The 72,089-nt window shown below is 36.2% G+C and overlaps 3 protein-coding genes across 6 annotated transcripts; 1 reads left to right on the top strand and 2 right to left on the bottom strand.

The window, feature by feature from the left end:
* Nucleotides 1-3,175: 3,175 nt before the first annotated feature.
* LOC104900822 (PLASMODESMATA CALLOSE-BINDING PROTEIN 5) lies at nucleotides 3,176-5,977 on the top strand. The gene is made up of 3 exons (XM_010688348.4): nucleotides 3,176-3,399; nucleotides 4,144-4,407; nucleotides 5,184-5,977. Exons 1-3 carry the CDS (start codon nucleotides 3,306-3,308, stop codon nucleotides 5,216-5,218), a joined length of 393 nt encoding a protein of 130 aa, XP_010686650.1. The 5' UTR covers nucleotides 3,176-3,305; the 3' UTR covers nucleotides 5,219-5,977.
* Nucleotides 5,978-15,247: 9,270 nt separating this feature from the next.
* LOC104900821 (accelerated cell death 11) lies at nucleotides 15,248-24,231 on the bottom strand. Of its 2 annotated transcripts, none has more exons than XM_048634925.2 (5): nucleotides 24,003-24,231; nucleotides 18,778-19,002; nucleotides 18,462-18,634; nucleotides 16,235-16,385; nucleotides 15,248-15,442 (listed from the first exon to the last, which is right to left on the bottom strand). In XM_048634925.2, exons 2-5 carry the CDS (start codon nucleotides 18,964-18,966, stop codon nucleotides 15,389-15,391), a joined length of 567 nt encoding a protein of 188 aa, XP_048490882.1. In that variant the 5' UTR covers nucleotides 18,967-19,002; nucleotides 24,003-24,231; the 3' UTR covers nucleotides 15,248-15,388. The 2 variants fall into 2 exon arrangements, with proteins under 2 accessions (XP_048490882.1, XP_010686648.1); XM_010688346.4 differs by having other exon boundaries at nucleotides 16,240-16,385; nucleotides 24,003-24,229.
* Nucleotides 24,232-26,542: 2,311 nt separating this feature from the next.
* On the bottom strand, nucleotides 26,543-54,090 carry LOC104900820 (cation-chloride cotransporter 1). 3 transcript variants are annotated; one of them, XM_010688345.4, is made up of 14 exons: nucleotides 53,796-54,090; nucleotides 53,610-53,684; nucleotides 53,333-53,482; nucleotides 50,735-50,813; nucleotides 48,851-48,942; nucleotides 41,952-42,066; nucleotides 38,853-38,953; nucleotides 38,632-38,693; nucleotides 37,907-38,131; nucleotides 37,149-37,263; nucleotides 33,899-34,093; nucleotides 32,116-32,516; nucleotides 30,606-30,767; nucleotides 26,543-27,781 (listed from the first exon to the last, which is right to left on the bottom strand). In XM_010688345.4, the coding sequence occupies exons 3-14, from the start codon at nucleotides 53,476-53,478 to the stop codon at nucleotides 26,691-26,693; spliced, it is 2,784 nt and encodes a 927-aa protein (XP_010686647.1). In that variant the 5' UTR covers nucleotides 53,479-53,482; nucleotides 53,610-53,684; nucleotides 53,796-54,090; the 3' UTR covers nucleotides 26,543-26,690. The 3 variants fall into 3 exon arrangements, with proteins under 3 accessions (XP_010686647.1, XP_048490562.1, XP_048490561.1); XM_048634605.2 differs by lacking the exons at nucleotides 53,333-53,482; nucleotides 53,610-53,684; nucleotides 53,796-54,090 and adding an exon at nucleotides 44,982-48,232 and having other exon boundaries at nucleotides 50,735-50,752; XM_048634604.2 differs by lacking the exons at nucleotides 48,851-48,942; nucleotides 50,735-50,813; nucleotides 53,333-53,482; nucleotides 53,610-53,684; nucleotides 53,796-54,090 and adding an exon at nucleotides 44,320-44,351.
* Nucleotides 54,091-72,089: the final 17,999 nt, after the last annotated feature.

Raw genomic sequence — 72,089 nt, 5'->3', positions numbered from 1 at the left:
CCACCACTAGGAACTCAATTAGTGGGCTTCTTCCCTTGCCTTTTTCTCCCATACGAGTGGGTAGCTTTATCGATCCAACTGGATGTACAGAGTTTCCCCGAAGCCTATGAGTGGCTTATTGAGGGGGGTGACATCCCTTTCGCTGCATTTCAACTTCTTGTGGCCCTCCAGTGTCATTATGTCAACTGATAATCCACTATCTACTAACATCCTTTCAACTCTTATGTTAGCCACTTTCAGTTCAATGATTAGGGGATTGTCATGAGGTGTGTGTAGGGCCCGACTGGATTCTCCAAAAGTCGTTACGGGACAGTCGGGTCGGGGTGGTGGACATCAAGCACTTGATGCTTGAAATTCTGTAAGTCGACTTTGCGGGATCGGCCGGTTAGGCCTCCTGATTCAAAACCACCTGCTATGACCCCAATGAATCCTTCGGTTTCTCTATTGTTCGACTGACCCACATTCTGCTTGTCTTTCTCCTAGCTTGTGTGCTTGAGGTGGTGGTTAATCTTGCCTTTGGTCTGTCAGATTATCAAGGGACTTCTTGAGTTCTTTGCAGTCCTTGGTGATTTGTCCACATTCTTTGTGGTACTCACACCACAGACTCTTATTTTTCCGAGTGGAGGACGTTCTGATGGGAGGTGGGCGGGGAAGCATGGACTTGTCTTTTATGTCCAAGTAGATCGCTCTTTTGTTTTTGTTGAACCAAAAGTCATGACCATGGTCGTTGAACCTGTCTGACCGACCTGCTATTTTTTTGTTATTTTGGCTGATCTTTGTGGTTTCCTTCTTCCTTCCTTTTTTTGCTTCCATCGTCCAAGTGGTGAGATATGTCTGAGCCCGTTCATTGCCTCGGAGAAAGTTTTTACTTCATTTTCAGTCAAGGACCATCTCAACCGTCCGGATGTAGTCCGAGCATTAGGGCGGCAAATGCTACTGCATTCTGAAGATCTGAAACTTTTATTGATTCCTCATTGAACCTTTTGATGTAGTCGGCTAGACATTCATTCTTCTCTTGTCTGACCGCCATCAAATGGGGGCTCATTTTCTTTTTCCTCTTCCCTGCTACGAACTGATGAATGAACAAGTCCTCAAGTACTGAGAAGTCGGTTATGATTCCTGCGGGAAGTTCTTGGAACTAATTTAGGGCGAGGCCCTTGAGTGTAGTAGGGAAGAAGCGGCACCAAGTAACTTCACAGCTGGTTTGAACGCTCATATGAGCTTTGTATGTGGCCATGTGATCGTCTGGGTCAGTTAGGCCCGCGAATGGTTTAATGGTGGGTGTTTTGATCTTCCATGGACTAGTTGCTTCTAGGATTTCTTGGTTGAATGGGACCATGAACTTAAGTGCTCCACTGTTGATCCGAGGAGGCTAAAATGAGCTGAATCGTCTTGTCCCTCTCGCTAAGCGACTTTCTTGTTTAGAATAAATCTGACGTCATACCCTGGTTGAGGCGCTTCTAGTTGAGGAAGTGTCGGGCATCCCTAGGTTTGTGTCTGATGTTGCCTCTAGAATACTTGGAGACGTGAGTCTTTTCTCCACGCCGAGCGGATTTCCCCTTGGTTAGATGCTGCTCGTCTTCTCCTTGTCTAGATCTCTGCCTGTCATGCTGGCTGGGTTCCAATGCTTCAGATCGTTGCCGGGTAGACTGGCCATGGGCCGAGTTGGGGTTGTAATTATCCTTTTAGGAGAGTACCAAAGCTTGTTCCCTAGGGTTGGGAAGAGCGTGTCCCTGCTGTAAGGTGGTCAGCATTCCATTATGCTGCGTTGCAAGGTTTATTGGAGCTGAGTAGCTATTAGGGTGATATCTACCGCAAACAAGGGTTAAGGGTCGGCTTGTTGCAACTATTGTGAGGGAGTAGGCCGATCACCATTGGATTGCTCTTCGTTAAGATCGATGGTCTGAACCGTGGGAGTCCGATGGGGTGGAGGTGAAGTTACCCGTTCAGGTCTCCGATGGTGGGAGGGCGAGGGTGTCCGTTCGGATCTTTGGGCCTCTGCTGAAGGCTGTCTGTTGCGAGTGCTCTTGGTTGGGGCCATTGTTGAGTGACAATAAGGTAAATCTTGTTGAGTGGACGTGAAGTAACTTTGTTTGTAACTTCCCCACAGGCGGCACCAAACTGTGTGTGCCTAGAAATTAAGGATGATTGTTGAAGTGTGTTAAGTACGAATGAGCCCCAAGAGCGTTTGTCTGAGTAAATCGTCCATATGTCGAAAACCTGAAAAACAAGGTTAGACTACCCCGGGGGTTGTTTTAGGATCGCCCCTCCGATGCTCAAGTCAGTTGAGGTTGAGAGAGAAAGTCTAGAGAGAGATGCTCTAGTTTGTTAGATGAAAATTTAATATCTGTTCATTGATGAGACGGTTGGTATTTATAGCATTGTCAATTCCTAGAAAGGTAACATTGATGGGATGGGCTTTCTAGGAATCAATGGTTGTGTTGCATTTTCCGGCAATTGGCCCTTCCAGCCCCATCTGTGATCCATAGATGACCTGGAGCTAGGTCAACTCCCAGGTGGGACCCACTGTGCCACCTGTGTGGTAATTCCTGATGACATGAAATAGATATTGGACGGATCATTTATTGAGCCCAGACACATATCAATCTCCTTATTATTGTTTTATTTAACCACTACTTGTTCATCGCTCTAACTCCAACAATTTTTACTATACACACTGGTGTAACCATGCGCAGCATGGTACATTGCGCATGGTACACTTTAATTAGATTGTATATTGTTTATTTGCAAATTTGGAGCCCTCCAAATGAGTAAGAGAATAGCTGCCTTATGTGTATATGTGCATTTTACATAATCCTGTGTATTAGATAATAAGATAATTGTACTCTAGATCTGTTAATACTGATGATTTAAATCTGTACGAAACAAGTGCGTTTTATATATAATCCCCATTAAAGCCCATCATGCTGAAGAATATGGAATTTAACATTGTCTACTATAAAGGGTACGTTTTCAAGTAAGCACATGAACAAGATTTAGTGGGGGTGAGTTAGAGATCCATTATTAAAAAAAGTGAAGACTTAATTCTAAGTTCTAGCATACAATTAATTAATATCCTAGATTTTCAATATTCTTAGTGAAAGGCAAGCCTAATTAAGCTACTAGTGCTAGATCCAAGAAATCGAAGAATATATCGTAGAAATAGTTTATTATACATAGGGTATGTGCATTTGGCTTTCATGTTCCCTGGTTATACTATATTTAAGGAGATTCTTTCAATTATATCCATCAAAATTGTGGTTAACATTATATAACATGTACTAATACTTCAGCAGCAGATTTAGATGGTTCTGCTTCTTCAGCCAGTTCCAAAAACCATGTTGCTTACAAGAAGTCTGCTCGTTCTACTCGTATTGATATCGATCTCACTCAAATCAGGTATATAATATTGGCATTATGAAATTATATATGATTAATAACTTAGCACTTACTATATAGAATTATCAGATAATAATTTAAGGTTCTAGTACTACTAGTTATCAATCATGCACATGCACAACCAAATCCAAATTAAAAAAGATCATAGAATTACTTGCTCTAGCCTCTACATGACTGCATATACACCACAATTTTTAGTATGTACCTCTCTGCAGGCCCGCACCCTAGATCAGTATTCAGTGGTAGAGGCGTAGAACTGCGAACCAGACGGGCCCACATGTCGGGCCTACTGGACGGCGACGGGCTTGATACTCACTAGAAAATTTCTTGTGTTGTGTCATGTCGGACTATGTGCCGATTTTGCAAAAGGGACTCCATGCATGGGCGACCCACATGTTGGGCCGGGTCGTGCCATGCCGGGCTTGTGCTGAATTTCGAAAATGAATGACCCACCATGCTGCCATGCATGCATGTATGATCAATGATGTATCACAATTCACAGCCATACCTAGCTCTAATTAAGTCCATAAGATTTTTTTTTTATCCATATGAGCTACGAAGGCGGTACAAAGTACAAAGAAGGGGAAGGGGGATTCAAACCAGTGACCTATCGTTCATAGTACCTCAATCTTAACCACTAGGTCAAGACATCCTTGGTAATTAAGTACATAAGATTAATAATAGTAGGATCAGTTTTTGGAGTGACTAATTAATTGTGTGTTAATTAATGAGGTATTATTGCAGTGTTAGTGATAGAAGCGCAGCTGGAAGAGTGGTGCATTGCAGACGAGCAGACGCCAGATGATGAACTTCAGAGTGCACTTGATTGGGCATGTGGGAAAGGAGGAGCAGACTGCAGTAAAATTCAGAAAAATAAGGCTTGTTTTTTGCCAAATACAGTAAGAGACCATGCTTCATACGCCTTCAATAGCTACTTTCAGAAGTTCAAGCACAAGGGTGGCTCTTGCTACTTCAAATCAGCAGCTATGATCACCGGCGTTGATCCCAGTAAGCATCATATATAACTTGATATCTAAACTGTACATAACGGCCTCTTTGGTAGTCGATAATAAATGATGGAGATCGATGACGGGAAATATATTTTGCCAACATCCATATGGTAAATATAGATCAATCTAGAAGCTAGTCCATATGAAATAATTATTGAATATATGGTGGTAATGATAATTAATTCATAGGTAATAATTGTGCAAACTGGAAAGTATGTCTCATGCCAAAAGCCCCAGATTTCATCTCTAAATATATAAACACCTTTATTAAATTATTACAAAATTTAAATCGGTATTTAGCGATGGTAATGGATGGTAATGAATATTTGATAATGAAGTGCATTATTGAGGATATTTTCATATGAATCTTTTTCACTAAAATACTTAAAATTTCATTATTATTGATGCCATTTATTACTATTTATTTGGCGACTGTCAATACTTCAACTAAATTGGTTATAAATGGTAATGAAAATTTATAAAGAGAAAAATATCTCGAATTATTTAGGCAAGCATTATAATGGACATTAATGTGAGATTTGTATTAGAAAATTAACTATATATCCATTATTAGTTTCACCATTTATCATCATGTATCAAATGGATCGTGTAACATGTATTCCATTTTTAACAAGCAGATAATATTAGTTATAGTATGAGGAGGAACATATATGTATAGGTTCATTTCTGATTTTATTCTAATTTTGTTTTTTGAGGAAAAGTTCATTTCTGAATTAATGCATGATTCTTGCGTGTTTAACTTTGACTTGGCAGGTTATGGAAAATGCAAGTACGATTACATCCGATGATGTAAAGAACAGAAAAAACAGTCGTGCAATGTCTTCTCGAAGAAATCTTATCACTTACCTATACTATACTAGAATTATATATCGGAGTTACAAATTTACAATCTTCATCCACGAAAATGTCTTGTGGATTAATGACAACATTCTTGTAGTATTAGTTTATAGCACTCGTTATTTTGTACTAGCTTAGTAATTTAACTTTGGAATAATGTGAAATTCGAGGTTTGCTCTAAATCTCTACTGGTGCTTCCCATAATTAAGTTGTACAATCAGGATAGATCACTTTGAGTTAGGCCTGTTCAGAGTGCGTCTGAACGCACCAAACCACAACTCAAACCATTTTTTCGCGATTCGGGTTGGTTTGCAGTTTTAAAGTTGCAGTTTGGGTTATGATTTCAAGCAAATTGCGGTTTGGGTTGAGTTTTATGTTTTGTAAACCGAAACCGCATCATAAACCGCAATTTTATCTGATTTTTTTTTTTAATTTTTTTTAAAATTCACTTGACAAGGTGGCATACAAGTATATAAATGAAAAAAGAAGTTTGAGGTAAAGAACCTGGACACTTTTGATAAATTATTTTATATGTTTAATTATGGAGTCAATTTCATATTTATTTGGACTCTTTATATTTATTAACAATTTCTTTTTACTCTTAGATTACTAAATTAATGTCGCGCAGGAAAAAATGGTTAAACCGCACCAAACCGTTTTACGCGGTTTGGTTTGGGTTAGTTTGGGCAAAAGTGCAGTGCGGTTTGAGTTGGAAAAATGTCAAACTATATATTTATGCTTTGGGTTCGATTACATCCCAAACCGCACCAACCCAAACCGCGAACACCCCTACTTTGAGTGCAAGTGGCTCATGACTCTAGTCTTGAATTAATTATATATCTCAAGACTCAAATACTCCGAATATTATAAAATGAATTAAATTGTTATTTGGATCTAAAACTAACCAAATATTTGCAAGGGGTTCAATGAAGCGTAAGAAAATTAATCTGAATTTACTAACACATGCTTAGATCAACTAGTAAGAGAGTTGTTCTAACTTAACCAGAGGTCTTGGGTTCGAGCCCTGAGAATGCAGCAGAGTGTGTTGGGAGAGCTTTCCCCTAATTAGGACCTGACCTAGCTCAAATCCGTATTAGTCGGGATCCAAAAATGGATTTCGAAAATCGAGTATGGTTCACCCAAAAAAAAGTTTATTTTTGTAATGTATAATTATTGCAATTATAAAAAAATAATTCAAGTCATATTGGGTTGGTTTCGAGTCAACCTGAAACCTAATATGTCAGTTATTGTTTTGTGGTCTGAAATTAAAACCAGGTCGGATTTGGACTAGAGGTAATTGATCCGTAATAGAAGTCAGGTCAGCCTGAATCCTACCTCATTACCACCCCTACTTTTAGTTATTCTATGACCAATTATTATGTTATTCAGATACGCGTAAAGTGTATAATAGATACGACACTATCACCTGTCTGTAGCTATTCGCAATTAGGCATGCACCCAACAGAAAAACTATAAATTCTATATTGTATTTTGCCAGAAAAAAATTGTTCGATATTAATAAATTATTATATCACATAAAAGAATAAAAATTGCTAAAAATATATTCAACTTGTAGATTTTTTATTTTGAAAGGAAGTTGTAGATTTTTTTTTTTTTTTTTAAAGGAACCTATAGTCTGTAGGCATGCATTAGACAAATCATGCATCCTATTATACTGACTTAAAAATGTGTACTCTCACAAATGTAAATAATTCAAATATTTGTTGATCAACAAAGAGTAAATTATTACGGGTTCCCTCTAGGGTTTCTCTTTGAGAGGATTTTTTCTCTCTAGGGTTTCTTTTTCGGAGGGTTTTTTCCTAGCCTCCGTCGCTAGGTTTTTCTTCTTTTTTGAAGGTTTTTCCTTCATTCTTTCTTCTTTCTCTTTGTTTTTTCATCACTTTTCTTCTTGGTCTCAATTGTGAATCTTTGTAGGGGCTTCCACTGGTGTTCGTACCGGTGGTAAGCCCCAAAAATCTTTTTAATTGCTTCCAATAAGTATATCCCATCATTAAGATGGTATTTATTTTAGAATGTTCCATTTCTTTTTTTGTTCATCTAATGAAGAAGGAAAATCTAACAATCACTCTTCTCTGTAAGAATCTAGAAGACCACGGAAGTATTTTCACCCAAACGACTATGCATCAGCAGAAGTTAAGCCGAATTAGGGCGAACTCACAGATTGTATTGCTTCAGATGAAGTTTTTTATTAAGGTTATTTTTTATCAAATCTGCGATGTATCTAGTTCTAAGGTGTTATATACCTATGTTGGAATTTTCGATTTTTCAGGAATTGATTGTAAGTGCCGTTTGGCCATCCCTTATCAATGAAATTATTTTTCTTTCGGTCAAAAAAACAAAGAGTAAATTATTGGAAGTGTGGAGTACCAACTAATTTTGGTAACTGATCAAAATATATTCTGAGAACCAAATTATACTCAAAAAAATTTGGTACTATTATCTGGAGTAATTGGAAACTAATGATAAAATCACCTTTGGAAAGAAAGATATCATCAGATGATCCTGATCCCATAATTTCTTGAATATTTCCCATTTTCTCATGGAAAGAATAAGAAACGTTTCCTAGTTCCTACCCTTGTAAACCGAAGTATAAATGCAAGACAAATAGTAGTGTTAACAAGTAGCAGTCTACTAGGACCTGATTATAATTATTTCGCACAGCTCAAACTTGTACAAGCCAAATATCATATCAAAGATGGCGAGTTTTGGCTGGAGCTCTTTCCTTGCTTGCATATTGTTGGTTATTTTTGCACAAATATCTGGTGAGACATATATATTTGAACTTTGTTTTCATTATTATATTAAGTACTATTAGAAATTGATTTCTATAGTTACATATTTATAATATAATTCTAGCTAAAAGATATAAGTTGATAACGATATGAAATTATTGTATTTACTAGGAATTTTAATTTCATATGATAATTTACAACCGTTATCGAAAGAGTTATGGTCATAATTGATGAAATAATTTTGTTTTTTCGGATGGAGGTACGATAATACTACGAATGGTGTAAAGATACAACAAAAAAATGGGAGTATTCAACATATGATTATAATAACATTCTAGTATTGATGTCATTAGGGTCATCTAAGACTCACATATTATCAGAAAGTCACGATCTTGAATTTATCAAGTAATGCTTAGGGATTGATAAAGAAATTAATTTTTCATTCTTTTATACATAATTTCATTATCACTATTAATTTCATAAACTATACTCCATGTACATGGAACTCCGTTATTAAACTAAAACTTATTTCAAGCACGAAAACCTCATGTTTCATCGATTATTGTGGATATTATTTAGCTTATTTGGTAAATTCTTGTGCAAAGTGTTCTCAAGACTTGGGATCAAATCTCGTCTACATCATTGTGTTTAGTCACTCATTTACACACCAAAAAAAAAAAAATCAAAACCGATAAAAATTGAAGTTTGAGTACTTCCTAGATCATTTAATTTATCATAGATAATGTAAATAATCTTGAACAATATGATAATTTCTCATGGTTTGCAATGTGGTAACTTAATTAGGGGGATATAGTAGTTGCACAGAGTGGTGTGTTGCTAGGAATGACGCTTCAGACCAAGTGATACAAAAATCGCTAGATTGGGTATGCGTATATGGAAGTGCATGCAGTAGAATACAGCCAGGACAAGCTTGTTATCGACCAAATGATTTAAGAGGGGTTGCTTCCTGTGCTTTCAATGACTATTGGCAGCAAGTCAAGCACTCGCCTGGTGCACTTTGTGATGTGTTTGGTGCTGCTACTTTGGTCTATAATGACCCAAGTAAGTGCAACTTAAACCTGGCCCCGTCTTAATTTATTACCCACTATATATTTTCGTTGAATTAAGGGGTTTTTTCGATGTCGCTATTAGATTGAAATTATTTATGGTTTTAAGATTGCAAAATCGTATAAAATAAGTCATTCAAAATAAAATTATTCATACTTACTACTTACTATGCTAATTAAATTTATTTTAAAGTATTAAATAAAAACAAGAAAATTTGAGTTCTTTCGACATCGTTGTCAACTTTCAGCTTTTGATTTCAAGATTTTAATAATTACTCCCTCCGTTTTTCCTAAAGATCTTCCCTTTTTCCGTTTAAGGGTGTTTCCAAAAGATCTTTCCTCTTTTGCTTTATTCCTTGTTTGGCAAAACAAATTTCCCTATTTACCCTCTCATGTCACTATCATATGGTCCACCATTACATTATATATTAATTCAATTTTACTCCCTTTCTCTCTCCTACTTTAACCCCTTTTTATTTGTTTATTTATTTTAACCCCTTTCTCTCTCATACTTTACTCACATCATGCCCCCACACAACTTGATTTTCCTTGGTTTCTGTAGGAACAGTAAGTGAAAAGATCTTTAGGAAACGGAGAGAGTATATGTTATAAATTTTGTTATGACTTTAAAATTAGCCGTACTTACACTATTTCTAGTGATTTTGAAAACTAAAAACTAGAAAATTGAAAATACTTTTTCTGATTTTAATTTTCGTATTGTTGTTTCTAGTTTTGACAGCAAATGAAAATCGAAAATTAACATACCCTATTATTTAGGTACCGTTCGTTATCGTTTTTTGTTTTCAGTTTCCAGTTTTTTTGAAAACTAAAAGCCAAAAACTGGAAACCTAAAAAAATTGTTTTCACTTTTCAGTTGTCAGTTTTCAAAATCATCATGTTCCCAATAAATATGACTAATTTTTTATTCATTAGAGAACATATATCATATGACTTTGAAAATCAAAAAACCAAAAAACAGAAAACCACAGTCATACCAAACGGGCCCTTACTTTCCTCTTTCAATTGTTGGATTTTAAGTTTTGGAAATGGTTTATTAACTTAATGTTTTGTTTCTTTCAACAGGTCATGACAATTGTCAATACTCCTGCTTACCTTAAACTAACTGTATAATGTATGATGGTAGTATGTTCAAATCCAACAGTGTTCGGGGAACAAACCAGTCACAACCAATTGGATTGCATATAATTCCTCCGTTTCTTTTTATCTTTTTCAATTACAATTTTCACACTATTTATATTTAGAGAGAATCTTCTCCATTTTTTTCAATTTATAATAAAAAATATATTCATGTGGAATCTTGTTTGATTCGTCTCAATTATTACATTATTAATATTCAATTGTTATAACTTTTATTAATATATTTTTTTTTTGAAAGAGAAATTTTATTAATTGAAGGCCAAACGGCATCTACAATAAGTATTAAAGAAAAATAAAATATAATCAGACAAGATCAAATCAAATTCGTCTTCGAAGAAACTACAATGAACCAGATTGGGCAATACAGCGAAGCCCCCTTGTATTTGCTGAATCATGCAGCTATTGATGGGAAGTATATCATTCTGACATAATTTGGAGAAGAAAATTCTTGATTTAACTAGGTTGAGCACATCCAAATTTTCAATACTTCGATGTTGATGGTCTTGAACTTCAAATAATAAGAACAATTTCTCATACCAATTTTTAAACTTCCACGTGGGAAGAGAATAAAACTAAACTCTAAACTCCTATGAAAGGAGAGAAAGAACCCAAAATTGGGTAGAAAACTCTCAGAAAGAGAGAGAATGGAAGATTATTAATAACAAACCAATGAAAACTAGAAGAAAAAAGAAGAATTGGGGGTTTACCACAATCGAAATATATTTATGTTCAAAGAGGTGTATTGGGAAACATATACAGAAAAGTGTGAATGATAAAAAAAAAAAAAAAAAAAAAAAACCAAGGATGTCTTGGCCTAGTGGTTAAGATTGAGGTGCTGTGAGCGATAGGTCACAGGTTCGAATCCCCCCTCCCCTTCTTTGTACAAAGAGGGAGTATTTTGCATTATGATAGGCTAAATAAATGTTCTATCCAAGAGCCGAACTTTTATTCGTCACTCCAAAATTACTTAAAATCGCCCCAAAAAAGTTGAAATTGCATTTCTAACCTTTTTTTTTCTTTTTCCCTAAACCATCACCAGATTCACCACCTCTACCCCCACCCTCACCACCAGCTACCTCACTCCACCACCATCCACCTCCTGCCACCACCACCTTTTTTACCTCTTCCTTTTTTTCTCTCTCTTTTTACACTCACATAACATAGTCAATCATGGCTTCATGAGTCTCCAGCATCCGATCTTTCCATTAGCCGCAATAATCTTAGGTTGAATCCTTCAATGAGAGTGTTTTCACAGTTTCCAAAACACACTACACCGTCCAGGCCTTTAGCTTCTTCCTCTTCTCTTCTTTGGTTGCGCAAAGCGATCGAAAATTTTTTGGACCATGGGCGAACGTCCAGATTGGACGTTCCACCCATGGCCCAAAAACATTTTGATTTCGTACCAGGTGGGTGATGAGGAGGTGGCGGGTGGTAGTTGGGAGGTAGGTGGTGGGGTGGTGGGTGGTAGCGGGGAGGTAGGTGGTGGCAGGTGGTCAGGTGGTGGGTGGTGTGGAATAGAGGAAGCGTAAAATGGTCTATAAAAATAAATTTAGGGGTGATTTTAAGTAATTTTGGGGCGACGTTTAACAATCTCCAAGAAGAAGGTTGGGTGTCCTAACCTGATGTTTCTTGTTGATAATGTGTAAGTTTTGGACTCTAGAAGTGCGCATGGAATGATTTACTTCGTATAATTATTATGAAGGTTATATGATTGAAGCTTATATGTTTGTTTCATAATTTTATCGAATTAAGTTCTTGTAATAATTTGGATTATTAACTAAATTCATATACCAGCCATAAGTCCAGCGCCGGCTATGGGCCTGTGCAAGCAGACCCATAGCATAGGGCCTCGAACTTTTTGGGGCCCCGCATCCTACAACTTATTCATTAGTTCCCTTGTTTTTCTCTCTTTCTTAATAACAGTTGTCTCGTACTTTCCTTATTTTCCTGTTAGATTTTCTACGTTGTATAGGTAGAAACTTTTGATCTTCCACTCTGTTGGTTACTCTTTCTATCTTAGAATTCCACAAAATTAATGGAACTTTCCAGATTCATTCTTGTTTTTCTTATTTATTAATTAACTTTCTCTCATAACCAAAGTTTCCCATTCACCATCTCACCTTCCTTTCTAAATTTATAGCCATTTTAAATATATTTTCCTCACTCCTTGAGAAACTATCGATATCAAAATTAACTTTAATTTTTCCTCAATTAAATCGGCCATTACCGACTAATAATTTTCCCCTTATAAATTTGGAAAAATTGACAATAGAGGTCTGAACTTTGGGTTATAATTTTTAAAAGGTCTGAACTATTGATTAACCTGTGTAGGTCCCAACTTTAGGGGGTCTTAACTTTTAGCAGGCTTTAGTGACTTAAAACTGGCTTAGTAGGTCATCACCTATAAAACTTGGGTCACATCAGAAGGGTTAATTGAGGGAGGGATGTAGGAACTAGGTGAGATTTTTAAAAAAATCTTCAGTTTTAAGTCGTCGAGGCCCGCTAAAAGTTAAGACCCCCTAAAGTTGGGACCTACACAGGTTAATCAATAGTTCAGACCTTTTAAAAATTATCACCCAAAGTTCAGACCTCTATTGTCAATTTTTCCTATAAATTTCTACTCGATCTTTAATTCTTTACCTATCCATCAAGAATCTAAGATTACAGTTATTGATTATTTTGTTTTTGGGACAAAAAACCAAATTCATTTTGGGAAAAGGAGTTGTGAGTGCTGTTGTGAAGATTTGAAGAATTTTTTCGCGAGCGGCTGCTAAGCAAATAACAAGTGCAATCTATAAGTTCATAAAACTGTCTTATTTTTGCTAATCTTATTTTTTAGATTACTAAAGTTATCTTTGTAGTTGTCAGACATATAGGATATGTTTAGATATATTGAATTTTGGTTAGTCGTGATGTTTTGCTCTTATTTGTGGGTATTGAATTAGAAGGGTAAAATTTCATTTATAAGCTAGTTACATATCTTAACAGTTTGATGTAGGTTAGACTTAGTCAATACTATAACCAATTGTTTGTTTTATATTATCATTCCTTTTCTTCACTTATATTTATATTCCGAGTTATCGATTAATTATTTTATAGTGATCAGATAGTGAGATAACTAATTGTAATTGCAATGTTTTTTTTTTATTTTTCTTTTCAAAAAAGCATATGTTAATAGCTAATCTAACTATTAGTATTGATGGGAATGAATTATGGTTAGGGTCAAAATTACTAAGAGAAATATTAGCTAAATAAAAAATGTCACGTATTGATACTAAAGGTCTAATTTTTCATATGAGAACAGGACCTCTAAAGTATTTAAGACTGTCCTAACCATAACCAGGAGTAATAGCTTGCATATGGTGGAAAATTAAGGTTTATCTAGTTGTTCTAGAGTTAAATAAACAAAAGTCAAAATATACTTGTAAATCACATTTTCAAGTCAATAAGGAGGAGACCCAATTGTCCAAGAGACATCTCAAGCACGCAAAGCTCATTGGAAAAGTCGTCATAAATAATATTGTCTGAGTTTCGAGAACACCCAAATATTTTGAAAGCTTTAATACACATTTTATGAGATCCAACTCAGAGTCGGACTTTTTAAACGGAATCGACTCGAATTTTTTTCTTGGAATTGGAGCGGAATAGGATCAGATCCGGATTGGATTGTCATCCCTACTAAAGGGCACTACCACACTAGAGGCCTTATTGCATGATCTACTTATGCATTCAAAAAGGTGATAGCTCCTAAAAGGCTTTCCAAACCCTCCCAAAAACCATCGAAAACACAAGGCAGAGCTACAAGCCCAACCAAAGATGCAGGCTTTGGGGATCGTCCTTACGTCCATGAACGATATTGGGTATGAAACAAACCATGGCAAGCTGAATTTGAAGGTTATTCACGCCTCGTGTATAAGTTTAAAAAGAAGAGTTTCTCAGTCGACAAAGATCCCTACGATTAGGGTTGGCAATCAGATCGAGTTGGGTCAATTTCAAGTTGACCTGGTTTTATATTTCAGGTCACTTACCTCTAACCCAAACCCAACCTGATTTTAATTTCAGGTCAAAAATCATAACCCAAACCCGGCCTTTTCGATTCCGAGTCGATCCGAAACCAACCTGAAGTGAAATTTAACTATACACGCAAAGTTATGAAAGTCTAGGTTAATGATGAAATGAAATTTAGATGATCCAAACAACGGGGTTGGTCTAATACAAATAAAAACAATGAAGATAGGCTGTATAAATTATGAAACTCGAAGTTAATTTCAGGTTGATCTAAAGTGAAAATAACCCGACTTCTAAATCAGGTTATTCAGGTTATCTATACAAATATATTAAAAAGCATGGATGACAAGGTATACACGCCACGTGGCACCTCTGTTACTACACTAGCATTGTCCAATGTGTACACAAGTCATGTCAATTAACAAAAGTAAAATTACCTTGCAACAAGATTTGAACCCATGACCTCTTGCTATTATACATGACACAATTATTATCTCAACCAACTTTTAATCATGTTTTAAGTGTCCACATTATTATATTTGTACTTTTTAAATGTTGAGTTTTCCTTAATATATATTCTAATGGGAATAGAAAAAAATGCTTCGAAAAACAATACCAACTCGAGACAACGTCTTGGCCCAAATACTAGTTTTCATATTCAAAAGGTGAACCTAAACCTAACTCGTTATATTTTCAAGTTGGGTTGTGTCGATCCATTTTTTATTTCAGGTCGAAAGTCTCACTCCAAACTCTAAATTTTCATGTCAGTTTTGAGTCGGTTATCAGGTTGGATCATATATGTCACTAGAATTTCCACTTACGGTACAGGAAAGGACTTGAGATAACCTCATGGACCCTAGTTTGAAGGTATAATCCACGCCTCAAGGACACACCTTAGACTCAACGTTAAATGAATAGGGTAAGTGAAGTAGCTTTCCTACGTCACCAGAGGCCCTCTCACATAACATATGGCACTAGAGCGAGCAATGGATGATTAGCGAAAGGTCTTCTAGATTTTTATTACATAGCAAGAGTGTAGTACAGTACATTATTCACTAAATCATACATTAAATTCCCCACAATCACCAATCTAAGCCTAGTTCTTTTGAGAGGAACAGCTTCTCAACGTATCCAATCACAGCAGTCGAAGAAGTAATGTAGCTTTGCATTGGGACGCAGGCAGAATTCTCTGCAAAGAAACCAATCAAAATGCAAAATCAGCATATATATCACCAAACTAGTCGATACAAGATCCATATTACTTGCGGAAAATCATAACATGAAAGCAAGGACGCATAAAAATCACACTAACAGCTGATCACTATATAAATATCTAACTCGACCAGCACAACCGACTCGAACCAACTATGATATACCTGGTAACGACCCGAGAAAGTAGTGACCTGAACCACCCATACCCAACAAGATATTAAGTGTTAACAGACAATTGCGATGTGAAACTAATTATCCAACTACTATTAGATGCTAGGCAATTGATACTTGGGAGAGCATTTAACGATTAAAAGCATGGTTGGGGAAGACCATAATCTTGCTTGAAAACTTTGAACAAATGGTGAGCATATGACTACATACAAAGTAACTAAGACATGTTTGATTAAAAGGAGAATTTATATGTGGTTTGCTCTAAATACATATTCCTCACAAACACTCCTGCCTTTAAGAAACTACTGACTAATGCTTGTCCAAGACTCTTCAACACCATTTCTAAAATCACTTCTAATTCTAAGTTTGTAACCCGTAAATATACAAGTACTCTAAGCATTTACAGCCATGTTTTCTCCAGATTAAGAAGCTTAATATTTTAAACAAACTAAACAATACACATCATTAATTTGAAAAAGGAAAACCCTTAAAAGAAAAGATCGAATATAATTTTTAAAAGCATTTTATAATCCATTGAACATGCACATGAATCACCAAAATATAATTTAGGCAAGAAAAACTAGTTTAGAAAGTGCACCCCACCATCCTCATTCAACTTCTTCATCAACTGCGGTCTAGTAGGAAGGGCATACATCCCTGCACCAACCGCTTTCCTAATAGCCCATCCATGATGTGGGGCAAATACTTGAGTGTATGCGTCAGAAGCCGCATTCTTCAAAGAATCCCCCCTGAAGATGAAGACAAAGATTAAAGCAGATAGCAGCAGTTGTATATCATGCAATATGGTTCTGCACAAGAAGAACAAAAATATGCAACAAGAATGATTTACAGGCCTATGATGCAAAGAAGTAAAGATCCATGAACAGCATGGACCCCTAAAATGCCAATACTACATTCCACCTCCATTTATTGCCTCAACGAAGATTGCATCTCAAACTTGGTGAATCTTAAATCTTGATAGTGCCACTTGCTCCCTGAATTACAGTACTTCAAACTATAATCGCAGCACAATTACTTTGATCTTCTTTCTACTTTGTCTGAAGTCTGAACGCATGAAAAATCATCAACCAATACATTTCTAAGAAATGCCACAATAACAGATGTGGTAATATATCTTTATCAACTCCGTCCGGCCTCCAGTCCCCAACAGAGCCACCGAAACGCTTGATAAAAATTGGACTTGTTAAATGTTAGCAGCCACACTTTCGCTGAAATCTGAGCTTTCCTCATTCAATTTAAAGCCACTCTCATCTAAAAGTTTGGCCAGAGGCACCAAAAACTAGAGTAGCAATAGTTTCAACTACCTGCCGCATCACAAAGTGATTGGCAAATTGCCACATTGACAGGTCATAAGTAATTATGTTTAATATATAACCCCCATCACAAAGTTGACAGGTCGCCACATTCATAGCAATGATGACAAGATACTAATGAAATAAACCCGTAAGTGATTATCATTTATTAAGAAACCCATCAAAGTAAAGAAAGGGAAAGAAACAAAGAAAGGTACTGGTGCTTTGTTTGGTTGGGCAGAAAAACAATATAAAATGATTTTCTTTGAAGAAACATTTTCTAGGGGAAAACACATTTGTAGTTTCCTTTGTTTGGTTACTACTTCCTTGCAATAGAACTTAAAGACAAAAGGAAGAATGGAATGGAGGGTAGAGGATGGTTGGGAAAAGAGAAAGGTGAGGAATAGGGATGAAAGTATTGCATCACTTTATTTTAATTTTAAAAAGTTCCATCTTCACAAGAACTAATTTCCACTCCAGTAAAAACCATTCACCACCCTTTACAAACAAAACAAATAAAATTAATATACTAGTTTTTCTGTAAATGTGTTCCTTCCAAGTTCCAACACAACACTAAAAGTATTCACACACACACACACACACACACCCCAGCTACCCTACCCTCCAACCCCCCCCCCCCCCAAAAGAGGTGATTAAACGATAACAGGTAGCGGCCGTTGTGCCCACTAACACCAAAATATAGTGTGTATTTTTTCCGCTAGTGTCGGTGTTGCTAATATATACTTTGTTTTCGAAAGTTCTTCCTACTTTGACCAATTTCCTCTCACAACAAGATTCCAAATAGGAACACCGAACAACAAAAGAAAACGAAGGGAGTAGTATTTGTAAAAGGTGAACATTCCTTTCTTATTTTGTTGTTTTGTGGATTGGTAAACATTTCTCTCTTATTTTGCTGTTTCCACAAACATTGTATTTATGAACAGACACTATGTCGCAAAATATAAACACTATGTATTTTGCTACCTGTTATCGCGTTACCATTCCCCCCTCCCCTACCCCAAAAAAGAGTAGCAAAAGCAAAAGAAACTCAAACTATCTGCACAAATTTCCATAGCAATTAGTAATTCAGACAAATATATCAAATTCTTCTCGACCATCTGCACGTCAAAAGCTACCCAGACATCACAAACAAAGTTACGAACCATGCTTTGAGAATATGGCAATGGGAGAAGGATCCCATCCACTCAAAATCTGCTATTACATAAGGCAACAACCCCTTTTGCAGGTGAAGAGTTTCATGCAGGAGGTGAGTGATCTATGTATTCACTTAAACGCATGTAAACTAAATGACCGACAACAAACAAAAACCCAAAAGAAAAGTGCAAAGTCTTCTTTCACGATGCAATTAGAATATAGAAAAAAGGTTTAAGCAAAAGGAGCCTCAAACATCCACGACCAAATGTTTAAGAGCACAGCATTAGCAATCACTGGTAGGAGCAAACAAAGCCAAAGTATAGAGTGAGTGAGAAGCCAGGAGAGAAAGAAACATACTCAGTTGCAATGATTTTCTCAAAAAGTACTTTGACCATGTCTAGACCACGTTTTACTCTCAAAAGATTTCTCGTATGGCTGCCTTGTTTACGTACAGTCTTTGCCTGAATATCTTGATCAATCAGTGCTTGTAATGTCATGATTGAGTTTGAAGTCTCAGCAAGATCATTAACCTACACAAATTCATATAAAATTACAATCACTAGATGTCAGAGTCCAGAATATAAAAGCGAATTCAAAAAAGAAAAGCCCAGCAAATAGCAGGAGAGAGGAGGAGAGGAGGAGATGAGGAGAGTAAGAGAAAGGATTGGTTTACCTTGTTAACATAGTCCATTTCCGCAAATTTAAAAGCTATGCCCAGACAACCAAACAAGGGGGAGACAAGCGAGCAAGCATGGGAAAATGAGGCAAGCTGAAGATCGGATTCCTGGGAATTGACAGTGGTGGCTAGATCGTTAAATGCTTCAGAGATCTTCCTCAATGGCTTCTCTCCCCCGTTTGCCATTCTGCCAAAAATCACCTAGACAGCGTATTCTTAAACCTGTAAAACAAAAGAGGAATACTCAAAATTGCAGGAATCGAATGCCAATCAAGCAGTATGGTTGCGGAAAAGCACATAGAATAGCAAAAAAATCTCGTCACATTTGCCTTAACCTATATTTTTCAATTGAAGCAGCTTAAAAGTTTGTTGTTATGAACTTGTGATAGCCTCACCTTTTGATAATTATATCAAAGTAGCGTATCCTGAGTTTTAAGCAGATACTGAAATTTGAAAAAAAAAAAAAAACATAAATTCCAGCAAAAATCCCAACTATTGTTCACCAGTCCACCTTATTACACTAATCCCAAAATATTGAACTAACTCCGAAAAAACCCAACTATTAAGTTCTTGCCAGATATTTTTCTTTTGAAAATGAATCAGATTTCCCTACCCCTCCCCTTTCCCTCTCCCTTATTTTATTCCTGCTTCCCCCTTCACAGCCATCAGACCATCCCCCTTCCCAAACCTTCTCCGACCAGTATACTTCCCCCGCTCCTTTTCCCCTCCCCCTGATATGGCATGCTGTCTCCTTCCTCTTTCCCAATAGCCAGAAAATCCTGACAGCTGCAGTATGATTTTAATTTCAAAAGCAACTAAAATTTTGATAAGTCAAACAAGACCTAACCTTCTTGCCATCAAACCATATATTAACTTCTTCAGTGTAATCAACTCTTCAATGTAAGTGTGCATTTTGATAATTTTTCATACAAATAAGTCAAAAATCGTTTTCTCTGTTAGAATTTCAGTTTCACCATTGAATTTGAGAAGAAATTTAAAGCTTTTAAACCTTAAATTTGTTTCTTTGAAAAAAAAAAAAGAGTTGAGTAAACGCTGCCACTGCAAGATAAGCAAAACTGTTAAGAAACCCAGCCCATCTTGAAATGCAGCGGATTGTTTTGATTTATTGCCATCTCTTACCACAGCTCCTCGTTGTTTTGGGAGTGAGAAAAAAGGTGCTAATGTTTACTGCAGCCAAACATCAAAATCAGCAAAAATAATCGTATTGTTTGGGTTAAGAGAAGATGTTTTTCTTTGTTTATTTAATGAAGATAGATTTACAATGTGGAAAATCTCCCCTCCCTCGACTTTGACAGCAGCGCAGCCCCTCCCCAATCCCCCATTTGTTTTTGGTGGTTGATGAGGAAGTGAGAAGTGAGAACAGGGACAGTTTGTTAGAGGTGGGTGTAATATTGTAATGAACTAGCCTAATGAGAAAGAGTTGTGAAAGGCATTGCATAATTAGGAGTAGCTAAAAGGAGAAGCAAGTGAGTTAGCTAGAGGATGGAGAGGGGAAATAAAGAGAATCAGTTTCTCTGTAAAAAAATTAGATCAGAGACAAAGAGGCATGAAGCACATTGACCATAATTTCTTCTAATTTTTTTTTTTTTTGGTAGTGTTCAAGCCACTTAAACGTTCTTTTTATCCATTAACTTCTGTAATTCTCACTTAATCAAACACAAAACTGTCTTTTATTCCTTACCTCAACCTTCATGTCAGTTCACAGCAGTGGATTTCACGTATTATTGGTGGTCATGGAGGAAGAAAGCCCGTTAATCTGTTAAATTGGAGGGGAGAAGAGAGGGAGGGAGGAGCAGGAAAAAGGCTAAAAAAAATCGGGTGTAGAAGTCATCAGTAAGCAGAGACTGTTCCAGGAAGGTTGATGTTACAGTTAGGATTACTTTAAATTAATCAATACTTACGATTATTTTGAGAAAAGATCGAATAGTTGGGAATATCGCTGTTAATACAAGCCAAAGAAGATTGATGAATTATTTAACTTGGACCACTTTCTAGCATAAACTTCAATTACTTGGAGCTACTGTTAATGTTGGAGCACAAAATCGTAAAAGGGAACACCCAAGTCTTGAAACAGATCACCAATGGGTATATAATGCAATTTTCAGATGACGAGCTACAATCAACACATTTATGTACCAACAGCACCCTAGATTTTACTTGATGATTTTTTTATGCACACTGATTAACGCTAGCCATGCAATTATGTTGCTCACCATGCTTCATACATAAATTACTCTGATGCATCAAACTTCATTCTATTAATAAGTGACAGCATTGAGCATCCTATTAATAATTATAGAAATGTCACCAATTAAAAAAAAAAAGACAGAGAGGGATACTATAGGAGAGTGTTGTTCGTTTTTTAAAGAAAAAGGTATATGCATACCAGCATATTTTTGTTTAACTGGATTTACTAAATTTTAGTTGAACTTTTCTTTGTAGATTCATGTTTTTGTTTCAATGTCAATCAAAAGGCAAAAACTCAAAGTTTTAGAATGAAAGACCTCATCATAAATTCATAATTATTTAAAGGGGACATACTTATTTATAATTTAGGTGTAACTTTACAGTGTAATTGTGTTTGCGTTTATCAATGTGAATATCAAAAATAAATTTAACTCAAAGCCTCAAAGTTTTGGAATAAATTAATTCAATATATTTATTCAAAAGTGATGGTAGTCATGGTACCCAATGTATTTATGACAGACCTACCTCACTGAAAATTTTCCATCTTAAGATAGGCTTTTAAGAATCTTAAAAAATAAAATAAGACATAAAAGGACATTTGGTTACAACGTTCATGGAGCATTCCATGTTTTAAGACTCCAACTTAGGTATAACTTATTTGCAAACTTTATCATATGCCTCCTTTTCGTTCTTTGTACTTTGACTATAGTTGCAAACTTTGAGACTTTTGGTCTTTAATGTCTTAGAAAATAGTTGTTTAACGATTTAATATTATTATTGACCAAATTGTCTAATGAGAAATTTGGCTTCTAATATCTTAGAAAACAACTAGCTTTCGGAAGCACCACGGCCAAGTAACAGTGCTTCAACCCCAACAAAGTAACTAATATAATAGTAGCCTATCCTGGACTTCCCCTCCCAGCTTCCATCCTCCTATCAGACCCCCAATGCTCAAATACTCCCACCCACCAACTGAAACATATCACATCCAAGCTCACAGATTGTCTTTAGCCATCCACCTCCCTCTCCCTTCCTCATTTTACTCTCCTCCCCTCCCTTCCCTTCCCTCTCCCACTTTCTCTCTCATTGTTCACCCCATTCGTATAAGCTAGCTCTTTGGATCCCCCATGCGGTATCAAGGGACATTCTTTTTAGCTTTAATATAAATCATAAAGTAGCATGCTTCTCTAATTCATTACTAAACTAAAGAGTAAAGGAAGTTTATAGTTAAAATAAACAACGGAGTTTCCAATACTATTTATATGAAACAATTGATCGAACCAATAAAGTGAAGGCGTTTTATCAAAATTCTAAGGAAAGGGACTAAGGGTGAAAAGTCTAATAGAAAAAGGGCCACTTTTTGGCAAACTTACAGCAAGAAGTCACCCCTAATGTAAACGTTTTCATTTGTATTTTGTAGACCACTAGACATCACCTAGTCAAGGAAGCTTAATCGTAGCAATATAGACAATGGTGTCAAGTGTCAAATAATTATATGAAAGTAAGCCTTCAAGAGGACAGGCTCTCTCTGAATCCCCGAGTGAGCATTTCCACTAAGGTTCGGCCTTCACTAGCCACAAGGATTTAGGTGGGATGTGACATGACATTTATTATATTTCATTGATTTGTTGTCGATTAAAGTTCAGTGTTTCATAGAAGATATTGAGTATTAAAGATGAAGGAAAATGATGAACAAAGGGCATAAGCTACTCAAAATGTCAAAGCTGACACCTAATGAGAACCTCCCCCCAATTCTCTTCCGAAACAAAAAAGGAAAAAACTATCATGAAAACCAAAGGACTCCTTCGTCATGATTATTAGTTAACATAACGATCAATCTCAAGAAAACCACTAAATTGCTCATTGGGTAGCTAAGGTTCGGCTCCCTCCTAACCAATAGCCTTGCTCTCCTTAGGGTCAAATACCATACTCAAGTTTACCCAGTAGAGCTGCTAACTGCTAAGATGGCACCACATGGTGGTTTGACTACTACTTTCCACAAGGACAAAAGTTGGCAATCCTGATCATCACCTCAGTCCTATATATGAGGCTTGAATAGAGAAAGAGTTATTATCAATAAATAATTAGGGTCCCTTGAAAGTCCATCAATTGTGTCTCTCGAGCATGGAAAAATGAAGTTTTCCGAGAGTAGACCATCAACAGAAGTTCAGAACATGCCCAGTGACTACCAATGTAACCAAAAAAAGGCACATATTTGGTATCCCTAGCACTGATAAAGAGCCGTCAGAATCATTATATGAACTTCCAAGAGTAACTAGAAGAAGTATCCCTATGGCATTCCACTCATCTTCCCCCATCCCATTTCTCACCATTAGTGGTATCAGGATTCACAACATACTTTCGGGTTTGCACTTAGAAAATCAGAATCCCTTGTTCATATCTTCCTTAAAAGCAAACAAAATGCTCAACTCCTCAATTTTAAAAGTTAAACCTATGAATTATACACCTTAAGGTTCATATTCACTGAGAACCAAGAGTACATCCAAGCACATTGGGTAAACCGAATTCGTTTAATCGCTAACTCTAACTTCAAAACACCTCAAGTACTTACCTCTTTCTAATTCCTTCAAAGTCCAACGACACTACATGTAGTAGGTTCATCTTAGATGTGTCAAATAGGTCTTAGGATCAATTTTGAACGCACAAAATGAACTTTTACTAGAGTCTACACATAATAACTATCAATTAAAACACTAAATTTGTTCTAATCATGTTTTCTTTTTTATCTTGGTTCAAATGGGTATATCTTCCCTACTTCCCTCAATCTCAAATCCATAGACCTCTCAACACATTTACACAATCTTAAACACACACAAAAAAACAGAATATTTCAACCAATTATCATACAGAACATACACTAAAAAGAAAAAAGAATGCTTGTAGCTCAAACCCCAATTACATAGAAGTAAATTTCAACCCAATTATCATACACTAAAACATAAAGAAAAAAGAACTGAAATTAATCCAAAAAATAAAAGGGGGAGAAAACGTACCAAATTGGAAAATTAAATGGACAAAATTGGAACGCAAAGCGAGTGATCTTCCCTTTTGATGATGAATGTGATGGAAAAGTTGCGATCTTTGAGATCAGGAAGAAAGAAGAGAGAGAATGTGAGTGAAGTTTGTGGGAAAAAATGGGGTATTTTGCTTTTTGAAGAATATATTTATATGCCCCAAGCTTTTAGAAATATGGCAAACTGCAAACACAACGGAATTTCAACGTCGTTTCGGGTATTTAACAATGACGTACACTTCCAAGTAAAGTGCTTCTCTTTTAAAAAAGTAAATAAAAGGTGGTTCTCTTTTGCGAGTCCTTCCAATAAAATATAAGGTGGGTTTGAAAGTAAACTAAGCATAAGCCCTTAAGATATTTTTTTTGCTTTTTTTATTCTTTTGCGATACTAATTAACTAATTAAGTGTGGACTCCGGATGATATTTCGAGTAATCTATTTCTAGTGGGTTAACTACCCACTAAGTAGATATAACATTGTCCGTAGGCCGTAATGAGTGTGTATCATTTTAGTGATCATAGAATCGTCTTCTAAAAAATGATGTAGCATCATGTCAGCAGTTAAAATGAAGCGGCATATGGCGGCTTACACTGTATGCCCACATATTTTAATAATATATATTGGTATTGATATAATATATAGGTAGATATTGTTTTTGCATCATTAGTTATATTTGTCATTTTTAATACGATTACTCAAAAACAATTTATAAGTGGGCGTTAAAATTTCAAAATTATCCTTAACTAAAAATTATTTATGGGTACCTGGATGGTTTGAAGAATTTTTTATGTCATATTTATGAGTCATTTTATATCGTTATATAAAAAATGAGTTTTTTTTATATATTTTTATTTTATTTTTTTTTTTTTTTTTTAGGGGTGATTTTTTAGTCGATCATTCCTTTTAAATACTCTAGTATCCCAAAATTAAAGGAAGGTGTTATACACATAACTATAAAAGTAAGAGGGAGAGTTTGTAACTTATTAATGGAGTATCACCTCAAATCTCAGGAAATTTTTCAGGGTTTGAATCCTCATCCCAATAAGGCACTCACTTGTGTTGACGATGGCCTTATAGGTCTCTTGTCTTCTGTACTGTTTAGCTTTGTACCGAACTTCTGAATTGGTGATGTGTTATGTAAATTAATAGCCTAGCAAGAATTGATTTTCATATCAATTAGTATCTTTCCTAGAAAAAATAAAGTAAAATGTAAAATAAAAAAAACCCTCCTAACTTCCTTTATAAATAAGTATATATCCCAAAATTAAAGGGAGGTGCTCAGTGAGTCATTGTCGTGGCATCAGTACAAAACATTTAATTTGGGCATGATATCAATAATATCATCAAGACATCAATGCTAAGTGTACGTTTGGCGGTGAATTCTGGACATCCTAAGATTACGGGCGTGATAGTCTTGGAATAAAGCAAGGGAATTTTTTAGCCGGAGGAGGATTATTTGTTTCACCACTTATTGAATTTTTGCTGCTCGAGCTTCACATTCTTGCCTCAATCATTAGAGAATTTTCATTTCTCAATTCACTAGACAATTCGTTAACCTATTAATGCAAGCACTAATACTTAGAGATAACAATGAGTCCTCGATCCGACCCAAATTTGCTATGATTCGATTCATTTATAAAGGTTTAGGTCCATAAACTTTAGGCCCAATGGGTCCGGATCTGGTCGTGTCCCAAAAAAACATGGGTCGGGTCCGGATCCGGATCCGGATCCACATATGCTAGACCCAGGCGTGACCCGCAGATCCATTTACATATTAGAATTTTTACTTACCTAAACGTTAAGGTTTTATGAGTTGTGATTTTGTGAACTCGTTAATGTTGTAACTCCATCTAAGACTTGTAAGTTGTAGCATTTTAATATTTTATGAGAATTTTTAAAATTTTGTTTAGATAATGCTAACCATGGATACATGACCTACATATATTAGGGCGAAATTTTTTAATAACATATATTCAAAAATGTGATGAAAACTTAAAATGAAGGACCCACTTAGTACTCGTGAACCCGCTAGACCCAACAGATCTGGAGTGGGTTTGGATTTGTAAAAAATAAAAAGGGTCTAGGTCTGGATCCAGGTGGACCCAACTTGAAACACCCCCCCCCCCCCTCCCCCAATTTTAAACACACATTTTTCTAGGCAATTTTTTAAAGAGGAGAGAAATAGAGAGAAAGGAAAGAGGGGATCTATGTGATAGGAATGAGATAGAGAAAAATTATTGCCTAAAAAAAAAGTGTAACATCTACTTAAAAGTTTAGTGAAGTCTGAAAATTCTTTTTTTCTAAAGTTTTTTGGTAGTATACTATCACAATAATTTGCTATAGGCAAGCCTCATTTATATAAAGTTCATATGGTTTATAGGAAATAATTCAGTTCATATTATTTTAAGCCAAGCGATTTGTTTTTCTTGGGGAATAAGCTAAGCGAAATCTTAAGCAAGTGAAGCAGGGGTATGAGCCTATCACCAACAGGCAACAGCACAAACAAAAAGATCTCCCAAACTTGTGGAAGTCACCGTCTGGTGACAAGAAAATAATGATACATCTACAAAAAGAATAATTGACAAAATTTTGAAGCTACAAAGAATTAAGAAACAGAAGAAATTATCTTGTTCCAAGTTGTTTCTAGTCCTTAAGTACAACAATTTAACTTATGTGAACAAGGTGACCACATCTTTCCTGTATCCTCTTACAATTAAAAGCCTTGGAATGTTTTCCACTAAAAGATCCAAGTATTCCATATAAAAGTAGGATGGGTGGTTCACAGGAGGTGGCGGTAGACTAACAAGCACTACAGCCGCCATTCTGGAGTATCTTAGCATTGTCGAATTCAACTTCAAAGTGGTGTAAAGAAACTTTTCTATCTGCTGCTCGTTCACAACTACATTTTTACCATCATCCCTCATAGGAGTGCCTTCTCTCTCGGCGGTTTCTTTCATATTTGACAAGTAATCAGCAACTCGGCGCTGAGCAGCTGTATATGCTTCAATTGACTCATCCTGCGGGGACCCACCTTCTACTTGTGCATCCCAAGTTTTTATTGTAATAACAATTACTTCTGCCTGCATACGGAGATCGTAAAGGAACTTCTTCACATCAGCTTTGAGGCCTTCAGCATCAGTTTCCTCCTCTGCTATGCAGAAGACTTGAATTTTGCAATTCTCAAAGCTCTCCTTAGTCAAGAGAAGCTGGGAGAGGAGTAGCATGAGACCTCCATCTCGAACAATCCAATAAAGATCGATTGTGCCAAACTGCCGTTGAAATACATTGGGCCATTCCTCAAGACCCTTGACAATGACGACTGCCTTGTTTGCTACAATACAGTCATTGATTATTCCAACAAAGGTGGAGGGAATTTCAGTAAGGTTTTCACGACGCCAGATTTCTGGGTATCGCATTACCACAATGTTAGGTTTGAGATTTCCAAGGCCCATCGTTTGGACAATTCCACGGAAACCAGCAGACATGTCGGGGGCCACCACTACTTCTGCAACACCTTCACACTGCTTGTATTCAATGTATGTACTCAACTGTTGGCAGGCAATCTTGGCATCTTCGGCACATTCAAGATAGTCCCCATCAAGAATAGAGACAAAGATTGACATTCCGCGCCCTTTCTTTTTCACACAATTTGCAAAATCTGCAAGTTTGGGGTGACATGGTACATTCTCTGGTAGCTTGCCCCAAGGCCTGCAGAAGATCAACGGAATAGGATACCAGTTTTTTGCATGCACCTGATTTGCTGGAAGTGCAATGAAGTTAGCGATAAAAATTGTAGCAAACAGCTTGATTTGCGTACACAAATACATATTTATACAACATGCTATGAAGGCTCGGTATTGTATCTGAAAAACGCAATAATATGGTTATCTCAGTCTCCAAGTAATTGAGCCAGTTGTAGAAATAGGTCTAAGCTTTTAGTTTGTATACAAATGGTCACTTCTAAATAACATTCTCCATTAGCTGGTGAGCGATATATTCCTATAATATCATAATTCATATAGTATTCTCCTAATTGATTCTCTGCAACTCTGATGCAGACCTGTCTCATACGGATCATTTTACGAAACTGCTTATCCCTGATCAGAATCACTTTGCAAATTGCATACATAATAATATATGATGCCTTTCCTTTCTTTTGACTTTCTTAATCAGAATATGATACAAACACAATAATATTAGTTTTCGGTCAGCCTTATCATTCATCTCATTCTCTTGTTTCCTATGTCAACCCTATATCTACAACCCTATTATCAAATAGGAGCACCACTGCCCATAGTCTGCTGAAAACATAAGGAAAATGAGGTACTGTAACTTGCTGCTTTCATGAAATCAATAGATATATAAGACGTCTAGTTATGTGTTAAATCACATCAGTCTAGTTAGAAAAATTGAGAAATTGACAAACACTCATGTCAAGACCAAGATCCACAACTGAAACTATCGCCACTAAGCATCACAGCTAGTGGGCTAGTCTCATCAATAATGCCTATGCCCTAAAACAAGGTGTCTTGTGATCACAGAATATGTTTCAAGCAGCTAATTGTAGGCAATCAGGGGGTGTTTGGTTGGGGGTAATCGAGGAAGGGAAAGAGGACTCTTTTTTCCGTTTCTTAATGTTTGGTTGACCAGTATAGTAATTCCCCTTCACTTGTTTCCAGTTTCAAGACACCTCAAGTCAAGTTTCATGATTCCCTACCTCCCCCTTGGAATTTGAATCTCCCCATATATTACTATTCAACCTCTCTAGCTGACCACACCCATCCAGGGAAAAAAAACGCGGTCGCTAATGCGTTCGCGGGAACGGTCGCGTTTTCGCGGGAACGGACTGTAACGGGGGAATAGAACGTTTCGCGGCCGTCGCGGCGTGAATTTTTTAAAAAAATTCACACAAGCTTTGTTTTAACTTTGTTTTTCTTATATTTTATTTTTATACTATATCATGTCCAAAACAGTTATAAATACACTCTTTGGGGGTACTTTTGATGATATTTGAGCATACAATCCTTTACAAGAGCTCGTGTATAAGTAAAATGGAAGACAACCACTACCAAAAAGAATAGTGCAATTAAAAAATAGTAAATATGTGACTGAGAGTGGGAATAAAAAGAAAAAGAGAATAAAAAGAAAAGAGAATAAAAAATAAAAAAGGGAAGAAAAGAAGACAGAGAAAGAGATATTTTATCTCAATTCTCACGTGAGTCTGCAGTCACAAGAATAAAAAGAAAAAGAGAAGAAATAAGAAGAGAGAGAAAATAAGAGGAAGAATCAGATCGACAAAGAGCGAAATAGATCACTAACCTGCTTCAACTACTACCGCCGTCCACCGGCAGCCGCAGGTATGTCAAAGACATTGCTTGGTGTGACCGGCAAGGTAGGGGGTGTCATTTACCTCCCACAGGCAATTAGGGTTTTCTATAAAATTAGGGTTTTCTATAAAATTAGGGTTTTCATTTTAGACTGCAATCTGAAGTAATTCAATGCAATTACTTGAGGGGTTTGTGTCGAATTCGAGTTTAAAGAAGCCAGGTAAGATTTAATTTGAGAAATTTAAGTCAGATTTATGCTTTTGTTCTCATATTTCCTTCTCTCCCTCGCGTTTTTACACAAAGCGGCCAAGAAAACGTTCTAGAACGCCGCGAATCCGTTACGTAACGGCAGAACGGCCGAGTTTGGTGTGAATTTCCTTGCACCGTTCTAGAACGGGTTTTCTCGGAACGGCAACTCTCAAACCCGTTACAGAGCGCCCGTTCTAGAACGGAACGGGCGAGTTTTTCTTCCCTGCACCCATCTATGACCTATGTCAACTGAACCACCACCTAGCCACACCTATATGGGCTGGCAGTGACAGCCAGGAGGTATCATGTTTGGCATATGCCTGCTCTAACCGAGATCTTTGGGTATGATTCTGTACTACAGTTTGGTGGAGGAACTTTAGGACACCCTTGGGGAAATGTACCAGGTGCTGTAGCGAATCGAGTAGCTTTAGAAGCATGTGTACAAGCACCACCTTCACCGCCTATGTCCCAACAAACGGCATCAATCTCCACCTATCGGCCACTCCCACATCCCGCAACCACCACTATTACCACCCACAAGCTCCACCGTGCGTGAAATCCGATGATTAATAATGTAAAATCCAACCTTTTGATGGTTGCGTTTGGCCATCAAGGTTCTAGATCTGGAACCTTGGTGAGCTAATTCAACCACCTAATAGTTGGATATAACTATCAACCATGCATGAGCACTGGACTGAAAGTGATGATGATTGGCCTTGGTTTGAGAGATCTGAGCAAGGGAAAGGTTGTTGGCAAAAGCAACTTTCAAGGAGGAAGATGGAGAATGTAGCATAGTTTTTGTTCTCTTCCTTTTTTTGAGTTTCATTCCTCAGTCAAACCAAACAATTTTTTATGTGAAACGGTCCCAAAAGACTATCAATATCACTACACTATTTTAACTTGCGCACTTGTCTTTCTGTCCAAATTCTATACATCTTTTACTAATCCACAAATACATAATTGATGAGGACATAATAGTGATTAATAGTAAAATCAGTAAATCAATACCTCCAAGAGAACGAAGACTTCGGAGGGCGAGTTGAAAATAAGCACTCTTGAAACCATCACCCCAATCTCCGGCTTTCCCTTTGATACACACATATTTGTAAATAAGGCATGCAAGGGCAAGAGAGACAATCGTGAATGACCAAGAGATCAAGAACATGATCACTGCATCACAAAACCTTAAGTAAATCACATTTGTCCATAACGCATTCATGCAGATAAGCATACAAGAGAGTAGAGATGTATAGATAGCAAATTGAGGGTCAATGAGCAAGAGCTTAAAACAAAAGGGCAACTTTTATAAAATGAATGTGCAACTTTGAAGAGGATTTCTCTTGAAGAAAAGTGCTTTCAGTTCCACTAAATTAATCAAAAATGGAACATTTAGTCCAATATAGTTGCCTCCTCACTTTCTTGCTTTAAGTGCTTCAGCTGGTCCCTCCCCTATAAAACGTATACGAATTTATTGATTTTTTCTAGAGGCAGCATCTGTCTCTCCAGTAGTTTTTTACTAATTCATGGTATGAAGAATGATAAGTCCTGCCAGGATCATTTAACTGAAAAGACTGAGATGTGAGGTGGAAAGATGGTGGTGCTGTATGCACCCACCTTAGTATCTGAGATCATGGGATCAAGTACACAGAGGCCAGGGAAAATAAAAGGTTCTTCGAGGAGGCTTGGGGGGGGGGGGGGGGGAACGTAGTTGGACTGAGGCAGCCAATCTTATTATGTGAAACAAAAAAAAAAGACAGACTATAGTCTATTCTGTTCTCAAGAAAACAAAACAAAAAACAAAGATCCACTAGGTAGAAAACAACTTATGGCTTTCATAGACAAGAAGTTATTCACCGTCTCTTGATTTCTTTTCCTGTAAAAATAAATCATGCTAATGGAAGGGATAGCCCTGTCCAATAAAGCATCTTCTAATCAATTCTGCAAGGTTTCATTTTCTACTCCTAAAGCAAGACATTTCTTGCCAAGTAGCACAGGTGCTGACACAACTTCCTGACTTCTCAGCATCAAATATTCAGAGCAAAACATTTCCCTACCCGCTTCCTCCATTTCACTTCTTGTGAGGGGGAAGTCGACTCCTTGTTCACATTAATTTTTTGTCTCTCTTGCTCTACCAATTACATATTTCTCTCACAAATCCATAATATGATCGTTTTTATGGTTAATGAAAAAAACAACCAACTGTTTCTACTGTGATTTTGTAATACTTGGTCAATGTTACTAACCTTATTAAATTACAGATATTTCAAAAAAGGTCGGTTAAGTGTCCAAGTGATGTTGAATAATACTAATATTTGTAAAGTATCTTAGATAAGTTTCAAATTCTTCTAAGGCAACTATCTACATCTTCCCATACCACCCTTTCGAGCAGCGTAGGGGCCTATTCCAAAAAAAAAAAAAAAAAGTTCAGCATCAACCTTGTCACTTGTCAGACAGTCAGAAGATCAATTACCAAAATATGCCAGATCATGATTATAGCAAGATAATAACATCATCGTACCTATGCAAATAGTTGCACCAAAAAGTGAGAGGCTCCAATGGTGAAATTTCCACCTTGGACGCCAGCTAGGAGCATCAAGAAGGTCCAAAAGGAAGCAGGATAAGTTCACACCCGCATAACACAGCAAGTAAAACATGGTAATTGTCGGAGAGATAAGATCCAGGTTCCCAATCACAACACATGCAATACAAATGAAGGCAGTAAAGAGGGTGGCAATATGCGGCTCACTCCCATCAGCTACCTTGAAATAATTAAGAACAGGTAAAATATCGTCATTTGCAATAGCTGCTAACAAGCGCGGTGCTCCGGTTAAGCTCTGGAGAGCAGCACCCAAGGTCGACAAGATAATACCCACATAGATTATTACTGGAAAAGGCCAAGCAACTGTTGCTGTAAGTAATCTGCACAATAGAACAGATATGAAACAAAGCAATGAAAATTAATTAATGTCACCAACTTATTTACAGAGTAAGGTTTAAATGTATTTTGTAACACCGGTATTGAAGTACCAATGCGTACAAAACGTCACACATAAAAGGAATTCTTGAACAAACGATTCAGCCTATCTGAAAAGGCAGCTATAAGACTAAAATGTAGGCTTTCCCATCGTATCATAGTCTTCAAATCAAATCCGAGGTTCCTTCCTATCCCTTTTCCATTTAAGAAATGAATGAATGGTGCACTGCACAGTAATTTTACCCATGCACCAACCTATTAATAGCATCAGCTCATATAATTTCTGCACATCGCCGTACTGTGATCTTTTCCATAAAAAGCTGCATGGTAAACGAGGCAAAGGAGGTCCCAATAAATCATATCACAGCTACATAAATAAGTTGAATAAACTTGAGTTAAACTGGGATCTTTCCATAAGAAACTGTATGGGGAATCAGGCAAGAAGGTTCCTATAAGACATGCCACCTCTTGTAATTAAATAACCTGGAAATTTACACAACTCACGACCCGAAAGGAAATTTCAAATACTTCAAGCATATAAAGACTATCATGAAGTGTAGGCAATAGCTCACACGCCATCAGGTTCTTTATTTCCATCTTTGATTTGTGGCCAATTGAATCTCACATTCATGTATCAGGTTCTTATTTCCATCTTTGATTTGTGGCGAACTGAATCATGCTTTCATGTATCAAAACTCAGTATCTTGACTTTTACCTTGATCAAGAGCTAGTTCAACTATTGTCTAATGACCTTTAGAGCATTTCTCAACTCATCTAATCTAGATTGATATACACCCCCCCAAGGGAAGCCAGCCTGAACCTCCTCACTCTATCTAAACTAGGATTGTCTTTTAAAGACATTCCCTTCTTCAAAGACATTCCCTTGTTTCATTTTCTTTCATAGACATTCCCTTCTTTCAAAGACACAATAATAATAATTTCCTACCAATACTTCAAAATTTCAAGGACATTTTGTGCTACACTCCACTACACTGTAATTATACAACAAACCCCGGTATGACTCCTTATATCTTAAGAACTTTGCAAGACTGCAGCCAATCAACCTAGCATATATCGGGCTCAGTGTAAACTATGGATGCAAATACTATGCGTCAGACAACTCGATATGACATAAAGAAAGTAGGTTGATTGTACAGTGCCTGCTCACAGCAGGAAGCAAAGTTGTACAATCGTACTTAATACTTAAGGTCCTCCAATTGGCTAAAGGAAACCCCTCACCTAGACATGAGGCTGCACTTGATTGTATTCTTGAGTTCAACTAACATAGAAAAAGAGTAAAAGCCTAATGAAGTTTGGAATCACACACCTGTCAGTCAGAAGCTTTTCCCTGGTCGCAAAAGCACCAAACAATAAAACTGAGATCAGATATAGACCAGTTGTTGTGAGTTGTGAAGCCAATGTTCCAACAGGGATTGAATGCTGAGTATCTTTTAGTGAGGCAGAGCGATTTGAACCAGCCATGATACCCGTAACAGCAGGAAAAAAAAGGCCAACCAATGCACTGTAAAAAGTCACGGTGTAATTTAAATAGCATATTCTAATAGATAAGATTTTCTCAACTTACTATGAGAGAAGAGAAGCAGTTGATGATGCCATGACATGCAGAGAAACTGAAGAGCCAATAGAACAATCGTAAAATCAATTATAGATTTGTTGAAATCATAACTTCTAGGAAACAATAATACCTTCCTTCTACCCTCCCTCAACTTCGAAAAAAAAAGGCCAAAAAGCTGTGCTCAACTTTACGGAAGCTTACATTGGTAGCTACAACCATAACTATTCCTCAATCAATATCCACTTCACAATGTCTTTTTGCAAGTTAGGTGAGGAGAACTAGATACACAATAGTACCTTCCTGCATTGAATTTTCAAGTTTTAACTTGGCCAGAAAAAAATCATGTATTCTCGAATGTTTTTCTTTCTTAATTTAGTTAATCTACAATCTTAATTTATTTTCAGTGTTATTCATAAAAAAAAAAAACATAAAATATATTCTCTCCCGAACCTCATGTGTTTTTCCCTCTAGTATAGTGCTAATACCTGATTTCACACTTTCCCCCATTGTTTATTCTCAGCCTAATCTCATGTGATTTTCCCTCTATTGAAGCACCTGGTTTCACACTTTTCCCCTCATTGAAGATTAAGTTTATTTTTCTTTCTACAAGTTAATCAATGATCTGTTTCTTGGAGGTTTTTTCTGTTTACCTATCTAGTCACATCTGTCAAGACGTTAATTTTAAAACAGGTAAATGATATATGTAGTCCTTAGGGCTGCATATAAGCATTAATTACTTTTATATTTTCAACAAAAAATAGAATCTATGGGGAGAAGTGAATATCCATAATTAAAACCAATATCACTCATAAGTCATAACAATGAAAACTATTGAACTTCACTTTACAACTTCACACGACAATTTTGCTTCTCCCCAAATGACAAAATAGTCATCTTCTCCACAATCATGTTCTCCACAATATATTTTCATTCCCCTCCCAGAAAAGTTCTCAGCATCAGATGAAGCAAGTAAGAGGCAAATTTATCACAATATATTTTCATTCCCCTCCCAGAAAAGTTCTCAGCATCAGATGAAGCAAGTAAGAGGCAAATTTATTTTTTTCAATTTTTTTTTCATCCATTCTTGGCTCTTGCACACTAAGTGTTTGTAAAAAGGACAAAGAAATAAAATACAGTATCTGATTTATTTACTCCACTTCATCTTCCATGTTTAGGTTCCATAAAATTCTTGGATTAAATCCTGTGTATCAATGGTGTGTAGTTGCATGTCTAAGATTTTACTAGTGTCTGACTTTTGATTGAATTTGCTGCATAATGGATTTTCTTCTCTACAGTACGTGAGCTATTAGCCTATGAACAAGAGGAAGCCATAAAAAAAAAATTACTATTAGGAAATATTGTGAGTTATCAACAATTAATAATCCTAGTAGCTTTGAGGAGCATTTAAAAGGTCAACATTTGATAATTCTTAGTAGTTATGAGGAGCATTTAAGTCAACAATTAGTAATTCTTAATTATATCAATAGGTTCCTTTGGAAGTATAAATAAGTATTAAATTGTGTTTTTGCTAGTTTTTATGAACAGCCCTAAGGGCTGCATATATCGGAACCGTTTAAAAGATTGTTGTGGTTATATAAAATATGATTCTGTCGGCAATTTGAAGGTGCACTTGCGAGATAGAAACCAATAGTTTTTCAATACCTTATTTGTTGTACAAAAACACACAGTTAACATAACAGCCACAACAAAATTACTATAGATTCTGCCAAAGCAAGGAGGTCCGTATACAGATAGCCTTGATGCTTATACTACTCCATATGAGTTAAGGCTGTTCCGTACACACATACTCAACCATTAAAAAGACAATCTAGAGTTCCAATTCAGGCTTTTCAACACACACATACTCAACCATGAATCAGAACCACAAAAGTTGCAATAGTGACCTATGCACAAAACATGATAACTACATACAGTGGTGGAGCCAGGATTTCGAATTCGGGGGTGCACAACGAAGATAAAAGATATCCACCAATAAAAATTTTAAAATGCACAAAGCATTGTTTAATATCCATTGTCATACATCCCAAACTAAGGAAAATATTACATAACTAATATATAAAATCACAAGTGCATTCAACGAGTCAACCAATAAATTATTATCTAGGTCTATCACTTATCATTTCCTATATTCATTATTTATACCTAATTTCGATTTTAGAGCTTTACAACAAAGTAAATCAATCACAAAAATTCACACATTCGCTCAAATGTCACAATTAATATCAACCAAACAATATTTTAAATATAAAATATAGGAAGATTTTAATGTTAAAAAAAAAAAAAAATTTAGTACGACTAGTACTCGTCGCCGTGCCGGCGGACGGCGTGGGCAGTGGGCGGTGCCTTGCTGGTGGCTCGTGTGCCAGTATGCGTGAAGTGGTTTATTGAGAGTTGAGCACTTGAGTGAGGAGGGAGAAAATGTATGTAGGTTTTAATAATAACACTAACCACTTAAAAGTATTTTTTAGATTAGAAATAGAAAGTAGGTTGGAGCATCTTTCAGCTTTTTAGTTGAATTTAATTTATACTTGTGGGCCCCAATGGTAAATAAAGCATTGGAAATGCCGAACAAGTCAGAAATGACTTTTTAACTTTCTCTTCCCTACACTATCTTTTTCTCGAATTCCCACCTGACACTGCAATTTCCTGACTTCGGTTTTAAATTCTTTTTCTTTTTAACGAAAAACCTTCAAAAAAAAATTTAAAATTCGGGGGGTCGCGTTGGTATTGGCTCCACCAGTGACTACATAGAAAGTTCCATGTGAGGGATTAGTGAGCTTGAATGATCACAAGTACGCCGAACACTATCAGAAGGTTCCCTCCATAAACTCACACGCAAACTATGGGCTACCAAAATCCAAAAACATATCTAAATGAGTAAATAAAAGCAAAAACTAAGCTGCAATGTTGCATTGAAGCCTATACCTGCCAATACGAACCAAAAGGCAAAAAAACAAGGAAAAAGTGTCTGGAGACTTACTTGAAATTCCAGTAAACCGAACCATTGGGATCAGGTATGCCAGCTTGATTAGTCATTTGGTAAGCGGAACTCCAATTGTCTTTGAACGTTGTTAAACTCAAGCCGGTAATTCCCTCTGTGTAAAACAAACGAGGGTCCCATTCCCCCAAGCAAAGGAAAAATATATAAAAGAAGTCCAAAAAGATAAAGAACCTTCTGAGCTAAGTAATTCTTTGTTGTTGTAAAGACATCTATAGACAAATATGCATACATATACATGTTATTTCGACACAAATTTTATCAATCACTGAATCAACTCTTTTCTGTTATATATTCTCTCTGTCCCCTTTTGTTTGCCCCACTGAAGTCAAGTTACTTATTTAAATTTTGTCGGGTGGAGTTAGATCTTATATGAGACAAAATTGGTGGGTCCTCAAGATCATTGTTAGTATGGGGCAATCTTTTAGAGATGTCCCAAGGAGGAAATAAGAGCAACCAAAAGAGGGAGGAGGGAGTAATGTACAGTATAGTTTGCAAATCTACAAATCAATTAAGCAATTTCGTGAAAATGCTCAGAACCATCAAGTGGAAATGCATATCATGGAGGTTCAGTACGAAAAATTAGTCATTATTTTACTCAAGATAAGGTGTAACACTATTATTTTCAGTTTAGCGCCCCTGGTGCCCCCTAACAGTACACCACAGTTCTTTAGGCCACAGAGCAATAATTCTTCAATTGCCAAATTGAGAAGTAAAAAGAAGCAGAGTAGCAGACTCACCGACAGGCTTGTCCGTTCCAGATGCAAATACTCCAATAAATATGCAGAGCATCGAGAACAAAACTGGTATAAGGAAAGCGGGAGCTACTCGGTTGATCATCTTGACACCACCAAAAACAATAAAACAGAGGATGATGGTCACAACAATCCCATAAATTTGTAGATCATGTAAACTTGGTTGGTGTATGGGGCTGACTGTTGTGCCATTCACCCTTGTAATGGTCTCTGCACATAAGAAATATCTAATTCAGAAAACTATATGAATTCCAAACAATAAATCTATATTAGCTATCTGCAAGGAAAGAAAGATTCATGTCATGTGTTCTTTTCTAACAGAATCAGTCATTATCATGCTAATACAAGTAGATACAGTGAAAGTAACTATTATATGCTCTATGGAATCTTAAGTTTGTGTCACTAGTTGCAAAAAAACCAATGTTTGTGTAATTTGAGGCAATTTCCCAAATCAAGAATATAATAGAAAGGCTAGTTAGTATTTATGGATGTGAATTACAAGAAGCCTCAGAGGTCTTGGTTATCAAAGGCCCCATAAACTCTCACATCTCTCCCACCAACCCCTCCAATGCACACAAACTTCACAATACCTCGTCTGAAAATCTGCCCCTCCATCATTCCAACACCAGAATTTTTAGAAAGTAAAACTAATGCTACCCTTATAATTCAAAAGATTCAAGGATAAGCATGCATCATCCCATAATCATTACCTGTAAAAATCCCAGCACCTGGCACAGCACTAAGAAATGTTTCAACAGCTCCTAACACATAGCTGGCGATCAAACAGAGAAATGAATATAGTTACACCATAAACTACTGAAAAACGACTCAAACCGTGTAGAAGTCATTACTTGAATGATTGTCACGAAGACAATTAAACAACAAAAAGAGCAAAAACACAACAGCATAGAATCCTCAGGTGAACACTCACAGAGCTGCAGCTACTGCGGTTCCTAGGAAGAAACAAAGCCCTATACTGACGCCAACTTCTGGACCAAGAGCACGACCAATGAGATAATATGGTCCCCCACCCTGTAACATACGAATGTGTACTCATTTAAACTCATGTTGGATATAAACAGGGTTACTGAATTTAGACCCTTAAAAAGCGTACACTCATGCAACTATCTCATATACAGCATGCCTGAATAATTGCATGCAAGGAATTCAACAAGCATTACAATACAAGTAACCAAGTCACAAAAGATATCCATATAGCATGTTAGCATTCAGTTATGAAATGATATATAATTTTCTCCTTTGGGGGGGGGCGAGGGAATTGAGATCAGGTTAGGTAATATTCCCAGGGTCTAACTGGTTTATGCTATGTTCGAGACCAGGCTCACCCTTTCCAATCTACCCATTCAGGGCTAATATGAGCTGGTCCGCAATCTTTCAAATCAGGTTAAACATAGAACTAGTCAACACAGACATAGCACTTGGGTCAAAGTTCAGCTCATATATTGGTCAGTCTTGCTCTTATCAGTTCTTAACAAGTAAACAATATATCCAGATAGTCTTGGATTCAATATGTAGTCAGGTGAGTATTAATCAGCTTAATGTTAGCTCAAGCCCTCAAACCAACAATTAAATGGCCTAGTGTTCACAAGAGCCATACCATTCAGTGAAATAAAAACATAGGCCTAGTCAGGGTTGCAGATTTGAATTGTGGAATAAATGAATATTAGGATGAATTCAATCAAGTATCAATCCCCCTTGAAGTTCTAATTAAATGGTAAGCTCTGGTCATTCAAAGTCTTTAGGCTGGTCCAGTTGCATGGGTTTGGGTACAGGTATTTTCAAGTTCAAGCTTTTCACAGGTTGGAATGAGAATTGAGAGGATGGTGCTAAACATCATTATTTCAGGGAATATTTAGATTTGCCACTCTGAGAGTCTAGGGAAAAATACTTGAACATGGAGTTGGAAATGTTGAAGTCTGATAGCCTAAAGAAGGATTTCACAATTCTAGTATGCTCTTTAGGAAGTTTCAGCCAGTACAGCATGGTCCTAGTATTTTGCCTCTCAAGTTTCAATGGCTTTCTAGACATAAATTGGACCGATTAAACCGCAAAAGCAAGCATGAAAAAATTCATACTCTTGCCATCCTGTCCATAGTAGTGACATAGAAGAGCCTCAAGTGCATATGTCCGACTAGCTGTAACTCTGTGGCTACTTGATGCCCTCATCTTTAGTGATACCCAAATATGAAATCAACTCTACTCATCAAGAGTTTAATACATTTATCACCCACTTATGATCCATTCTATTGATTCCAAATTCCAAAAATTATCTAGCTCATCTGTTACTTGTAATGGCAGGACAAAAAACAAAAAGGTGGTACATAACCTTCATGGCCTGTTTCGTAAAAGGTTATAAATAGTAGTAACGGTAATGAAGTTTGTGTTTAAATTTGTAATAAAAATCTCATGTCAATAACTTTGGTGATGAAACTTCACCCTTAAACATGTGTTTGTTTCATAAATGATTTGTAACCAATCAACCACCTTTCCAAGTGACAATGGATGGTAATAGATTTCTACGAAGAAAAGAGATGTTTTGGGATGAAGTAGCTTTACCATGAAAATTGACATGGGAAGTACCCTACAAATGTAAACTCAATTGCATCACCAACACCATTTATACTGACTAAACAGGCCGTGAACGAACGAAGTACCATAATTCTCTAATCCAAAATCATTATGGATTAATAGTTGTGAACCACGGTTACCGCTAAACAGCCCAAACTAGAAAAGGGAATTGAGTTCGGACCACAAAGTAGATTGCAAAAACTGAGACATAGTCAAAAGTTTAGTTCAATTTAACCAGATCTGATTTCTACAATTCCACAACCCTCATAAAAAACAATCATTAACTGGAGAGACCATATGACTAATGCAATCATTAAACACCTGGAACTTCAGATCAACTAAAGATAGTCATTGTCCCTTTAATTCAATAAAAAAAAAGTCACTTTGAACAACTCTTAAGCTCATCTAAGCATAGTGGATATGAGCACAAAAATGCTTAGCTTTGTGGTCAAGATTAGTTCCTCAATTGGCTAAGGTAGAATGTGTATTGTTAATTTGTTTTGAAAGATATTTCAAAGCTCACTTGAAGGCAACTTAAGCTTCTTTGAAATCCTAATTCAAAGATCAGAAACTTTTCACTCATAGTACAACTTATCATTGTTTGTTAGATGATTTCAAATGCAAACAAGCTTTAACCAAGCTCATCTCATCAAATAGCCATAGCCCTCAAGTGAGCCAAAGCTCACTAAAGCTATAAAACATTCTTGAACAAGGCAATCTAAAATGACTTAGATTCAACAGCTGATTGAGCACAATAAAAGCTAGATACAAAACTCATCCAAGTTATGCAATTGACAGGAAGATTGGGCTCAGCTCGGTGTGACTCTGCTGACTGCTGCTTCATGATTAGCCCATTGGCTTTACCAATCATGATACATCATATGTCCAGCTAAATCAAATGGCAAGGCATCATCCTCATAAAAGACATAGGCAATCAAGATGCCTCAACATTGCAGCAATCCTTTTCATAGATCTTCTCCTTGGTTTAAAATCAACATTTTCCCTCATCTTTACGGAGATGCATTTGAAGGTCATACGATAGATTCTCCGACCCACCTTAGACGTTACTTCCCGCATGTGCTGATCCATGCTGACTTAATTTCTAATTCCATCTCTATTTGTGTGACTGCGTCTTAACATCATTTCATTTGTACATCGCCCATCAAGTGGGACATTAATGCCTCATTGACCAATACTCCAACGTCCAACCACAAAGCAAGACTATATTAAAACTACAGTTAATTTCTAATCATCTTTTGTCTATGAAAGCAAGATTTTCTGATCATCCTTTGTCTGCAAAAACATTGCCGAAGATATACATTACAAAGTTTCCACACACACAGATTTGCCTATCCAAACAGAGACCTTTGCATATTATTCTTCTTTGGCCTTTGCAATCAAACAAGTACACACTTTTTAGAGTAGAAAGTGCTGAATTTACCTTCATTGCACCATTTGTCGCAATTGCACTTAATGACACCGCTGTCAAGAACGTGCACATGCAGCAGAATGACACGAGAAATAAGGACTCACCTATGCCTGCCATACCAACAATCCTGTAATTTGCAAAACATTAAGCAAAAAGAAAATTGGCTAATATTATTAAAAGCAACCGAACTGGAGAAGGATACAGCATAACTATTTTTAGTAACTTGGAAAAAATAGCAATCGAATCATTCAATTAAATTAGATTTTTTAAAGAAAAGACTGAACACCCAAGAAACTACTCATGTAACTTTTGAGATTTTATCAACCATGAACTAAAAAGATGCAATATTTAAACGGGTTGTCAACATAAGTATTATGAGATCCCCCTACAAAAGATACAGATAGGCAACAAGTCAACAAGCATCCTGTAGAGTTAATCAGCACTGCAACAAAAGAAGACTATAAGATTGTGAAGACATTTTCTCCACTGTGGAGTTGCTTGTGCAAAAAGAAAAAAAGTTCATGTTGAGGATTTGAGGTCACAATCGTGGTGATGGGGTCGTGGAAACGGTAGTCACAAACCAGGTTGTGGTTTACAGTATCTATACTCCCTTTGTCATCATATAAACTATTCAACAAGGGCACGGATTTTGATAAATCTTTGAAGGGATATAGGCTCTTTGATAAATAGCATAATAGTAAGGAGTTAGAGTGGGGTCCCATCCCACATCACATGGGATATAGAAAGAGAGTGGGAAAAAGAGGAGTTATTGGGGGGCCTACATCACAAGGGTCTGGTGGGAATAAAGTTCCATTTAAGGTAATAAGAATTTCACTTGTGGACTGACCACAAAGGAATGAAGAAAATTTATAGGATAGGGGGAGTATATGTTTCTATACTTGTTTGGTTGCACCAACAAAATAAGACGTGAGTCCTAAAACTATATTTATGCCACGTAAATTTTACACTTGATAAAACTTACATGACCTTAGCATCATAGCTTCATATTTACACGCATAAGATTTTCTTATAGGAACATAAGCGGAAAGTAACACTTCCAATTTCCATCATAAGCTAGGGTGTGAAGCTGGGTGAAACTTGGAAGAAACTTAATTAAAAAAAGTAGGGGAAATAAATCCGCCTAACACCATTAGCACAACATACTATAATTTCAAAAAACAACACCCCACCATCTAAAGCCTAAATTAAAAGTTGGAATGCTTTCTCCACACTCTCTCACTATATTCAATTCTCTCTCCTCTCCCCTCTCTCTCTCTCTCATCCCCAAAAATTATTTTGAAAAAAACAACAGCTATCAGGCTATCAGCTGTTATAAATTCTCTCGCTCACCACATTTTTTTTGCCATTATTTAGGCATCTAACAGGAGAGCAGGTAGGCGATAAAACTCACAAACCAATATGAGATAGCAGACGAAATAGTTCAGAGAGAAGGATCAAGGATACAATCCAGTAAACATGTGATTGTTGAAGTTATATAGCATATACATTGAGCGCAACCTAATACGTATTGGGAAATACGCCCAAGAAGCTGAGGAATTGAAACACCCGGCACATTGATTGATATTACGTCACCGTCACCAATTTGAAATCCCGACACAACTGAGTAGCTCGGGTGCAATTCAGCCACAAATTCATACCTTGATCTGCTGGTGGGTCTGCACTCTGCAGATACAAATGCAATACTATTTGGATCTCATTTTTCTTATTTGATCCTCGGATTTGGGTCAGATTTAATATTCAAATCAAGTTGGATTCGAATTGAATTGCCATCTCTATTCTTTAGTCGCAATCACCAAAATGACTCCCTAGTGTAGGTTACTCAAACTCTAAATAGCAGCAAGGAATTCCAAATCCTTGTCGCTTGTTCATCTGCTACAGCTACTGTTTCTGCTGCTCCTCCTGCTACTAATACTACTACAACCCCTGTTATCTACCTTTCTTAATACTTGCAACATATGAAAATAGCACAAGAACCAAGGAAAAGGAGAGAGAGTGAAACATCTCCAATGTGGTAATAATATAGTACGACTTTTCTTTTTGTACATAACCCCCACAAACTATTCTATAAAATCGAGCCATACCCGACAAAGTTCCATTCTTTGAGATGTCACACAAGCAATCCCCACAACTTTAAAAACACAAAACTATTTGATATAATCTTTCCATAAACTTTCCTTTAACTTTCTATTTGTGGTTCGGAAACCAACATCTTTATCTTTGGGGAAACATCCTCCCTTACCAACCAAACTTTCTATTAATGGAGGAACATCCTCCTTTTCAAACCACTTTCAACCAAAATGAGATACATACCTCTTCAAAACTCTTCTCTAACTACAAAAGTTTTAGTAAGAAATTTTACCTTTTGAAATACAGCATATCAACTATCTCAAGCAGTCAATACGACTCCTCAATGAAACCGGAATCTACAATATAAACATATATGTACTCATCAAGTAATAATAGACTTGGCTTAACTAATCAATGAGCTTTGCTTAACTCTAGTTTTATAAATTATGAGACCCACTTCAAATGACATAACTAACTAATACTAACAATACTAAAATCTCTCTTAGTTTATATAAAACCAACACATAAGCTTCATAATATATATTTAGATACTTAAAAATCCATTTAGGAAAAACATTCAAACTTAAAACACTCGAAACCAGATTTATTAATTTCAGCAGAAAATTAAAATGGGCATAACTCCTCATTCGAACTCCGAATCAAGCGTTTCTTGAGCCTAACTTGAGTAGAATTTCGATATGAACAACTTTTGTGAAATAGCATTTTTGCGAAAAATGCCCGAAAACTGTTGAAAAACATGAATTACGAAACTGACATGTGATTTCTACGAATTTCAAGTCTTGTTCATAAACTCATTATTATCATGAAACAATCTCACTCAATCAAACTACACCTAACATTCACAATCAAAAACCCTCAATTCAATTTCAATTATAAAAACTCTAACTTCATAAACTTTGAGAAAACTAAAATTAAATTAAGAACTTAACTTACCCACTACTATGGAAGATTAATGGTGAAGAAAGCTTGTGAAATCGACCCTTAAAACGCACCCCAAACCTCAAACGCACCGAAATCCGACTTTTTTGTTAAACCTATTCATCACGGTGCCACTTGCTGCTAGTTCGAGATTGTTGTGTTGTAGTTGAGGCGCCGGAAAGATAGAGAGGTTGAAGGTGGTAGTGTTCTTTGTGTTAAACCTATTCTTCACGGTGCCACTTGCCGCTAGTTCGAGATTGTTGTGTTGTAGTTGAGGCGCCGGAAAGATAGAGAGGTTGAAGGTGGTAGTGTTCTTTGTGTGATGAAGATTGTGAGAGCTTGATGGAGAGGATGAAGATGGAAGGAAACGTTATGAACGCAAGTTTGTTTCCTTTCTTTTCTTTTCTTATTCTTTTATTTTCCCCCTCTCCTTTTTAACATGAATACTATTCCTTTCCTTTTTCCAAATAACTATATAGATATATAACCTTTCTTTATTAATACTTAAACTCTTCACTAAACTTAACCCACTACATTCATAAACATTTAGGACGTGTTTGACTTGTATCGAGAGTTGGATTCGACTTGAAAGTTAATGGCATGTTGATAGTATGTGTTTGATTCTACTTGAAAGTTAGTATGATAGTTTATGTGGAAGTTTGATAATATATAGGTATTATCCTTTGTACTTTGATAATAGATAGTTGGCTTAATATACAAAGTTAATGAGCTAAGGTTTTGAAAAATGATAGGATTTTCTCCACGAGCTTAAGAATAGTTTGAAGTTTCGAGGACGAAACTTATTTTAAGGGGGGTAGATTGTAACACCCCAGTTTTTGGGAATATAATTAATATTTATTCTACTGAAAATAAATTATTTCTTTTAATTATTTCATATTTAATATTTTTATGTAGGACTTATTTTTAAAAAATATATATATAAAAATATAAATGTTTATGAATTTAGTGGGTTAAGTTTAGTGAGGAGTTTAAGTATTAATAAAGAAAGGTTATATATCTATATAGTTATTTGGAAAAAGGAAAGGAATAGTATTCATGTTAAAAAGGAAAGGGGGAAAATAAAAGAATAAGAAAAGAAAAGAAAAGAAAGGAAACAAACTTGCGTTCATAACGTTTCCTTCCATCTTCATCCTCTCCATCAAGCTCTCACAATCTTCATCACACAAAGAACACTACCACCTTCAACCTCTCTATCTTTCCGGCGCCTCAACTACAACACAACAATCTCAAGTGGCACCGTGAGGAATAGGTTTAACAAAAAAGTCGGAATTCGGTGCTTTTGAGGTTTGGGATGCGTTTTAAGGGTCGATTTCACAAGCTTTTTTCACCATTAATCTTCCATAGTAGTGGGTAAGTTAAGTTCTTAATTTAATTTTAGTTTTCTGAAAGTATATGAGTTCGGGTTTTTATAATTGAAATTGAATTGAGGGTTTTTGATTGTGAATGTTGGGTGTAGTTTGATTGAGTGAGATTGTTTCATGATAATAATGAGTTTATGAACAAGACTTGAAATTCGTAGAAATCACTGGTCAGTTTCGTAATTCATGTTTTTCAACAGTTTCCGGGCATTTTTTGCAAAAATACAAAAGTTAGGCTCAAGAAATGCTTGATTCGAAGTTCGAATGAGAAAGTTATGCCCATTTTAATTTTCTGCTGAAATTAATAAATCTGTTTTCGAGTATTTTAAGTTTGAATGTTTTTCCTAATGGATTTTTAAGTATCTAAATATATATTATGAAGCTTATGTGTTGGTTTTATATAAACTAAGAGAGATTTTAGTATTGTTAGTATTAGTTAGTTATGTCATTTGAAGTGAGGCTCATAATTTATAAAACTAGAGTTAAGCAAAGCTCATTAACTAGTTAAGTCAAGTCTATTATTACTTAATGAGTACATATATGTTTATATTGTAGATTCCGGTTTCATTGAGGAGCCGTATTCACTGCTTGACATAAATGATTTGCTGTATTTCAAAAGGTAAGATTTCTTACTAAAACTTTTGTAGTTAGAGAAGAGTTTTGAAGAGGTATGTATCTCATTTTGGTTGAAAGTGGTTTGAAAAGGAGGATATTCCTCTATTAATAGAAAGTTTGGTTGGTAAGGGAGGATGTTCCCCCAAAGATAAAGATGTTGGTTTCCGAACTACAAATAGAAAGTTAATGAAAGTTTATGGAAAGATTATATCAAATAGTTTTGTGTTTTTAAAGTTGTGGTGATTGCCTGTGTGGCATCTCAAAGAATGGAACTTTGTCGGGTTTGGCTCGATTTTATAGAATAGTTTGTGGGGGTACGTTGATCAGTACCTCGGACTCTGATCTTCTGCTATGGTTTGGGCGTTTGTAGGGTGTGCACACTAGGAATCTTTGTCTTAGTTTTATCCTGAGGGTCTAGCTAGCCCAATGGAAATAAAAGTTGTTCCATTCTCTAGATTTATAACTTTGAGACTATTAATATATTTTGTGAAAGAAAAAGGAAAGAAAGAATTTGGTTTCAAAAGGAAAAGGAAAGAAAAGATTTGGTTTCAAAAAGAAAAAGAAAGAATGTATACGTTTTTGAGAGAAATACAAAGAAAGAAAAACGGGTTTTATAAAGTTGTATTTAGTATTATGTTTTGAAAGTAAATGATATGTAGAATATGTTTGTTATATCCTACCTGCATATATGTTTGGCTTCTTAGTATGAAATCTTGCTCAGCCAGTTTGGCTGATACTACATGCCTGATATATGGAGGTACATGAAGATTTGCAAGTGGGGTGTGGGCTGAGAGCAAAGTTCCACTAGCTTAGTTGAAATATAGTAGTTCTATTTTCGCTGCACCACATATATATATATATATATATATATATATATCATCATTTTGGAACTTAAGGTTGTAAATATTAATTTACTTAAACCTTTACACGTTTGGATTGTAATAGTTTAATTTAGTTGTTGCTTTAACATTAATTTAGTTAGGTAGTTACCCTTAACAGTTATTCCTGCAATAACCGTGGAATAACACTTTTGGATTTCGGGTACATATGCATGGATGTATTGACTTTTGAGCTGGATAAGGATTTTGGAGAACTTGGTTTGCTGGATTATTCATACAGGTTCATAATTTGGACGCGAGTCCTAAATTGAATTTTAGGCCGTCCATATTTCAGACGGAGCTCTGCCGAATTTTCTGTAGAATTTTGATATTATTTAATTTAATTAGCAACTCGAAATTCAGGGGTGTTATAGTTGAGAAATGTCGCAAGTATCTGAAAAATACCAAAAAAGAATATATTGCAAGTATTAAGAAACGGAGGTAGTATTACAGAATTTATGCTTTCCTAGTTTGAACATGAGCAATGTCATAAAACTATAAAAGTCTGCAATTGCAGTCTGTAGGCTCATAAGAATCGTCAGATTACCGCAAAAAATATAAGTGTTATGCTTTAAGTTCTCTCTCAAAGGACATATGCTATGCAGAAAAATTTATTTATTTAAATGAAGCTGATGATCTGTTGGCTCCTAAACTTAGAAGTTCAGTGGCTTTGCCTTAAATAATTTCAGGGATAATGTCTTTTAAAATTCTATCCCTCATCCATTTGTCCAACTCAATTGAAAGACCTTTGTAACCCATCTTACCGTCAACTTGCTTGCATAAGCATCATCCGCGTTTTCCTAATAAATTAAATTTGATCTGCATCCAACATGATGCAGTATGACAATCTCATGATCCAATTTAAACCAAACGCTTTCTAATCAACATTCCCCCACCCCACAACATCAAATTCTAACAAGTAAAGTAACCAAAAAAAACAGAATGATATTACTACACAAAGGTATCCGAAAAGAAGAAAAATCAAGATGAAAGTAAGGAATAAGCATATTACCAAGTGAACCGAATGTAGTATATGATCCCCAGTATATTTTGCAAGCATGGCAAAAATACACCCATCAAGGTTCCCAATTTGACATCAGTAGCCTGCAACATTCTTACATATAAACGTATTACAAACTATAATCATGTTTTCCTCTATAAGCAATAACTCACATAGATAATTGTAATCAAAATAATTTTTGGCCCAAAATTCAACAAACACAAAAAACAATAGATACTTCTATTTAGTGACTACACTAGAGAAAGGTGTCCATAATCAAAAGTTTAGCTACCTAATTATGACGACCAAACCAAGTCAATGCCTGTGACGATACATTACCTCCCATATTTTTAAGTAGTATAACATATAAGGAACCCGACAATAATGAGGAAGCACATCTATGAGCTCAGAAGTCCCTAAACCAAAAAAAAAAAAAAAAAAAAAAAAAAAGCTTGATGCATCATCATCAGTGATGAGGAATCTATGAGCTCAGAAGTCCGTACGGTGCTGGACTCCACCATGCCCACCACATGGAAAGGGTGAAATTTCAAGTATCCTAGAAGAGGAGATTAATGAAATTTTATCATTACAAACCACATGATTTCACTTAAATTATAGCTACCCAATACAAAGGTTTAATCCTAGATATTCACATAAAGTCAAACCTTGTCAAGTACAGGGCAAACAAACTTGATCAATGTGCATGATGTAAGAGTTAAGGTATACCAGAGGGGAAATTTAATCAAAGCAACTATTGCTTTTCAAAAAAAGTCTTGACAAAGATACAATCAAAGGAACAGTAGGTGAAGTGCAGGGTAAGCAAAGTTCATCAATGTGTTAATTGGTAAAATCCCTACCAAATTTCTGAATAATTTCAGTAAAAGCATCACATTATAGATTACATCAAGTTCGGGATTCATCTGTGCAATGACATCTACCAACAGTTCACTGGCAGTGCAATGAACAGGCATCTTTTAAAGCCTAAAAAAACACTTCATAACAGGAATTCTAAGGTTTATTCCAATCTGTAACTCATCAATCATCATATACTGATAACTTCCCGGTGTGAGGCTCTTAGAAAACAGCAGTCCTACTGAGGATAAAAGTACAGCACTTTCCTTTGCCTGCATATAGAACAAATTATAATGACAGGCTGCAGACACAGGCCAAAAGGACCAGATAGTTGCACTGATGAGCCTATAATATGTGAGAGCGGGAAACTGAGACTTGTTCATTGTTTTCCGCGTACAGTTAAAGTTGGTCTCTCGAGTTTGTTGCAATCTGATAATGGTGCAAATAGAGATATGGCTATGTGCAGCAAAATCTTTGAGCACATAACACCTGACTTATCTTATTCTCGGATGAGGATCGCAATACCTCTAAAGAGTACCTTCATGGCAATTGAGAGAGTTTTGTAGCTAGAAAAAGAATGATAGAATCATACAAAGTTGAAATACTGAGTCGTTTTGGTTAAATGGACACAATTGGTTCATCGTCTTCACTTTAGCCTCATGCAGCTGGACCTTCTGAGGAAGTTTTGATGCCAAGTTTAAGCTAATTAGCGTGATAGAGATTCACTTCTCCTCTTAGTTGACCACTGTTTCTTGGTTCTATTTACATAACTCTTTTAATATAAACAAGAAAAGCATGCTTTTTATTACAATAGGTGTAGAGGCTCCATGTTCATAAAGCATTAGAAAGGACTGAAGGAAAACAAATATAATCTAGGCTGCCAATATCTCCTCCTATCTTTCCTTTTGGTTCATGTAGTTGTTTGAGCTTGTTTATCCCTTTCCCTCTGTAACTAACAACTACAAATTGTAAGGAATGCAAAAGCATAAGAGTGAAGATGAGCTAAAAGTGACATTACAAATACTAAAAGAAGTTCCAATATACCTTTGGGCGCTCAAGCATTATGGAAACATCCTCCCCATCTCTAGGACTAGAAGGGGCATGAGCCTGCTCTCCAGTCATACTGAAAACCAAATAGGGCATAAATCAAGGTTTCATAAGATCAAGAAATTATCAAAGAAAATAAATCTAGTAATGCAAATGCATCCTTCGCACTTCACTGGCGCTAAAAAAAAAAAAAAGAACGAGCCGCACAAAACGGCCAGTACATAGAAAATGGATGATGACAGCTGCGAAAGGCTGAAATATTGATCATTTTGCCTCCTTATGTCCTTTTCCATCGGGAGGGGAGGAGGGGCCGTTTAATTTTCTACTCAATACAAAAACTCAAGTATGTCCAGATAAACCGGGTTGCATGTCTTTGCCATCAAATTTATTGATTGCTAATGAGTGCATAAAACTCCAAGATTGTATAATTATTGAGTCCTGAAATGTTCGTAACTCAGTCAAGGGCCAATAAGTTTCTCTCTGTTATTATTGCTTGTTCTGGGAAAACAAGCTCATCACGCTAACATTTAGGTGATTATGATCCCTATTCCTGCCTCCCAGAGTCCCAATACAGGCAAATTACTAATTCTCCTCCAAAGAAAAAAAGGAGATAGAGAGTGCATGTACTGAACTCTCAAAACGCATATTTGTGCCCTGGAAAACCTACATAACTCATAACCTCATCTAATTTCATTCATCACAATTCACCTCAGTAACACTCAAAACCAAAAACCCACATGATATTCTACAATACGACAGTTTTTAGCAGAATATCTTCATCTAACCCTCCTCTTATATTTCATGATCGCATATTTGTGCCCTGGAAAACCTACATAACTCGCAACCTCATCTAATTTCATTCATCACAACAGACCTCAGTAACACTCAAAACCAAAAACCCACATGATATTCTACAATACTACAGTTTTTAGCAGAACATCTTCATCTAACCCTCTTATATTTCATGATTGAAGTTCATAACGGAACATTTTGTGGCCAGGCTAAATCTAACATAGTTCAAAATTCCCAGCCCTCAATAATCTACATATTACTGACTACTGGAAATAATCCAAATTTCAGCTATTCTACTAACCCAGTCGCTCTAGCTTAGCAACACTATAACAGGTCCATGATAACATAAAACTTAGTAACACAATAACGTCTGAAAGGAAATTATTCCCCATTTTATTATCTTGAGGTTCTCAAAAGCTACAGAAAGCCAACAAATGTTACCACACAGGCATCTTAAACACCCAGCATGCCTATATTCACAAATCTAGAGTCACATAACATCGTCTGTCCACTGAAGACCACGAAATTGCATCCCAGATCCATCAACCCCTTAGATGAAGAGGCAGAAATAATATCTTCTCAGGATCATGGAAGAAAGAAAGGGATTGTACAGCATATCAGAAGATCAGGCTGTCCCAAAAGAAACGTTTTGCAAATGACTACACAAAAGATCGGGTGATCCCTACTCCGTAGAACCCAAAGTACTCCATTGTCATCAATTAGCTAGACGTAAATGCACGTGACACAAAATCCTTTATAATCCAGTAGCAACAGTAACTTGAATATCCATTGAAGAAAATAAATTGAAATTCCTCCAAATAAGAGTGTTTGCAGTGTCACAAATCAAACAATACGAGAAGGCACTAGAAACTACAGTGCATAAAACAGTTAAATTAGTAATAACCATCTTTTCTGTTTGACAAACAAGGAATATAGTACATATACTTCAAATACAAATCAGTCCAGAGGCCATACTAACTTTTCTGACACTATAGTACCTCAAACAAACAACATTAGACGGCCACCGACAAAAATCTCAAATGCGAACTACAAAACCCAAATTAGAGCTACGAGATAATTCATGGGTTCTCAGCAGGATCAAGGTATAATAGAAATATGTTGAACACTGCAACCTTAAACCCAAAGCCAGGGAACTGCTTAATGTACTCTACAGTTCAGTAAGAAGAGAGGATAGAATCACTCTTAAAGGACGATGGCATGCAAACTTATGAGCCATAATAATCACTGCTTGAAAATTGTCATCAAGAAATAACCAGGACGCTAGTAAGGACACATACAAAACAAGATCTATTTCTTGTTAACGGAAAATCTATGGATATATGTAAACATTTAAGAAATTATACTGATTCTTAAAAATCAGTTAGCCAATTGTAGTTTGGTTGGTTGTATATATTTCGGAAACCAAACTGGAACAACTTTAGTTCATTAAAAATAATCTAAACCACATTTTTCATATGGTAAGCAAAACCAAACTGAATACAATACAGTTTAAAGATCAAACCATACCATGGCGACCCCCCTACTTCCAATTTTTATGTCAACCTAGGGTAAAGAACTCTGTTTAATAGTCGGACAAATGGGCTGTTCAACTTCAACCACAAACTCAAAAAGCGGATCGCACTCTGATAAGTATAATGCAATAGCCTCATTTTCTTATCTCCTTCCACATAGTGTCAAAAAAGGCAAATTATTTTACAGGTATAATGCAAATAGAGAGACAGGAAGATTTCATTCCAGAAAATAAACTTAAAAAGATAACAAAGGAAGACACATTGATTGTACCTTCGGAGACCTAAAATGTTCACAAGAGAATCAAAACCAAATAATTCCAATTTTGATTCCCTATGGATGCCATTTACATCAGCGTGTGAAGCTGATGAGCTTTCACTCCCATCTGCTTTCATGTCTTCCTCAGTGCTCACATGCATTTTGCTGCAAAAACACCAAAAAATGAACTAGAATTACGAATTATTGAAATGTCAATCATATAAATAGTGCAAAATCAAAAGAAATTGAATCATACAATTGAAACAAAAACAGATAGAAGAGATGAAATTACCTCAAATCAAGGAATTGAAGAACCCTTTTTCAGATTAGCTGAGTAATTCGTGTTCCTTCAAGATCGATCGTAGATCTAGGGCAAAAACAATCAGTATGAAATATTGCTCAAATTGAAATATGAAATCATCAAAATTAAAAGAAGAAATGTGATTAAATCATGTATATAGATGAAGAAAATTCTTACCTTTGAGCAATTTTGACCCTATCAAAATCAAAACTTGAAATCGAAGAAAAGATCCTTCCGTAAAAGAGACCAAAATGAAGATCGAGAAGAAATATCGCTGAATTAGAAAAATTCAATTCAACGGTCAAAAAATGCAAGTCATGTATGTTTATGTTTGTATATTGATTAATTTCTCATGTTATGGTCTGCAAAGTGCAAATAATGGATGAAAATTCAGCAATGCTGTATCCTTCAAACCGTGGCAACAACTTTTGGGAGTTGCTAAATGCAGTAGTGCCATGCCAAATACCAAATTTTTAATTGACAATAATGTCCTAAAATGTATAATAATTCGACTTTCAGGGCTAAAATAATTTCACCTTTTGATCATTTTTTAATAATCCAAACTTTTAGCACGGTTCGTTCATTTTAAACATCGAGAATGCTTATAAGGTGAAATGCTAATTTTTTTTCATTTTTCTCTTTCTTTCTCTAATCTTTCTCCTTTGTTTCTCCCTTCCTCCCCGGCTACCACCTCCTTACCAAATCGCACCCCCTACACACTGCAACCACCCTTCACCAACCTCCACCTCCTATCGCTACAACACTATCACCTCGGTAAACAAACCACTATATGATGAATTACTAGCTCCGAAAGATGGTTGAAGAATCAAGCAAGTACAATCACTATTTGATGACAATTGCCAAAATAATAAGAGCTTGAATAGCAAAAAGACAGCTAAATGTATTAGTTCACCAACAAAACAACCAGAGAACATGTATACATACAATTGTATGCTACTCAAAATTAGAGAGGCAGACACAACTTCTAATTTACAAAATTTTAGCAGTGTTTATCACCTTGTATTCGACCATCACTTACAACGAGTAAGTCTCAACATCAATTGAATTTTTAGAAGATATACTTGTTTTTTTCTCCTTTTTCCTAGCCTTCCTAGAATATTCATTGATGTACAGAGAATTATCAGTTGAATCCCCAATTCTTCTTTTCAACTTATTTGCACTACTCTTTAATTGGATCACATTCTTGTGCCTTAATTTCATTGTTTTTTCCCACGACTTATTTGACCGTCCGACGAACGAACATATTTGGGAAGAGAGAGTAGCTCGGGAGTTGCAACAATGCAGATTTGGCAGGGGTGAGGTTGTGGTCTTGCACGGGATAGGGAGGGGTTTTGCGACTGTGTAAGACCCTTATGTGCATGTTGGCGTGGTGTGTCCTTGGAACGGGGAACACCTAGATCTACTTTGGTTGAGTCAAGCTGGAGTATGGACGACGATGCGAGGTCGTGAAGGCATAGTGTGGGCTAAGACAAGCCAAGGCACGTTGATTGTGACCTTGGAAATATCATAAGTGGATGCCTTTTGATAGGGTTGGCTGAGTTACTAGGTCTAGTGCATGGCTCATGTGCGCTGGGAGCATGGTGTCTTGCCTTAGCATGTTGTTTGCATAGTGTATAGCTGCTGGGATGATTGGTCATGTGCTATGCACGTGTGCATGATGGGCACACGCTCAGTATCCGGTAAATAATGAAAAGGTGTGGGAAATAAAGGCATGTGTGTGCCACGCGGCCGTGTCATGGGTAGAGTACGAGGAGCGAAGGGAAGCGACAGTTAGTGTGGATAGTTATGTTGACTAGGCGCGCTCCTTGGAGTTTTATTATATTGCATGCTTGTGCCAAGTATGTTGGCACTTACTAGAGCAGTTACTTTGCTTAGAGGGGCTTGTCTCTATCATTACTGCCTATCTATAGACGACCTCGGGGCCTGTATAAGGGGTCTGATGAATGTATGAACTCTACAATTGTGCCTTATTAAATACTTTGAGTGTGAATTAATATTGTTGTAATTTATCGTAAGGTTAACATGTTAGGCTGATTAGATTGTGATCTAGTGCCCTCACAGCAAAATCGAAAAATTACGTTGTGACAATTTGGTATCAGAGCAAGGCTCGTGATTATCCATGCCTCGTGAAAAATCTAAGTTCAATAATGTTTCGGAGCCTACCGAATTGGGTCCATCCGAGTTGGCAGAACTTTGGAAGCAATTAGATGGGTTGTTGGAATATGTATTTATTCAACCATCTAAGGCCCCTTATGCTGCACCTGGTTTATTCCAGAAGAAGGCATATGGGTCCCTCTGCATGTGTGTGGACTATATGACTTTGAACAAGGTTAAGGTGAAGAACAAGTACCCAATCTCGCGAAGGTATGATTTATTTGACAAATTGTCGAAGGCTACCTACCTCACCAAACTCGATTTAGGTTCTGGTTATTGGCATGAGGATCGTTGAAGGTGACAAATCAAAAACCACTTGTGTAACTAGATATGATTCTTTTGAATTCCTTGTAATTGTTGTTTGGGCTCACTAATTCCCCGACTACCTTAGGTCATTTAATGAATGATGTGCTTTAAGTATCTCGATTGTTTTTGTGTTGTTTATTTGGATGACATTGTTTTGTATTCAAAAACATTACATGAACATGTTAGACATCTTACGTTGGTCTTTGGAAAACTAAGGGGCATGAGCTACATGTGAAAATAGAGAAATGTGAATTTGCTCGACCTGAGATTATATTCCTTGGACATAAAATCAATAAGGGCAGCGTGCGGATGGATGAGGCCAATATAAAGGCCATTATGGATTCAGATCAACCTAAATTTGTCTCGGAGTTGTTGATCTTTCTTGGTTTAGCCAACCACTATCAGAAGGTCATAAAAGGCTACTCACAGAAAGTATCATTGTTGACCGATTTGTTTAAGAAAAATCAAGCGTGGGAATGGACAGAAAGGTGACAATATGCTTTTGAGGATCTGAAATGTACAATCTCACCTGGTCCAGTGCTCAAGCTTCCAGAGTTTGACAAGACATTTGAACTACACAATGATGCCTCCCGCAGAGTTATTAGGTTCTGGTCCAATAAGGACATCCAATAGCTTTCGAGGGTCGAAAGCTCAAAGATGTGGAGGAGAGATACTCAACACAGAGTAAGAGATGCTTGCGGTCGTGCATTGCCTATGAATTTGGCGGCATTACTTGTTGGATACGAAGTTTATAGTGCTCACCGATAATGTTGCCAACACGTTTGCCCAATCTCAGAAGAACTTGTCGCCTAAACAAGCCTGTTGGAAGGAATTTCTGGAGGAATATGATTCCACTTAAGAGCATAAGCTAGTTAGACACAACATGGTACAGGATGCTCTTAGTCATAAAACGCAAGAGGTGTTTCCGGCTATTTAGACAGTTGAATCGGACCTTACTAAGCTAGTGTGTGAGAAAAGCAAGAACAATCCAGAATATATTCCTTTGTGTGGTCAAGTGAAAGATGGTTCGGTGCGGAGGTATTGGATTGATAATGGGTTGTGTTAACAAAGGGGCATAAGTTGTACGTTCCCACGGGCATATAGAGGCACAAAATGATAAGATCAGTTCGTGCAATTGTTTGGGCCGGCCACCCTGGAAGGTAAGGGACTCAAGTTGTAATTGCCCGAAAAATTATGAATTTTATAAATATATTTTAATGTATTTTTATATATATTTTATTATTTAAACAATTTATTTCTTGAAAGGTTGACTATTTGAAAGTCTAACGAATTTCCTTAATGATTTAAGAAAATCAAATATTTTATTTAGTCATGCTTTGAAATATATTTGAATAGCTTAAAATACTTTTGGGTTTGTAAAAAGAATTTTAAATTGGGTATGAGGAACCCAACGACTCAAATCATCAACCATTAAATATTATTTTTGGCTCAATCACCTTTTACTAAGCCCAAAAAAGGGAATCTATATAAACTCCCCAAAACCCCAATTTCTCACACATATTTTCTCTCTCCTCCTTTTCCCCAAAATTTTCGACCCCCTCCTCTTTTCTCTCTTCCTCTCTTTTTCCTCTGGTCCTCCTCCTCCTTCGTGATCGACCGAACTACCGCCACAACCGACACCGGTGACTGAACTTTGGGTGATAATTTTTAAAAGGTATGAACTATTGATTAACCTATGTAGGTCCCAACTTTAGGGGGTCTTAACTTTTAGCGAGCCTCGACGACTTAAAACTAAAGTTTTTTTTTTTAAATCTCACCTAATTCCTACATCCCTCCCTCATTTAACCCTTCTGATGTGACCCAAGTTTTACAAGTGATGACCTATTAAGCCAGTTTTAAGTCACTAAGGCCTGCTAAAAGTTAAGACCCCCTAAAGTTGGGACTTACACAGGTTAATCAATAGTTCAGACCTTTTAAAAATTATCACCCAAAGTTCAGACCTCTATTGTCAATTTTTCCTTTACTAATTAAGTTATAATGATAAGAAAGGTTTTTAAACACTTTTAAGAAGGATTTAAAGTATTTCATTATTGCTGGAAATTTATAAAGTATTGATGTGGATTATATTGGTTATTTTAGGCGGAGAATTCTCTTTAGGTACTTTTAAGGTTGTGAAAGTGGCCTCTCGATTTGTCTACACAAGGTAGTACATAACTATATGTTGATTGGATTGGTATCATGTCCTAATGATGAGAATTATGTAGTATCATGTATAATAAACTATTTTTAGTTCATATATATGTGGATTTTATTAAATTGGATTTGCATTTTTTATGTCGTTGTGTGAAGCATGTTGATCGTGATGTTGATATTATGTTTGTATGGAAGATTGATGCAAACATATGGGATTTGGGAACTTTATTTTATTAATTTTACATAAGGGATTAATATTTATGTTGGTTTTGGATCATGATTGAATCATGTTGTTCCCTTTGGATTATTATTTAATTACTTTATGAGGAACGAGGGCCTTATTTGGTAAGTTGATTATTATACCTATGAAAGTTTGGTTGGTTAACAAATAAAGGAAGTTATGGATTAAAAGTTAGAATTAATCTTGGTTTGTTAAGTTGATGATCATCTTATCTAATCCTAAGATAAAAATGGAAGTTTATGATTGTTTGATGATTATATTATTCCTCCTACTTGTGAGTCATAACAAGTGAATAAATTGTTAATCATGTAAAGTGAAACGTGGATAGCAATAGTTTTAGACTTGTGCATGCGTCTGAAGTGTTGGACAAGTATGAGTTGGATTACATGGTGGTAGCCCACGACTTTTCTTGGGGCTGGATTAATCACCGTGTCCTATTTTTATTTTAAAGTTAGGTTCCACGATATTGTAGGTCAGGGAAGTACGGAAGAGTCGCTCCCGTACTTCGTCTTCTAGATTGAAGACTGGTTTTGGTTTAGACAAATCGTTCCATTAACTATTCCATCTAAATTAACTAATCTATTAGTTGTGGAGTTTAGCTCAGTAAAAGTAGTCTGCAATGTGGTTATATCATTAATTATTCCTGCTTAATATTTATTAGTATCATATTGTTAGGTTTTATTTATTTATTTATTTACTATGCAGTACTCAACTTTGTTGATTACATGATTTATGTGTACAGTAGTAGAATAAATGCTACTTGTTGCGGTTAAAAAGTGTCCTATTGCTGCGGTTTTGGGCGCGCAGCAATTAAGAGGGCAGCAATAGGTATTAATTATATTGCTGCGGTTTAAAACCGTTGCAATATCTCAACATATTAATGCGGTTTTTAGCATAAAACCGCAGCAATATTATCATTTTTTATCATAAAAAATCCAGTATATTGCTGCGGTTTCTGGTCAAAACCGCAGCAATATGACCTGGTATAGAAAAAAAAAAATTTTTTTTTTTGCATTTTACAATTAAATTTAAAAGAATAAAACCAACAACAAACCCATCCACTATCAATCTCTCATTCAAGGAGACTATTGCTGCATTAAAATACAATAACAACACAAAATGCAACTAAACCAAACTATATATTCAATAAAAATAATATTTGCAAACCCTAATTACAATAATATATAAAAAAATCAAAACAAAGCTGATAAAAATAATTCAAAAAAAACGAAAAAAATAATACAGATACAGAGACCCTATTGACAATAATATATAAAAAAATCAAAACAAAGCTGATAAATAAAGAACATCATTTCTGATTTCGAACCAACAACAAACTGGCGGCATTCTCCCAACAACCACCACCAGCAACCACCACGCAAATCGAAAAATTCAATCCAAAATCATCATTTACATCTAAAATTGAAATTCATATCTGAAAATAAAATAAAGAATGTAGAATACGAAACGCCATCATTTACATTTAAAATTGAAATTCAGATCTAAAAATAAAATAAAGAACATCACTGTAGATTTCGAGTGAACTCGCCGACTGAAAATAAAATTGAAATTCAGATCTGAAAACGCCGTTGAGCGGGCTTGAGCGAAGATGAACTCGCCGACTGCGAAATTTCGCGAAGATGGTGATTTCGAGTGAATTGCGAACAGATGCGGCGCCGAGGAGAGTGAGCGAACAATTGTTGATGGCGAAGAAGGAAGCTTTGTTGCGTCGAGCGACTTGCGAACAGATGCGGCGACGAGGGAGCGAGCGACGAAGGCTGAGAGGCTTTGTGGCGACGAGGAGAATGAGCGACGAAGGAGAGTCGAGCGACTTGCGAACAGATGCGGCGACGAGGAGAGTGAGCGACGAAGGAGGCTTTGTGGCGACAGTGAGGGAGGAGGAGGGTGAGAAAAAACGAAGGCTGAGAGGAAACGAGGAGAGAGAGAGAGAGGAAGGAGAGGAGAGGCGCCTCTCTTGACAGAATGAAAGAAAAACCCTAAGTTGTCTTTTATATTTTCAACAGGAGCTCCTTTTTTTTTTTGTTAGTTCAGCATATATTGCTGCGGTCCTACGTGGAAACCGCAGCAATATTTGCTGTTCAGGGCCCCACTTTATTTTTAAAAAGTGTCCGGTAGACAATATTGTTGTGGTTTTGGGCGGGAACCGCATCAATATTGTTAATTTCTATTTTTTCTTTTCTTTTTGCGTGTTATACTGTTGCGTATAGGTAAAATCGCAGCAATATCACCGCGGCAAATAGCATTTATTCTACTAGTGGTATGTGTTGATCATAACTATGCCTTATTGATCATGTGATGACCCATTTGGTGAGCAGTCTCTCGGGATCAATAATGCATCGTCCATTACAGGCTTGAAGATGATCCATCATGGGTTAGGGATTTGGAGACTTGTGTACGTTGACTTTACATTTTTGCTGACTTTATACTTTTTCGTAGTTGACTTTGACTATTGTAATTGACTTTTTCTTTTGAGGTTGACTTTGACTTTTCATTGGTTTGACTTTTAAAGTCGACTTTTTAGTTGACTAAGTTTTATTTATAAAGTTTATTTATATTATTTTCCGCTGCAAAATTCTGAATAAGCCGATACGTTATCACACGACGATAATACTTTGATTATTCTGTAAGTTTTATATTGAAAAAGGTATTTTGGAAAATAAAGAATTATCGGGGGGTTACACAAGCGTGCTAGAAAGAAGTTATTTCTGGCCAAAGATATTATGAGAAATGGAGGCCTATGTCAAGTCTTGCCTTGTGTGTAAGTTAGATAAAATCGAGATACGCAAGGAGGTGGGTCTTCTACAACCTTTATCCATCGGCGTAGAAACCTTTGGTTTCGATTTCTATGGATTTTATATCTGGGTTTCATGAAGTGAATGGATAGCGGTTGACCATCATGGTTGTAGTAGATAGATTCTCGAAGTATGATGTATGTGTTTGTTCTAGCCCCTACTGCACGTTCAGCCAATGATGCAGTGAAGCTTTTTGTTGGCTTTGCGGTGAAGTATTTTGGGCTACTAGCGACATCATTAGGTTTTGGTCGGCTTTGTTTAACTTAAATGGATCCCAACTTAAGTTTTCAACCGTGAATCATCTTCAAACGGATGGTCAGACGGAGCATATTAATGCCTTGTTGGAAGAGTACTTGCGACATTATGTGACGGCTTCCAAGAAAAATTGGTTAGAACTCTTAGACACTGCTAAGTTTTGTTAAACTTGCATAAGAGTTCATCTACAGGGTGAAGTCCTTTTGAGTTGGCAATGCGGTGGCAGGCTCTAACCCCACATGAGATAATAAAGAAGAGCAAGGATGTGGGACGTCCAGTGGCACATCGCTTTGCTAGAAGCCATCAAGAGTTGATGGAAGAGGCGAGGGATAACCTTGAGATGGCAGCCCACCGCATGAAAAAGTATGCGCACAAAGGTAGGAGGCCTTTGGAATTTGGTGTTGGGGATAAAGTGTTGTTGAATATTACACCCCAAATTCGAAAAAATGTAAGTACCAGGTTTGCTCAAAGATCCTTGATTCCGAGATACGATTGTCCCTTTAAGGTTGTGCAAAAAGTTGGTGCAGCAGCGTACAAGCTAATGTTGTCGGAGAGATCGATTAGAAGTTCATACGACATTTCACCATGAGTTATCTGATGTCATATCATGAGGATGTGGGAGGTCTGGATCCAACATCAAAGAGGAACCCACCAACAATCCGGAAACAGTTCACTAAGGAAGTGGAAGTGATTCTGGATCGTCGAGTGTTGGGACAAAGTAAAAAGAATTGACAGATTGAGTACTTAGTTAAATGAAAAGGTTGTCCCATATCAGAGGTATCTTGGGAGAGAGACACAACACTTTGACATTTAGAGGACAAGGTTAAGGAGTACTTGACGAGGGCGTCAAGCTCTTCAAGTAGCGGTAGTTTGTAAGACCCTTATGTGCACGTCGGGCATGGTGTGTCCTTGGTCGGGGGAACAACTAAATCTACCTTGGTTGAGTCAGGGTGGACCATGGACGGCGATGTGACGTGATGAAGGCATAACATGGTCTAAGCCAAGCAAAGGCACGTTGAGTGTGATCTTGAAAATTTCCTAAGTGGATGCCTTTTGAGAGGGTTGGTTGAGCTACTAGGTTTAGGGCATGGTTCATGTGTGCTGGAAGCATGGTGCCTTGCCTTAGTGTGTTGTGTGAATAACGTATGGTTGTTGGGATGCTTGGTCATGTGTTATACACGTGTGCGTGATGGACATGTGCTCACTATTCAGTAAATAATGAATAGATGTGGGAATAAGGTGCATGTGTGTCCTGCGCCCGTGTCATGGGCAGTATATGAGGAGCGAAGCGACACGAAGGTTAGTGTGAACAATTATTGTCGACTAGGCGCATGGTCGCATATTCAGGTGTGCTCCTTGGAGTTTTATTACTACATGCTTGTGCCACATATGTTGGCAGTTGCTAGAGCACTTTGCTTAGATAGAGGGGTTTGTCTCTGTCATCACTGCCTATATATAGACGGCCTTCGGGACTGTCTAAGGGGTTTAATGAATGTACGAACTCTACTATGAAATAAAATTGATATGCCTTATTAAATACTTTGAGTGTGAATTAATGTCGTTGTGATTTATCGTACGATTAACTTGTTGGGCTAATTAGATTGTGATCTAGTGCCCTCGCGACAAAATCGAAAAATTAAGATGTGACGGAGTTGCAACAATGGAGATTTAGCAGGGGTGAGTTCGTGGTCTTGCACGGGGTGCATATGAGTTGTGTGACTGTATGGTGGTGGTTGGTGGCGGTGTAGGTTGAAGTGGGAGTGGTTAGCCTTGGTGGTGGTGTTGTTGGAGTGGTGCCTTGGTGGTGGGGTGGGTAGTTCTCTATTTTAGTTAATTTAATTCAAATGTAAATTAGTTAATTAAATCAAAATGATTAGAACTCGACACGTCACACATGTGCAATTAACTCATTCTACTGGTCATCAACTTGTTCCATCAGGTTACAGTCAAAATGAGCAGATAATGCTAAAAGGTCGGAGTATTAAAAGGTGCGATTATGTTGAGCGAACAGTCCAAAATCCAAAGGTTGGATTATTAGAATAAATTTTTCCAATAAATTTAGATACGTTTTCGTGATGTCATAAAAGAAAAGAAATAGAACTTAGATAAAATAACTAAGGTTTGATATAATCTGCAACATAATAGTTCATATAATAACTGGTGCGATAGCGGAAAAGTCCTAGTTAGATTGCATTTCGTTTTAGACATACATGCTTTGGTCATTGCATGTGCTATCTTATTTTCTTCACGCATATATTACTCGATCTGCACCTGAGTGAGATTACTCCGCCATTTTCCGCACATATCAATGATGTTAAAGTATTTGTTGGATACATTTTCATGGAGGATGAGATTCGTCGTGATCCTGCAGTTAGACTAGATAATGGCCTCCCCACGATTATACTAGAAGCAACCTCTAATGGCCATTCATTCAACAGTAAGAGAGTCAGTAGCAAAACAACAATTCCGAAAGCCTATTGCCGAACGACCTTCATGACTTCAAATCACTCCCTACCGGGACCATCATATTAACAAAGGAGGCATCCACATGTATCAGTGGAGAACTATCACCACATTGCCTTCAATTCTTATTGTCGCCAATACATCATTCCAATTGTTAACTTGCAACCATATTTCACATTGTTTTTTTTCTATATAGCTTTATATATTTTTATACTTTAGAAAGGGTAATTGAAACCTTGGGTGAAGGTCGGGACTGGGGGAGTTAGTATAGAGGAGATTGGGGGTAACCAAGGGGTAAAGAGATTAAGAGAATGATTAAATGGATCTAACAAACAATAATTAAGGGAATCGACTTACTTGATGCCCTTACCCTTTCATGAAGACTCCAAACTAAACCTCCCTTAAAACTTCTTGTTATACAATCAAGTTTTTGTACTATGCCAAGTTGACACACCGTAGCTCATGAGCTAAATGTAGGAGGATCTTATCTGACCCACATGCAAAAAACCTAGTCTTTCCCCATATGTTGGATGAAATTGATGTATATGATGTGCTTTCCCTGTTTTTAACATTTTTCACTTTTGGATGTCCACGAACAATTTCAAAGTAGTAGGTGTGACGAAATTGCAAGTCAACTCGGGATAAAGCAAAATTTTAGGCCGCTTTTTGGTGCCCAAAGTTCGCTTTTTCGAACCAAAATTTGAACTAAAAAATCATTTTTAAGTTGCCCAAAACCCGTTCCAAACAAATATAAATCGGGTCCAAAATACCATCCTAAAAAATCTGCAAAGTCCAAGCATTTTTCAGGCCAGACTAGGCTAACATTGATCAGTTCTACAAACTAGATCATATAAATAGTTCAATGTACAAAATGTAATAGATTTAAAACATCAAAATTATAAAGCAATTTCCTCCCGTAAGCCCGTGTAATGAGCTTTATAAGCATGTGACCAAGATTTTAGTGAATAGACTTACACCGCTTATTCCTGATTGGATCTCCCAAAACCAAAACAAATTCATCAAGGGTGGGGGCCTGAGATCAATCTCGTGGTTGCCTTAAATTAAAGGTCCTTCATTCTATGCATAAGAAGAAAGGAAAGTGGGGGTGATTTGCTTTAAATATTGACCTTGTAAAGTCCTATAATTATATTGAGTGTTGTTTCACGCACCAGTGCTTAGAACAGAATGACCTAGACCTTAAGTTCATCAACTTAATTATGGAAGGCATTTCGTAAGCCTCCTCTTCTATTCTTATTAATGGTCATAAGTTCGATAAGTTTAGCTATTCGTGTGGGTTGATTGCGGCAAGGTGATCCCATGACCCCTTATCTCTTCAATATCTGCTTGGAATCCTTTTTCCAAATGATCTACAAAGAATATAAGGATAAGTAATGGATCCCAGTTGGGGTAGGGAGAAAAAACATCCATCTCTCTCCCCTCATGTTCGCAAATGACCTTATTCATTTTGGTAGAGTTGATGAGTCTATTGCGTTTATAGTTGGGTAAAAGCTGGAGAAGTTATGCTCTTTGTCTGATCAAAAATCAATAAGAGTAACAGTAAGCTAACCTTCTCTCGAAACATCCCCTAGGATCTTTAGTCCCACCTCCAAGATACTCTTAATGTCAAAGAACATGAGGGCTTAGGTCTTTATCTAGGACTATGCATCTCTCATAAGAAGTCGTCTCGGACTCAAGTTCAATTTATGGTGCACAAATTCTAAAGTCAGGGTTAGACTTGCAAAATGGAAAACCAATTCTTGTCCAAGGCATGAAGACTGTCTCGTTAACTCAACCCTCTATCGTTGGTTACTACATGCAAGCATCTTGTCTCCTGGCTTAAACTCTCAAAGAACTGGATCAATTTTGTAACAACTTTATGTGTGTAGGGGGGTGGGGGTGGGGGTGGGGGGGGTGGGGGTGGGGGGAATCAAAATAAAAAGAAGCTTCATTTGGTGCATAAAGAAATCATGTTTCTACCAAGTGTCAAGGAAGCTTAGTTATTCGAGATCAAGGTAGATAACCTATATGGCTAAGCCAAGATGAAAAATATTGCAGGATTCCTCTAATGTAGCCAAGGTTTGTGTTAAATCTAAGTACTTTCACAAGAATCATGTTACTCAATTCAAGAATGGTTCTGTCACTTGAAAAAATATTGGAAAAGGGTGGACCTTCTCGAAGATCAATATAGCTATAATCTATGAAATGACAAATCTATTAGTGTCTAGTATGACAAATGGCTCATGAGTGGTTCTATGCATCGTGTTATTGTTAGATCCGGATTCCTTGGGCTTGTCCCGAATCTATATTGACCTCCCTCATGACATCATTGATCAGATTATGAGCACTCCTTTTCCTGTCCTCGATCTAGCAAAGATTTAATCATTCTTAGTTTTGTTAATCATAAGGGTTTCGCCAGTTCCCCGACTCAGACTTTTATGTTGACCTTACATGAATTTGGAAAGGAAATATAGAACCTAAAGTCAAATTCCTCTTTTGTCTCCTTTGGCATGATAGATTACCTCATAAAAAGATCCTTTACCAAAGGACTGAAAGGAGAACAATCCAATCCCACCCTTAGTCCTAGATGTATGATAATTTGTAAGATTTCCCTCTTCGAGGATTTCCAGATGTATGGCCCAGTAAGAAAATCCAACCCTTGTAATTTGTAAGATTTCCCTCTTCGAGGATGTTTGGAGTCTCGTAGACACCCCACCTTTGAGACATATTGATTTAGTTTCATGGTTGTGTAAAGAACCTTGCCCCAGATTCTGAATATAGAGGTCTTATGTGTCATGACATCTTCCAGTATCTTTGACACAAAATTTGAAAGGAGCGAAATGGGTATGCTAAGGAACATCTCCTAACCCCAAGCCTCGATTATTACCGAGGCTTGCTACTTGGTCAGAAACTTTCGAAAATGACATGGGGAGAGTTAAGAAGAATTCCTCGCCTACCCTTTACATAGAGGTGATCATGGACCAGGCCGCGCCGCGCCTAAAAAAAAATTGTCCATTGGTCGAGTCGGACCAAATTTTTGTGCCCAAAGCCCGCTATTTTGGGCCGAAATCAGGCCGAGCCAAAAAAATAGACTAAAAAGTCATTTTTGGCTTTCCCAAAGCCCGACCTAAAACAAAAAAAAATCGGGCCGGGCCAAAAAAATCTGCCAAAAAATCGGGTCGGTTTGATTTGATCAGGTCTACCTTTACACCAATCCTGGTCAACCCACCATTCCTAATAAATTAATTTTAATAAAAAAGAGTATTGATCTCTGTATTGGTGTTTTTTTATGGATCACTATTTCAAGCATTATTCCCATTGGACTTCTTATGTCAAAATATGAATCAATGATAAATATTCCTTTTTAAGCGGACTTCGTGATGATGTCCAATCAATTAGTTATGAAATACCATTAGCTTTATATGTGTTATCAATATCTCTACATGGTTTTGAGACACTCGTGTATTGTTGAGGCGGTAAAATCTAAGATTGAAGGTGTGTTTATCATGGCAGTGCATTTAGCAAAGAAAAACCCTTAACATGAGTCTATATATAATTGTAATGTGTGGGAAATATTAGAGTCCGCTATCTGTTATCTAAATGTAAAAAGAAAAACTTAAATGAACACGGTTCATAATAACTTATTGTGCACTGAAAACTATAGATATATTCAATTTTCATTTGATATAGTTAGTCTTTGTTTGATATAATTAGTTTTGAGTATAATATAATCACCTTCTATATAGTCAGTTTTTGTATGATATAGTCAATTTTCTCATATAAACAGTTTTGATATGATATAGTCGTTTTTTTTTTCTAATATAGTCAATATTTGTGCAACAAAGTCATTTTGTATGCACAATAAATTATTATTAATCTGGTCCATCCAAGACGTTTTGCTTAATATATAGGCTGACATGGTGTCAAGTAAGCCTTGATATGACATTTATCTTTCTATTTGAAAAGACTCAAAAGTTATGAGAAAGACTTTGATCCCTTAATCATCTACTTAAATTGTCATTCTTTCTACCACCAAACTACATTACCTTCTTTATAAACAAAAACCAAATTAAATGCAAATACTAAATGCTTCTTCTTCATTAAAATATTGAAAAAAGTAAAAATAATAGTATAGCAAGTTAGCAACAACACCCTCTAATTTACAATCAACAATTTGACACAAACTCATTCAATTAATACATCCCTCCCAAGAGATTTTCATTCTTCCTCAAAAGCTCAAAATATCCATGGTAGCTTCTTCCTCCAAACCTCCTTCCTCAATGAAATCCTTTGTATCTTATCTCTTGAATAATTGAAGACCACCACTTACATGCTTCATCTCATAACTTAATCTATATCACTTTTTTTATAATTAAAGTTTGAATCATATAATTAAATTCTTTTACTTTATTAAATTTTTGAAAAAAATAAAATAAATACTTCGTAAATTAAACTAAAAGTCCAAGCCAAGGCCAAAATAATCACCCTCATGAAAACATTAAAAACGTTATGATCTAAAGGATTTTTCTACATAATGTCCCACTGTTTCACAAAATTCTACGTTGTAGTTGTACCTGAACTTTTCGAACATTTCACATTGTACCCTTGAACTTTCTAGATATATCAACAAAAATACCTTTACACAAAATATCAAACAGTAGATTTTCAGACTTTCTTACCATGTGGATATAGTGTATGATGGTTGAGCCTTGTTAGTTGACTAGGTTTTGAGCAATAATGTCCAAAAATTGAAGGGCTTGAGGTTAGGATTTTTTTTATTAGTAAGGATATTTTGTATGACTTTTAGAAATTTTAGAGGCACTATATAGAAAAATCCTAATTGATGTCGCTCAAGTCCATAACTACTTTATAAATCATATATGGCTCACTATTGTTATTTGCTTATACTCTGTAAAGACAGTAGTGGTAGCAAGCATAGTTGTTAAAATCCCGATCCGAATCTTACGATCCTAAGATTCCACGATTCAGAAGGACCTCACCGATCCCGATCCTAGGTAGGATCTTTCGATCCTATCCAACCACAAAAAATGACGTGGTAGGATCTTAATATGATTCTATGATCCTACGACTCTACGATCCGATCCTATCACCATTTGCCAAGGAAATAAGTCATTACTAATATGTGTAAAGTTTTAACATGAGATTCTCACCATATTCTAGCATAATTATCTCTATTTTACCGAATTGTAGGATCTTACGATCCTACGATTCGATCCCACCGTTTCAATCCTACCAACCCCTACGATCCGAAGTAGAATCCCGATCCTGATAACATTGGTAGCAAGGATTGGGGCACATTGTTTCTGAAATTCGATCAGGCCGGCCAACTAGATAAGATTAGTGCAACACCACTTTGCCACTCCCTGATCCCTTGCACTTCCCCTTATTATTAGCATGTTCCTTAGTATCCTTTTCATATATGATACACTATAGTCTATACGATTTGATTCTTCGCATCGAAACAATAAATGGATAAGCTGTACAGAAAGGCCTTAGAGATTTAGAGGGCCACTAGGAATGGAAGATAAATTCCAAACTAAAAAATTATTGAAGAGATCATAAATCATTCATGATGAATTATTAATGACGTGAAGTTATATATACATACAGCCCACAAATACAAGTCATATCACTTTCAAAAAAAGGGTGTAAGTTACATCTAACATTAAGTTCTTTGTTGATACTTCATGAATACAGAATACTCCAGTAGATTCAAGGGATATTTTGTCTTTTTCGTGATCGAGAAGAGTTTATGTCACTCTAGTATGCAATACCGTCCTCTACTAATCTATGCTTAACACCATTTCTTAAATTTGGGTTATTAATTACTATCAACTTGACTTAAAAGGTCAAGTATATTACAAAAAGTTCAAAGCCAGGTGATGGCCATGCAGAATACAATATGTATGAGAGAGCTAAACCATGGCCATTGCAAATTATCCATGCGATCTCTTCTAACAAGTCCCTGCTACTTGCCCAAAGAGTTAAGCCACAAAAATATATTCGACCATCTTCCTTTATCATTGATCTCAACACCACACTCCTTCGAGGTAATTCGAATGAAGTTAAGTATGAAATTTGAATTTCAGTGGTCCCGTTGATATCATTCCATATTAGCGCATTGGCCAAATATTATTCCGCTTAATAATCATTTTGTATGTGGATAACTCATAACTATCATATGTACTATTTTGAGATGTCTGAAAAAACTTGAGTATTACCATCTTTGTTACTAAATAATTGTTACACTTTGACTTTTGACACTATTTATAAATTTTAATATGACTATCGTTTTTGATTTATAAGTAAGTGAATAGATAGTCATCTAAGATATTGTTTAATTCATCTCAATATATACTTTTAAAATATCAACTGTTTATATTTTTTACAAATACAATATTATAGTTATCAATATTCAAAGTATTACATCAGCATGCGTAAAAAGTATAAGTGTAACTATTATTTAGGAACGAAAAAATAATTATGGATACTTAATGTTGAAATTTGATCGAAAATTACGGTCCGGTTCTCGGTCCAGATAATTTCCCGATTCTGGGTTTCTGGTTCGGTCCAAATCCGAAAATTTTCGATCCGGACCGGTGGACCTTGTGTGAGGGCAGCCCACAACAAATTCATCTTACCACGGAGTCCCCAAAGGGGTCCAAAAAAAAATATAACTAATATTTCCAAGACAAATTCAAGAGATTATAAACGTAGCCTTAACGAACCCCTTTGCACGCAGCCACTTGTAAATGGTAGTAGTAGAAATAAATTTTAGTGGAGTTTTATAAGAAAAAGAAGCATGTCAATGTTTATAGCAAGGTTCGTTCTTTTCATCTTATGTATGCTTATCTGAACTTATTAGTTTTTACTAAACCTAATCTAAACTTCTCCGAGCATATATGAATTAATAAAACCTTATATTATAAGTGAATCTTATCTTTGCTGAACTAAACTTACTAGAATTATTAAACTTTATTCGACTTATTTGAACTTCTTTTGTCTTATATGAAATGAAAATAAGGTGAACAAAGCAGATCGTAAACGATACTGAGAATCTATCTATAAATGTGTTGTTTTTCAATAAAATCGCATTATTCTCCATTATCACTATAGATGTTGCGTTAAGTAGGAATGGAATTTCTTTGCAGAAGATCACATGTTTTCATTACCATGATAATGAGCACGAATCTATTTTTACAAATTACAGGTCTATTATTTTCAACGTATTTTTTCTTATGTGCTCATATTATACCTTATTAGTTTTTATTAGACCTTATTAAAACTTATATTATCTCTAAAAAAATATTTATCTTAACTTATTTTTTCTTATAAGGATTGAAAAATAACTTGAACTAAAAAAAGCCTTATTTTACCTTATTAGAGAATGATTTATTCAACTTATTTTTGCTTAATTGAACTTAACTAGAATTTATCTGAACTTATCAGACCTTATTAGTCGTTATTAAACCTTATTTTATGAGTGTCAGATCTTATTTTTTCTTATTTTTGTTGAACTGAACTTATCTAAACTTAATTGAATTTTTTTTCCTAATAAAAACTAAAAATAAGGTGAGGAAAACATATTCTTAGTTCTTATTAGCCTTATGAACTTATAAAGGTTGAAAGTAAGCTGAACAAAATATACATAGCCCTTATTAAATATTATCTGAATTTATTAGACCTTATTTGAATTTATTAAAATTTATTTTTTCTTATAAAGATTGAAAATAAGGTGTACAAAACATACTCTATATATGACATCATTCTTATTACCGTCATTTACTATTGTTTACCAAACGGGAAGATACCATCTCATTTTTGAGTGTGTTCTATCCAATTTATCTGAATTTATTAGTTCTTATCAAACCCTCTAAATTTATTTTGTGAAAATGTTAGATTCAGACTTTATTTTTGCTTATTTTTGTTAAATAATTGACCTTTATCTAAACTTATAAGATATTATTAGAAAATTGTTTTCTAATTAAGAACGAAAATAAGGTGAAAACAGAACAGGTCGAAAAGGGCATCTATGTAGCAAGGTGC

This window comes from Beta vulgaris, chromosome 8 (assembly GCF_026745355.1).
Source record: "Beta vulgaris subsp. vulgaris cultivar EL10 chromosome 8, EL10.2, whole genome shotgun sequence".
NCBI lineage: Eukaryota > Viridiplantae > Streptophyta > Magnoliopsida > Caryophyllales > Amaranthaceae > Beta > Beta vulgaris.
The sequence above is the reverse complement of the archived record's forward strand: the minus strand, read 5'-3'. Positions and strand labels throughout refer to the sequence as shown.

Excerpts from the sequence above, each read along its gene's own strand:
- LOC104900821 (XM_010688346.4), bottom strand. The coding sequence starts at position 18,966 with ATGGCAAACGGGGGAGAGAAGCCATTGAGGAAGATCTCTGAAGCATTT. Across the intron at positions 16,386-18,461 it reads GAGAAAATCATTGCAACTGA|GGGGGATTCTTTGAAGAATG; the intron begins GTATGTTTCTTT and ends CTTCATCTTCAG. Across the intron at positions 15,443-16,239 it reads GAAGAAGTTGAATGAGGATG|AGAATTCTGCCTGCGTCCCA; the intron begins GTGGGGTGCACT and ends GTTTCTTTGCAG.
- LOC104900822 (XM_010688348.4), top strand. The coding sequence starts at position 3,306 with ATGGTTCTGCTTCTTCAGCCAGTTCCAAAAACCATGTTGCTTACAAGA. Across the intron at positions 3,400-4,143 it reads ATCGATCTCACTCAAATCAG|TGTTAGTGATAGAAGCGCAG; the intron begins GTATATAATATT and ends GTATTATTGCAG. Across the intron at positions 4,408-5,183 it reads GATCACCGGCGTTGATCCCA|GTTATGGAAAATGCAAGTAC; the intron begins GTAAGCATCATA and ends TTGACTTGGCAG.
- LOC104900820 (XM_010688345.4), bottom strand. The coding sequence starts at position 53,478 with ATGCATGTGAGCACTGAGGAAGACATGAAAGCAGATGGGAGTGAAAGC. Across the intron at positions 37,264-37,906 it reads TGGAACGGACAAGCCTGTCG|AGGGAATTACCGGCTTGAGT; the intron begins GTGAGTCTGCTA and ends TGTTTTACACAG. Across the intron at positions 27,782-30,605 it reads AAGTCTTCGTTCTCTTGGAG|CAAATCAGGTGCATGCAAAA; the intron begins GTATTGATTTAC and ends TTGCACTTCCAG.